The 72,089-nt window shown below is 41.1% G+C and overlaps 2 protein-coding genes across 2 annotated transcripts; one reads left to right on the forward strand and one right to left on the reverse strand.

Moving 5' to 3' along the window:
* Window positions 1-19,780: 19,780 nt before the first annotated feature.
* Dbct (Dihydrolipoamide branched chain transacylase E2) lies at window positions 19,781-50,305 on the reverse strand. The gene is made up of 10 exons (XM_076199398.1): window positions 50,182-50,305; window positions 41,338-41,543; window positions 41,002-41,177; window positions 40,302-40,462; window positions 40,035-40,167; window positions 29,846-29,991; window positions 25,741-25,944; window positions 25,458-25,649; window positions 22,132-22,203; window positions 19,781-21,985 (listed from the first exon to the last, which is right to left on the reverse strand). Exons 1-10 carry the CDS (start codon window positions 50,260-50,262, stop codon window positions 21,818-21,820), a joined length of 1,539 nt encoding a protein of 512 aa, XP_076055513.1. The 5' UTR covers window positions 50,263-50,305; the 3' UTR covers window positions 19,781-21,817.
* Window positions 50,306-68,339: 18,034 nt separating this feature from the next.
* LOC143033561 (general transcription factor II-I repeat domain-containing protein 2A-like) lies at window positions 68,340-68,825 on the forward strand. The gene has a single exon (XM_076199052.1). The coding sequence runs from the start codon at window positions 68,340-68,342 to the stop codon at window positions 68,823-68,825; it is 486 nt and encodes a 161-aa protein (XP_076055167.1).
* Window positions 68,826-72,089: the final 3,264 nt, after the last annotated feature.

The following is a 72,089-nucleotide window of genomic DNA, read 5'->3' on the forward strand; positions in this document are numbered from 1 at the left end:
TCTACCTCTATCTACAGGCCTCTTACATTTAGACAAGAATCAACAAGACCACTGTCGTTGGAGTAATAAAAGGAGTACCCCTCGATGACAATGCTGAGCAACTCCTTAAAGCCAACATGGAGGCTCAGGACCTTCCTGTCGACTCGATCAAACGACTTCAGTCCCGGGACGAGGCTCTGACCAAGTTAGTACGTGTGGCCTTCCTCATGGCCTCCCTCCTCTCCACGGTTAAATTGGGCTACACCCTCCACCAGGTAGTCCCCTACATCGCCCCCGTGCGGAGATGCACAAACTGTCAGTTTCTGAGTCACTCAAAGGGAGAGTGTCGCCGGAAAGCTCCCCGATGCGCTCGATGTGGGAAGAGTTACCCCACACAGGAATATCAGGAAAGGCAACTTTTCCGCGTAAACTGCTGTGGAAACCACTCTGCTGCATACCCTAACTGCCCCGAGTTCGCCATCAGGAAGACTGCTCATGAACTTAAGAACCAGCAGTACGTCACCTTTTCCGAAGCCCTAACCGTCGCCAGGGAACAATTGAACACCCATCTCAAGGACGAACGGATCCGTGACAGGGACTTCGGAACTGCACCAAAGAGTCATAGGACCCCGACGAGGACCACCAAGGGCTCAGACACAACGACCCCAACGAGGACGGAGAGCCAGGGCACAAAAACCCCAGCCGCCGGCACTTCAGAGGCGCACCCCCCGGCACAGCTCTCAACCCACCCAAACCCAACGAGATCACTGACGTCGCTGGCAAAGTACCACACACCCCTGCCACTTCAGCATCAACCAATGCAGGCGAAGAGGGGGGGGGGAGGAAACAAAGAGAAAAATCGAAAGAGAACCTCTACCTCAGTTACCACCCAGGTAGGCTCCTCTTCTACTTACCCTGATCCACCAAGAAATGGAGAACTACAGAAGACAAACGCACCCCATAGGGCCCCTACCGCCCCCTTACCAGCCCCCACGGGGCTACTCCTAAAAATTAAATTTCATTACCAAGAAACTGTAAAAGGATTTCAATAGGAACTGGTCAAATCAAACCCTGAAGCGACTCGCCTATTGGATGGAATCTTCTTGGTTCTTCAAACTATTGCTAATATCACAAACCATGGCTGCGCTTAAAACTATGCCACGGAACTGCCGAGCAATTAACACCGCCTGGGATCATCTGGTGCAGCACCTCTCTGGGAACTCCTACGAGGTCATTGCACTCCAATCCCTTCGAAAGAAATCTTATTATTTCCCGACTCTGCTCGGCCACCACTACCCTCCCTTCTACAAGACGGACGAAACAGGGGAGGCGTGGGTGACCACATATGTTGCGCTGGGACTGGCCGCCCAACCAGGGAAACTGCCGGGGCCCTCCCTGGAGGAAGGGTATGGGGCGGCCACTTCCGTCTTGGCGGAAAGAGACCAAACCATTCACATCCTCAATGTGTACAACCCCAAGACCTCCCGAGACTTCGCCTGGCTTGAAGACCTGCCCGTAAATTGGGTAGTGGTAAATTATTTCAACCGCCGCGACGCCCTTTGGGACAGCAACTACGCCCACACTTCCCCGACCATTACCTCCCAAATAGACACTACCGACATGGTCCTTCTCAATGACACCAGGCTTCCCGACGTCGCAGGGCACGAAAAGACGGCCATCGACCTTTCCTTCGTGTCCTCCAACCTAACGGAAGCTACAGACTGGCTCACCATCGATGACCCTATGTCCTCGGACCACCTTCCAATATCTATCACCATCCACCTCTCCCCCACACTCCATCTTCCCCCAGTGTAGGACAAACTAAACCTAAACAAAGTCGACTGGAATGAGTTCTGAGCCTTCCTGGTCAAATCTAACTCCCGTCAAGATCCCGGCTCCACGATAGAAGATTTGAACAAAGGATTCACTGCCACCATGATCGCAGCAGCACGGCATACCATCCCTCGAGTAAACACCGGCACTGGGAGGCGGGGCCACCCCTGGTAGACGGATAAGTGCCAGCTCGCCGTCCTCAACAAGAGGAAGGCCTACCACCACTAACTAAAGGAATCTTTCACCGCTATGAAGGCAACCAAAGCGGAGTACAAGAGGATCATAGCCAAGGCCAAACTGGACTTCTGGAAAAACAGTGGGGAGGACAATCTTGACCTGACTGCGGCTTGGAAGAAGTTCAAGATAATCAAACAGTGCTACAACACACGAAGTAGAGACCTCACTGCCCCAAATGGAGGATTACTACGCACTCCGGAGGAAAAGGCAGAGGGCTTTCTTCGCCAATTCGCTGGCGCAAGCTCCTCTGAAAACCTCTCTGACCCCCAACGTTGAGTCCGCCAGGAAGAAGAACGCATGGACCTCCCCACACCACCGGGGGCAGACGCAGACTTCACCCTCCATGAACTGCATTGGGCCCTGAGGGCAACTAAGGCCACCAAGAAGACTCCAGGTGCAGACAGAGTAACCTACCCGCTGCTGTGGCACCTTCCCCCTTCCATGAAGGAAGCCCTCTTCAACAAATGCTGGAAGGAGGGATACATCCCTGAAGCATGGAAGCACGCTGTTGTGGTTCCCATCCTTAAGGCAGGGAAACATAGTGGCAATATTGCAAACCACAGGCCAATAGCCCTAACATCGCACATTGGCAAGATGAATGAGAGTGGTGCTCAATCGCCTAAAAGACTTCAATGAATCCAGAGGTGTGCTGGCGACACACCAGGCTGGATTCAGGAAAGGGAGGAGTGTCACGGATCACGTCGTCCGACTCTCTGAGCACATCCGCAGGGCCCAGAGACAAAAAAGAGTACTCCACACAAGCTTCCTCGACATTGCCAAAGCCTTTGACACAGTCTGGCACGCCAAGCTCCTATGGAAATTGAAATTGCTCGGGGGGTTCCCCGGCAATGTACAATTTCGTTCGCTCTTTCCTCTCTGGCCGTTCCATCTCGGTAAGAAGAGACGGTGCCCTTAGTGCTTAAGCACCTATTGACATGGGGGTCCCCCAAAGCTCAGTCATGGCCCCTCTCCTCTTCACGCTACTGCTCGCAGATGTGGGGAATGGTGTGCGAGGGGACACGGTCGTCACCGCATATGCCGATGACATAGCTCTCTGGAGGAAGTCTAGGCACCGGCGGCCCAAGAAAGATTCGGCCCAGCACAGAGTGGATTTTCGTCGCTTCCAGTGTCAGGTCGACCTAGTAGTGACCTAACTCACAAGATTTGGGTTCTCGCTCTCTGCAGTCAAAACCACGTATATGCCAGTGCACCAGCTGGGGTATAACAGTGGCACATACCCGGACTGGGACCATATAAAAGTATGTGGAACGCCGGTAAAACTAGCTAAGTCCGTCCGATACCTAGGAGTTGTCTTCATGCGGGACTGCAGATGGTCCAAGCATATACAGTAGATCACACTCAACGCGCAACTAGCCCTCAACCTCGTCAGAGCAATTCGGCACGAGCCCTGGGGCCAGCACCGAAAAACTCTAGTTCCCATCGTACAGACTTTAGTACATTCAAGGCTCCTATTTAGTGTTCCTGTCCTGCACGACCTGCCAAGGGTTGCAATATGCAAGATGACAGCCATTGAATGCTAGGCATTACGAGTGGAACTCGGCCTACTTCGGTCGGTCCCTAAAGAGCAGGTGTACATAAGAACATAGGAATGAAGGAGACTGCAAGAGACCATAAGGCCTACACTAGGCAGCTCCATATCCATCACCACCTGTCATCCCCATCCATAAAGTTTTCTAACCGTTTCTTAAAACAACTGATAGTTTCAGCGCTCACTACATGGTTACTAAGTCTATTCCATTCGTTGACCACCTAATTAGTGAACCAATTCTTGCCTATTTCCTTCTTAAATATAAATTTGTCCAGTTTAAATACATTACTGCGAGTCCTGCCCTGTTTTAATATGATGACCTTGTTCGCATCACCCTTGTTAAAGCCTTTGATCACTTGAACACCTCTATTAGATCATCCCGCACTCTGCGTCTTTCCAGAGGGTGTAAGTTATGGTGCCTATGCCTCTCCTAGTAAGGCAAATTTCTAAGTTCATGTATCATTTTGGTCATTCTTCTCTGTACTGATTCTATTGAATTTATGTCCATTCTATAGGACGGAGACCAACATTGTACCGCAGAGTCAAGGATGAGTCTAATTATCGCTAGATAGAGTTTGATAATTACCTCTGCACTTCTATTTGTTACCGTCCTAGCAATGAAACCTAATGCTCTGTTAGCTTTATTTCGGGCGCTAATGCACTGTTTCCTGGTTTTAAGTTTCGGACTCACTAGAACTCCCAAGTCTCTCTCGCACTCAGTTTTCTCTAAAAACGTGTTATCTAAGCTGCATCTATTACCGGGGTTCTATAGCCCTACGTTTAACACGCTACACTCAGAGATATTGAAGGTCATTTGCCATTTCTCCGACCATGTGAAAAATTTGTTAAGATCATCCTGCAGAATCTCTGGGTCGTCTCCTGACCAAATTAGGCGTCCTATTTTAGTGTCATCCGCGAACTTACTAACATCACTGTTTATCCCATCGTCTAAGTCGTTTATGTACATGATGAACAACAAGGGACCCAAAACCCCACAAGTAACATTGCCCCACCTGGATTTTACTCCATTTATGGTGACCCGCTGTTTTCTGTTACTGATCCAAGCTCTAATCCATTCTAACACTTTTCCCCCTATGCCATGGGCTTTGATTTATTTTGTAGTCTCTGGTGTGGCACCTTGTCGAACGCTTTGCTAAAGTCAAGGTAAATCATATCGTAATTATCACTGTCATATATACTTTAGTGTAAGAGGATAGAAGATTAGTCACATATGACTTACCCTTGGAGAAACCACGCTGTGTATCACGAATTACATTATGTCTCTCGAAGCTCATTTTGCCACTTTGGTGCCGCATAAAGAGGGATGCATGCCGATACCTCTTCGGCTCTGCCAGAGTACCATACTCTACAGACGAAGAACTCTCTGAGGGGTGGGTCGCAGTCTCACCGTCGGAACCCATCCGTGGCCTGCCTTGGTCCGTCAAGGACCTCAGTCTGGGACTTCAACCCAGTGACCACCGCCTTGTAGCCCAATGTCAAGTGGACCCCTTCCCCTCCCCCCTGTGACCTCGCGCCACCTGAAGTGAGGACGGAAGTATATGGACTAGGTCGCTAGGAAAATCACCATGTGTTATCTGCACGTACTTAGGAACTCCTAGCAAAGCAATACGCTGGGGAATTCCTGGTCTATACAGACGGGTCTGCACTCAAAGATGGCGGCACAGGAGCGGGCTTCTTTTTCCAGGCCACGGGGGAGGGCTTCTCTGTAGGACTCTTCCCTACCACCATCCTCACGACCGAACTTGTTGCCATCCGGGAGGCCCTGGCCAAAATCCTCGCCCTTCCTCGGAATCCACCACGAGTCACAATATTATCGGACTCCCGCTCGAGCCTGATTCTCCTGCAGAACGACCACTACACCTCGAGGCCCGATGTGCTAAACGATATCCTTCATCTCTCGGCAGAGGCAGCCCACCTGGGTGTCCGCCTCCAGTATCAGTGGGTCCCTTCTCATGTGGGATTTCATGGCAATGAAAGGGCCAACAGTGCTGCCAGACAAGAGGATATAATGCCCGTCCAGCCCTCGGTAAGCGATGCTTATTGTAAAATAGATCAGGCTGCCTGGCACTCATGGAAATCAGAATACGCCGCCACTGCCGCCTCCCGGGGATGGCCCATCAAGACCTGCCTCGAGGCCAGTGACTCCCCTCTCCCTTCACTTCCCCTCACATCTTGACCATGGTATCTCGGCTGAGAGTGAACCACTGGCGGACCCGATTCACACAGGCCATCTGTACCTGTGGCATGGAGCTGGTGCCCTTCAGCCACTGCGTTTTTCTCTGTCCAGGCTCCAGACCGTGGAACATCACTTCAACGACCTCAGACACGGCATTAGATCGCCTCAAAGCAAGCTCCACCAAAGACGTCGGACGAAGACACTTGGTCCTTGCAGCCTACTTCATCTGGTCCTCCCCTGTAGGACCCCTGCTGTAAGGCAGCTCTAACCTGAACACCCCCCACACACACACACACACACTTCCTCATTCACGCTCAACCTCATCACTTCCCACCTATCCAGTCTCCCACTTCATATGATTAACTTCCCTCCTACACAACGAATACCCCTTCTATACAGGAAAATTATAAGACAGTCCCTAAATCAGCTAGAGCCGCTGGGACTCGACTGAAAAAAAAAATCGAATTGAGTGTATCCAAGCTTCCCTTCTCCATTTTTCGATCGGAGTTTTCCATTTTGCATGCCATGAGGCAACGAAAAAAAAAAAATCTAACATTACGGTTTGTACAACCCACATCAACTGCATGGCATTGTTTCGTATCAAAAGTATAACGCAAATTGCAAAACTTCCGTGAAGTTAGTATAATCGCTTTCACAATAACAGATCACGGCCAATATTTTGCCGCACACCATGCGCGCGCAGGACCGCAGGTATACTGTACATGTAAACATTGCAAGTGGTCTATGACAATGGTAGTTGTGATGATTGGTGCTTCTGCAGCCGCCGCCGCCATCATCATCAATGCGCCTAGTTCACACAAAGAGAACCAGGAAACAAAGATAGACAGATAAATGGAGCTAAAACGAGAATTCAGACTCATCCCAGCCTTTCCGCCCGTTCCGCTTGCAACTCGCCGCGGAATTTGTTAAAATGTGGTTAACGTGGCCCGGCAGTGATTCAGCCGTTCGGAGCTTTGAAGTGGAAACCCCAAATGAAGGTTGCGATGCCATGATGTAGGAGACAGAAAAAAAAAGAGAGAGAGAGAGACCGACGACGCCCTATGCTTTGTCAGAGAAGCAAGCCGGAAGGTGGGTCATGTAGGCTCCACCCGATGTAAACGTTCCACCCAGATGACGGACATGGATATGTAGGAGGGTGGGGATACGGTGTATTCCTTCTTCCGTATCCAAATTTGTTTTATACTACGTCTATACATTTATCATGATTTCCGAGCACAGCTCCTAGACAGCTTTAGCGTATCCCTCGTCCCCAAAATTGGTTTCTATTAGTTTTTGCTCGAACATGTGCGGTAAGGTACACCTGCACACGAGCCACGCGATGGCGGCAACTATTGTTTAGTGTCATCATAGACATACATACACAAGAACATACATACATACATAAGAACATACATACATATGAACATACATCCATAAGAACATACACATATATACATACATATGAACATACATACATACATACATACATACATAAGAACATACATTTACGCAGACAGGCAAGCAGGCAGATGCATTGACCTTCCAGACAATAGTTAACGTTTTCCTTTCAAATAAATACAATATGTTTTTTTACCTTTCTCCTTTTTATCCTCAGGGGAGAGAGTATTCCAATCGCTCACCACAGCCTCACACACCTCACTCCACAACTTTTCTTTTATATTCTTATCGCTGTATTCCTTTAGTTGGAAATCATAAAGAGGTGGTCTCTTCTCTACCTCTGTTATGAGTGTTTCACAGTCAAATAACTCTTTAATTACAGACATGACGTAGTACCACGTCCTCTCACCACTGCAGTCTGAAAGACACCTAGGCAGCATCAGGGACAGGCTGGGTGGCGGCAACGAAATGTTGTTCATGTGCGAGCTCCCATTTGAAATAACGTTTTCTATCGCCTGCCACAGTTGCCGACAATTATTGTGTTGTCGGAGAAATTGATCCGGCCGCAACTACCTCACAATTTTTTATTGTCGCCTCAGGAAAAATTGTCCATGTGCGGGCACCCATAGAGATGTGTGCGTTCTATTTTTGACAATTTGTTGTTGTGACAACTAGCAATAAAATGTTGCTCGTGTGCGGGCAGCCTGACCGTAGTCTTGTACATTTATTCTGGTTAACGCCACTTAATTCTCTTTTGCTGAGGTCAGAGTTTTCAGTCCCTCGTAGGCTGAATGCAAATGTATAGGATGTTTGCGAGCATATAGGTGCACAATTGATAAACAATTAGTTGTCGTTCCTTTGAAGCTTAAACATATACTGGTAGAAACGTTGAAAGAAACGTATATACGAGTATTGTATTAATCTAATTGATTGCATTATACCTAATTGTTGTATACAGGGAGGGAGTCACGTTCTTGTGGCCCTGTACTCACGTCTCATATTCTCCAATTATAATTATCACATCTCCGTTTAATTTCATATACGGTTCCAGCTTATGCTCGCCAAGGCTATCCCAGGAGTATACGCATTTCTATGGAAAACTGAGGGTTTTCCATATTCTTCAGATATGATGTGGTCTTTTTAATACGTGTCCATAACCTCATGGTGCCCTCGTATCACAGAACGAGAGATTTTTATTTTGTCCACCTCCTTGGATGATGAAGTGAACAATAAGAACATAGGAATGAAGGAGACTGCATGAGACCATGAGGCCTACACTAGGCAGTTCCATGTCCATTACCACCTGTCATCCCCATCCATAAAGTTGTCTAACCGTTTCTTAACACAACAGGTAGTTTCAGCGCTCACTACATGGTTACTAAGTCTGTTCCATTCGTTGACCACCCAATTAGTGAACCAATTCTTGCCTATTTCCTTCTTAAATCTAAATTTGTCCATTACTGCGAGTCACCCTTGTTAGCCTTTGATCCACTTAAACACCTCTATTAGATCACCCCGCACTCTGCGTCTTTCCAGAGTGTAATTGTGATTTACCTAGTTGTATTATACGGGAAGGGGAGTTATACTCGTAGTGACCCTTTTTGTACGAGTATCCTGCAACATTAGCTTATTCTAAATTTCTTGTATGGTATTTGCATATCTTCTATAACTATCCTTTTTGGTTTTCTTTTCATGTCCCCTTGCTTTTCTTTTATCCCATTATAAGTCTTCTCTGTCAAGGACTTCCATGCCTTTTATTCTGTAAATGGCCAATAATAATCACCTCTTTCTCTTCTTTGTTCCAGGGTTGGTAGTTCCGGTTTAGACAATTTTTGTTCGTATGTCAATTTTGAAAGTGCTGGGCCATCTTTGTCGTTGCTCTTTGGATTATTATTATTTTTCTTGTACCGGTATTCTTTTTTGTACTGGGTATTCATAGTGTCCCAACATACTCCAATCTTGGTCTTATCGTGTGACTAGTATTTTTCTTACCATTACCTCATCCAAGTAAATAAAAGCCACCTTTATTGATCTTACTAAATTGTAGGTTTCTCCGACTATTTTCTTTATCAGCTTGTCTGGGTACGTCTTTATGATAATTACTCCTGCGTCCTTTTCAGAACCAACATTACTTCCTTCGCAGCAATTTTATATTGTACCAATATATATATATATATATATGTATATACAAATATATATATATATATATATATATATATATATATATATACATATATATATATGTGTGTGTGTGTGTGTGTGTGTGTGTGTGTGTGTGTGTGTGTGTGTGTGTGTGTGTGTGTGTGTGTGTGTGTGTGTGTGTGTATTTATTTACCTAGTTGTATTTTACGGGAAGGGGAGCTATGCTCGTGGTGTCCCGTTTTCGTATCTCATTTGATCTAAACTATTTTTAAATTCATGTATTGTTTTTGCACACACTATTTTCTCATCTAACTTGTTCCAACTGTCTATTATTCTGTGAGGAAAGCTGTTTTTTCACATCTCTTCTATAGCTGTCTTTCTTGATTTTCTTTCCGTGCCCTCTTGTATTTCTATCATCCCATTTTATCAGATTCTCTCTATCAATAATTTCTATGCCTTTCATGATTCTGTAAATAGCTATCAAATCTCCTCTCTCTCTTCTTTGCTCTAGTGTCTGTAGTTCAAGTTTTGCTAGTCTCTCTTCATATGATAGTTTTGAGAGTGTTAGTGCCAATTTTGTAATTGCTCTTTATATTCTTTCAAGTTTATATATATATATATATATATATATATATATATATATATATATATATATATATATATATATATATTGTACTTGGTGACCACATCGTTGCAGCATATTCCAATCTTGGTCTTATCAGTGATTAGAATTTTCTTCACCATTTCTTCATCCAGGTATGTGAATGCCACTTTGATTGTTCTTATTAAATTATAAGTTTCTCCAAAAATCTTATTTATATGTTTCTCAGGTGACATATTATTCATAACAATGACTCCCAGGTCCTTCTCATTTTCTACTTTTTTTATTCCTTCTCCCAATTTATATGATCCTGTTATTGTTTTTGCTTTTACCAAATTCCATCATACTACACTTTTTAGTGTTGAACTCCATCTCCCACTTCCTACTCCACTCCCATACTTTATTTAGATCACTCTGTAGTGACTCACAATCTTCTTCCGTGTTCACTTTTTTTTTTAATAGTTTTGCATCATCTGCAAAGAAGCTCATATAACTTTCAATTTCTTCATCCATATCATTAATATATATAGCAAACATTATTGGGGCCAGAACTGTTCCTTGTGGAACATCGCTTATTACGTCATCCCATCTTGAGTGTTTGTCTCTTATCACTACTCTCATTTTTCTTTCTAGCAAAAAGTCTTCCATCCATTTAAGCAGTTTGCCCTGTATTCCTCCTTCAGTTTATAATTTCTTAAGCAACTTCTTATGTGATACTTTGTCAAAGGCTTTTTTTAAGGTCAAGAAATGCACAATCAGCCCATCCATCTCTTTCTTGTATTATATATATTAGCCTTGAATAGATACATATTAAATTAGTGACGCATGATCGTCCTTGTCTGAATCCAAACTGTCTTGGATTAAGCACGCTGTTTTTTTTTCTAAATGCTTTACCCATTTACTTTTGATAATTCTTTCACAAATTTTTGCTATTGTGCTTGTTAGAGAGACTGGTCTATAGTTGGTAGGGTCTTCTTTATTACCTCCTTTATATATAGGTACTATATTTGCTTTTTTCCAATCTTCTGGAACTTTTCTTTCTTTCAAGGAACTATTTATTATGCTATGTATTTTGTCTGCCAGTTCATTTCTGCATTCTTTCAAAATCCAGTTTGCTATTTCATCTGGTCCATGCGATTTTCTAACATCAAGATTACTCAAGTGTTTCATTATTTCATTCTTTGTTACTTCTATTTCTTTCATAGGGGGGACTTTCTCTTTCCATTCGATCTCTTCCGGTTGTATATTCTCCTTTGTAAACACTGATTTAAAATGCTTGTTCATAATTTCCGCCATTTCTATTTCCTCTGTGTATTCAACTCCTCCTTGTCTTAATTTCTCCAAATCTTGTTTGTTTTTCAGTTTGTTGTTTACAAATCTGTAGAATAGTTTTGGTTGATCTTTACATTTTTCTATGACATCTTTTTCATATTTTCTTTTTTCCTCTCTGCACGCTTGTCATATTCATTTCTATAACAAGTATATATTTTCCATTTTTCAGGTCTTTTGTCTTTCTTCGATTTGGTCCAAGCTTTGTCTCTTTTGTCTTTTAACACTCTACAACTTTTGTTGTACCAGCACTTTACATATTCTTTTTCTTGTTTTTGTCTTGGGACATACTTTTCCACTCCTTTTTTATAATTTTTTGTCAAAATATTCCATTTCTCTTCTACTGTTGTATCTTCTTTGTGTATTCTTTCCCAGTTTTCATTTTGAAAGAATTCTCTTATTTTATCAAAATTTGTTTTCTCATACATTAATCTTCCTTTTCTATATTGTTCATTTCTTTTCATGTATTTTTTCTCATTTAGTTCCAGTTCAATCAATATGTGGTCACTTTTGCTTATTGGTGCCTGGTATTCTCTTTTCCACTATTTCAGGTTCTGATGTGATTATTAGGTCTAGTCTCGATGGTTCTTCTTCATTTCTATACCTAGTGTTCTCTTGGATCCATTGTGCCATTGTGTGGTCAATAATCATCTCAAGTAGAACATTTCCCCATGAGTCTTCTCCACCCTTTACGGTCATCTCTTCCCAGCATATTTCTTTGCAATTATAGTCGCCCATCATAACTATTCTTCCTCCATCTTCCATTATCTTGTTTAGTGTTATTCTTGTGTCTTCTAACATACTTTTATGTTCACTCTCTTACCACGAGGCTGTTTTTGGGGGCACGTAGTTTACTACACACTTTCTGCTCTTCTTATCTCTGTCTTCTACTTCTATCATAATCATCTCTACTCTGTTCTTTCCATATGTGACACTCTTCACGTTTATATCCTTCTTAGTCAGGAACATAACTCCACCCCCTTGTTTTATCTCTCTGTTTCTAATCCAATAATTATATGCATTGTGTCCTATGCTTTTGGGTGGTAGTGGACTTTTTAATTTTGTCTCAACAATTCCCATTATGTCCGGTTCTTTTTCTTTCAGATACTCGTTCAGTTCATTTAGTCCTGTTATTAATCCATCTATATTTGTGTAGGATACTCTTAACTTTGTTATTTCCATTGTATTCTCCGTTTCTTTTTTGTTTCTCTCTGTTATGGTACATTTCTTTAATTTCATATTCACTACTCTCCAGTAGAATTCTTGTTTTTCTGACTCCGTTCTGGTCTCGTTTTTTCTTTAGCTTCTTTCATTTTCATTTTTACTTCCTCTCTTTCCTCTTTATTCATTTCTCTTTTTATCCATACCTTTTTATATTGTTCACTTGCTGCTAGCTTCCCTGTTTTTGCTAAGATATTCTCTGCTGTTGTTTGTGATCTGAATTTAATCTTAATTGGTCTGGTCTTATATGTACTATACTTTCCGAGTCTAAACTTCTCTTCAATTTGTTTCATTATTTCAGGTTCATCTTCCTGAACTAATTTTAGTAATCTGCTTACTTTTTAATTTTCCTCATTGATTCTTGTGGTTCTATCTGGGTTATGTTTCTCTTCCATTCCTAATATAACTATACATTTCTTTTTATCTGCTAAGTCTCTTACAATATTCTCCTTCTGTCTCGTCACTTTGATAACTGAATCTTCAGTTTGTTCTTTCATTTGCTGTTTAATTATATCAGTAAATGCAACTTTACTATTTTTCTGTATCTTCTTCCACCCCTGTGTCTCTTTTGCTATTGCTTCTTTATTGTCTTTATTGCTCCTTTTTAATTCATCATTCTCCTCTTTTACTTCTCTTAACTGTCTTTTTAGTTCTTCTATTTCATCAGTTAAGTTTTTGTTCGCCTTCTCTAGTTCTTCCAATCTTTCAACCCTTTGCGCAATTTTTGACATTCTACCGAACCTAATCTCCCAATGTTCGGTCGTTTGTTCAAGTTTTTCCTCCAGTTTTGCCAGTCGGGGGAGGTTGGTATCCGTCCCCCCCCCCTCATTAAATCCATGGAAATTATTATCCTCACCTTCTATTGTGCTGCTCTTATCTATATTTCTAATCTTTACATTTTTGTTAGTCCCTTCATCGTCACTAAATTGCTCTGGCCCGCGCTTGTTTACATGGCGTCTGCCTGCCTGGACCAAGTCCTCTCCTTCCTCATTTCCTTCCATTTCCCTCAATAATCCCTCCCCTTCTCCCTTTTCCTCACTTTCCCACTACACCACGAGCAATCCCCTTCCCTGTAAATACAACAGGTACTTCCTTTGCATTGAGTTTCATGAATATTTCATTTTTTCTTCAGGACGTCAATCCTCGCCGCCCGTCCGACGTAAGTGTGTGTGTGTGTATTTCCCTAGTTGTATTTTACGGGAAGGGGACCTATGCTCGTGGTGTCCCGTCTTCATATATCATTTTATCTAAACTATTTTCAAATTGATGTATTGTTTTTGCACACACCACTTTCTCATCTAACTTGTTCCAAGTGTCTATTACTCTGTGAGGAAAGCTGTTCTTTTTCACATCTCTTCTATAGCTGTCTTTCTTGATTTTCTTTCCGTGTCCTCTTGTATTTCTATCATCCCATTTTATCAGATTCTCTCTATAATTGTGTGTGTGTGTGTGTGTGTGTGTGTGTATAATTACTTTTTTCAAGTTCCATTATACTACATTTCTTAATGATGTTCACTTCTCACTTTTGACTCCATTCCCAGACCATGTCCAAGTCTCTCTGTAGCGATTCACAATCTTTTTCAGTACTTAATAATTTTGCATTGTCTGCAAAGAAGTTCATCTAACATTCTACACCTTCATCCATGTCATTTACATATATAGCAAACATTATCGGAGCCAATACTGAACCCTGTGGGACTTCATTTATCATTTCTTCCCAAGTAGAGTTTTTATCTCTGAGCACCGCTCATTTTTCTCCCATGCAAGAAATCTTCCAGCCATTTAAATAATTTTCCATGTACACTTCTTGTTTCAAGTTTTCTTAATATAGTTTCTTGTGTGGTACTTTATCAAATGCCTTTTGTAAGTCCAGGAAAGCTCAGTCTGCCCATCTGTCCCTTTCTTACATTATATCTATTAACCTTGAATAGAAACAGATAAAATTTGTGGCACATGATCTTCCCTGTCTAAAACCGAATTGTTTCTCCAGATGTTTAGTCCATCTACTTTTGATAGCTTTTTCACAAATTTTAGCTACTGTGCTTGTAAGGGAGTCCAGTGTATAGTTTGTTGGGTCTTCCTCGTCTCCCCCTTTATATATTGGTGCGATATTGGCATTTTTCTAGTCTTATGGTACCTTTCCTTCTTTGAGTGAGCAATCTATCATCTTGTATATTTTATACATTAGTTCATCTATACTTTCTTTTAGTATCCAGTTTGCAATTCCATCTGGGCCATGTGATTTTCAAAAATCAAGGCTCATTATTTAGTCCCTTATTTCTGTCACAATTATTTCTTTCACTGGGGGGATTTTTCTCTCCTTCATCCCAAATATGTATGTTTTCTTTTGTGAATACAAATTTGAAATGTTTGTTCATAATTTCAGCCATTTCTATATCTTCTGTATATTCTATATTTCCTTGACGTAATTTCACTATATCCTGTTTTTTAGTTTACCATTTACATATCTAATGGAATAATTTAGGTTGATCTTTACATTTGTCTATCATGTCTTCTTCAGTTTCTTTTTTCTTCCCTGCACATTTTTAACTATTTATTTCTTAGTTTTATATATATTTGCCACTTTGTTTTTTTCTAAGCTTTGTCTCTTTTACTTTTTGTTTCACTACATTTTTTGTTATACCAACACTTAATGTACACCTTTTCCTGTTTTTGTTTTAGTACGTATATATCCACTCCTTTATTTTAGAATTCTTTTAATATTTCTCTTCCACCTGTGTTTCTTCATTAAAGAAGTTTTCTCAACTCGCTTTTTGAAAGAATTTTTGAAGTTTCCCAAAATCTGTTTTGTTATACATCAGTCTTCATTTCTGTGTTTCTCATTTCTTCCCAGCTATATTTTCTTTTAGTTTGAGCTCAAGTAGTATGTGGTCACTCTTTCCAAATGATGTCTTGTATTCCATTTTATCCACAATTTCAGGCTCCGAAGTAAATATTAAATCTAGTCTCATTAGTTCTTCGTTATTTTTATATCTGGTATTCTCTTTTACTCATTGAGTCATTGTGTATTCAATGGTCATGTCCAGTAGTATGTTTCCCGAAAGGCCCTCTCCACCCTTCACTGTCATCTCCTCCCAACACGTTTCTTTAAAGTCACCCATAATTACTAAATTTCCTCCTTTCATTATTCCATTTAATGTATGCCTTGTGTCTCCCAACATTTTGGAATGGTCACTCTCTTTCCAAGAATGTGTTTTCAGGGGCACACACATCACCACAAATTTTCTACTTTTCATGTCACTATTTTCAACTTTTATTTCAATTCCAAATATTATTTCCTTGTGGTTTTTGTCACATTTAAGCCCTTCTTAGTCAAAAACATGATTCCTCCATCCTGTTTTTCCTCTCTATTTTTTATCCAGTGATTATATAAACCTTGCCCAACACTATTTGGTGGTAGTTGACCTTTTAATTTTGTCTCCACAATTCCCATTACATCCGTTTTTTTCTTTTGCCAGATAATCATTTAATTCACTTAATCCTGAAATCAGACCATTTATGTTGATATATGTTACTTTTAATTTTTTCTTTTTTGCTCCAGTGATGGTGGACTGGCTGGTGAGGTTATTTAATGTTTGCTGGAGAGAGGGTAGAGTGTCGGAGGACTAGAGGAGTGCCTGTATAGTTCCACTTTACAAGGTGAAAAGGGGAGAAGTGTGAAAGTAGTAGTTTCAGAGGGATTAGCTTGTTAAGTGTAGTTGGGAAGGCTTATGGGAGGATCTTGGTTGAGAGGATTAGTAGAGGAACAGAGGGAGTAATTGGTGAGGAACAATGTGGATTTAGGACGGGTAGAGGTTGCGTAGATCAGATCTTTGTGGTAACACAAATATGTGAGAAAGCTATATGTAAGGGGAAGGATGTTTTTTGGGCTTTTATGGATCTGGAAAAGGCTTACGATAGGGTAGACAGAAAGGCACTGTGGGAGGTTATGCAGATATATGGGATAGGAGGAAAGCTTCTGGGAGCTGTCAAGAGTTTTTATGATAGTAGAGCTTGTGTCAGGATTAGAAATGGCGAGAGTGAGTGGTTCAAGGTAAAGGTGGGACTTTGTCAAGGATGTGTTATGTTGGATGGGGTAGTGCGAGAGGTAAATGCAAGGGTAGTGGGTAAGGGATTGGAGATGGTTAAAGAAAATGGAGAAAAGTGGGAGGTGAGCCAGCTGTTGTTTGCTGACGACACTGCGCTTGTGGCAGGATTGGAGGAGGGACTGAGGAAGTTGGTGACAGAGTTTGGGAGAGTATGTGATAGAAGATAAAGATAAATGTGGGTAAAAGTAAGGTGATGAGATGTACAAGGGGTGAAAGTGGCAGTAGACTGGAAGTGAGCATTAAGGGAGAGCGACTGGAGAAAGTGGATAGTTTTAGATACTTGGGTACAAATGTGGCAGGAGAAGGTGGAGTGAAGGTGGAGGTAGAATGTAGATTGAGAGAAGCGAGTAAATGCCTTGGTGGATTGAAGAGTGTAATGAGGAATAGACATTTGGGAATGGATGCTAAGATGAGACTGTATGAAGGAGTGATTGTGCCAACAGCACTATAAGGGGCAGAAACATGGAACATAAGAAAGGAAGAGAGAAGGAGTTTGAATGTGTTTGAGATGAGGTGTCTGAGAAGTATGATGGGGGTTACTAGGCTAGATAGAGTGAGAAATGAGGAGGTAAGGAGGAGAACAAGGGTGGAAAGGGAGCTGGGAGATAGGGTTGATAAAAGAATATTAGGATGGTTTGGACAAATCGAAAGAATGAGTGAAGAAAGACTAGTAAAAGAGGTATGGAAGGCAGATGTGGAGGGAGTGAACATGAGGGGACGTCCTAGGATGAGGTGGATGGATGGGGTGAAGGGGGCTTTGGGGAAGAGGGGAATGTCTGTTGAGGAAGGACGGGAGAGGACAGAAGACAAGGGTGAATGGAGAATGGTTGTATATGGATGATGTTGTGATGCATGAGGTGGAATGGGCAGGGGGATGAGGTAGTATGTGTGAGCAAAATTTGACGCAGCCAGAAGGGATTTCTCCCTGTCTTCTTTTATGCATGGGGGGACGGAGAGGAGGGGGTCGCCGATTTAATGAAGCGGCCTTGCTGTGGATGTGCTGTGTCTTGTGACACTGCTTCTGACCCAGAGCAGTGGACAAGGTGCAGGGATGACCCGTCATCCAGGAGGTGCTAAGATAAGAGGGAGGGTGGAGGGGTGTGGAGTGTATTCAGGGATGGAATGGGTGGGAATGATTTTATGCCTTTTCCTTTTTGGCTACCTCCCTTGTAAGGGGGAAAAACCCTTGGTATATGTATGTATGCTCCTTGTTTTCTGTTTCCCATTTCTTTTCTTTGAGATACCATTTTCTCAGCCTGAAGTCCAACACTCCAAAAAACTCGTTCTTTTCAGTCTCTGTTCTTCTCTCATTTTTTTTATTAGCTACATTCTTTAGTGTCTTTTCTCTCTCTGTAGGTCTGCCTGTCTCTTTCTCTCTCTGATCCTTTAATGGTAGCAAGGGTGACTAGTCTTTGTCCTTATTAGCTGCAAGGCTGGGAATCATTTTGGTTGCTGCTCTTTACATTCACCAGTTCTTGCTGGGAGTGTATGAATGCTTCCATGCCACAGTTTGGTTGGAGGAAGAGGGAAGCAGTAACTAGATGTTAATTCTTTTATGAAAATTTTAAATGAAAATAGTGAAAGTTGATGGCGATATCTTGAGCCCAGTTCTTGGACCAAGCCCCAGCCCCTATGGTTGCACCTCCAAGTCAAATGAACAGGAGGCTGGTGGCATGCAGGAAGAGGATCCTCCCAAACACCTGCCTCATTGTTCAGGTACTGGTTGTAACAATCTAGTTTTGTTGACCAAAGTTACATCTTAATTTTCTACAAGATTGGTTAATATAAGTATGATACAAAGAGTAGCTTCAGTAAATTGTACCCTGCAGCTACTGCAACCTACTCATAATATACAGCAATCTACTTTTAACGAAATTTTAGTTTAAATAAACTGTTCATAAGAACAAAGAGTACTAGTTAATGCAACTGGGAGTGATCTTCAGGTCCTCCCATAGATATCTTGGGGGAAGAAACCTTGGGGCAGTTTCTATGTCTCTTTCTAGACACTTTTCACTCTCCTAAGCAAGTAAATATCTTGTGGGAATGTAAAGTGTACACAGAGATTATATGTAATTTAGAGGCTGGGAGGAGTAATCAAAATTTGTTTGAAAAGTATGGCAGGGGTTACAAGGATGGATAGCGAGAAATGAGGTGAGGAGGAGAAATGGGGTAGATAGGGAACTGGCAGATATGGCTAATGAAAGATTGGGATAGTTTGGGGATTTGGAAAAATTAGAAGAAAAAAAAGTATGGAGAGGAGAGGTGTTGCAATAAATGCCTGTAGATTGATTGCACATGCACATACACGATGTCTGGTCTAGGTGGTAACAGTAAGTTTCAACAGGACCCCTACTGTGTGATCTGACTCACGATCATGTTGATTCAACCTGAGGGTCAACCACCAAGAACACCTGCATTCATAAACCAGCAGATTCGACCATATAAATTATACGTTATTATAATTCATCACTTCTTGTCTTCTTGTAAATAAAAGTATATCGTTAAAATAAATACAGAGTGTCCATACTCAGTTCCATACTGTATATAAATGTAAGTAATTGGACAGAAGAAGTTACAATGATAAGTGTGAAATATATTGTTGGCAACTGCCACCATTTTCTTTGTCATCTTCGCTGATGGAAAGCAGTCACAGGGGCAATCCAATAAAGAGAACCAAAAGATGGTTAATCTCCAATGCCTCCAACCAATGTAAAGCAACACAGAGGTGGAGTGAGCTTGAGGGGAAGACAGAAAGTGACACATGGGGATCAGGTGAACAGTGCTTTGATCAGGGAAGGGAGAATGCAGGGCCACCATTACATGCAGGTTTCACACAAGTATTGTATTGTAGGTGGCGGCAGGTCATTTGACCCTATAGGTACAATGAAAATACACTCATTCTTGAACTGGCAGAAAGTGAGGGTTTGTATAGGATACCAAGTTCACTGGCAGTTTCTTTACTCTCCAAATGGGGATTGTATGTGTTATGTTAATGTGCAATCAAAAATGGTCAAAGGTGGTTTTCTGGAGATAGTTTAATATCCTGTCCAGGCCTTCTGCATGCAAGTTCTTCAGTTCCTTGACAACATATGTCATGTGTTTGCCAGAAGCTGTAGCTTCATATTAATTATATCATTAAAGAATTTTCCATCCCAAAAGTTGTACAGATTAATAATTCACACATAATCTATCAAAATATTTATTTACAACTTGGGCATCTACACACTTTTTCACCAAATTCTAAAAACTAACCACATGTAATCCCCATGAATGAGTTAGAAATAAATTAATTTTGCCAAATTTCCAAAATACCACAGAATCAGTCTTATCACAGTCAACTGACCCCGACTAGTTCCTATTTCCCATATAAATATAAAAAGCACACACAGAAGACATGAGATTCTATAAACACCACATTCAAAAGCAGCAGTAAATTTCATCTAACCAAATTCATTCTCCAAATTACAAAGTACTATAATACTAAAATCCAGACCCAAGTCATTTGTACTTCTAACCTTCAAAACTTGTTTGGGCATTGTGGCACATGGTTAACACTACCAGAGTTTTCCCTATATTGCACACCTTGTCCAGTTCACTAAACTGACCATAAGTCAGGATTTGCATCTGAGGCTATAGGATACCACCCAATTCCCTCAATTTTTGTGCTGTTTGAATAAGGAAGGGGGGGGGGGGTGAATGAGTAGTTACCTGGCTGGATCACTTCTATGAGAGGACGAATGATCTTTGTAGCAAGAACAAACCCATTTGATATAGTAAAGGCACCAGTGTTCATCTGTCCTGAATATGCTTCTTACAGACTCCTAATCCAGTACTAATATAAAGGTGTCAGTTGTCTTGTGTTTCACTTTGTAACCTTTCAACACTTTTTCAACCATTACCTGCAAAGTAATGTGCATAGGCATAGAAAAGGTACATCCTCACCTCAGTCTCTTTCACTCCCTGCTTCACCTGTAAAAATGGTACAGTTTTCTCCCCAGCAATACTACCAGTTCATTCCCAATGCACCCCTCTCATGGTACTTGTTACTCCCTATTCCATACATTCTTACCAGATTTATGCATTTACCATGCACTCTTATGGCTTCATTTACCCAACCCATCCAACCATTTACTTGGTCCCCTTATTCTCACTCCTAGCACCACTGCTATATAATTCTTTAAGGGATATCTACTCTCATCCATTCTTATAAAGGACTAAACCACACCTGGCAACATTTTCTACTTTCTCCCTATCCCACTTATATCAGAATTCATTCATAAATCTTATCTTTCCTTTGTCATATTTCCTTACATCATGCATAGTTCTCAAGTACCTCATTTCTACACCATCAACTTTTCTCTCTTGCATTAATCAACTGGACCTCATTCCCATACAATCTACAGAACTATAGCTTTCACTGAAATCCTTTCATTTTTCCATTCTGCTTTCAGAGTACCTCTTATTTACTCCATTTCTCTTATTCCGTGACCATATTGACATTGTCCTCCACTCATTCAGATACCATTATTACAGCCTTAAATTGGAGAAAACTATAGGTCTGTACATCAAACTAACCTTAATACATTCATTCCACTTTACAAGGCCCCATCTATACACATTAACCTGTTGATTTACATCACTATTTGTACTTTACTAAAATCCTTGGAGAACCCAATGAGTCTTGTTTTCTCAAATATTTTGGATTATATTCTGTTTGAAGGCTTTCTATTGTATATACCCGGCAACAGACACCAATTGCCCCAGATGCAACCACCACAAAGAAGATGAAGAGCACATTATAATACACTGTCCAACACTCACTCATTCCAGACAGTAACACAAAATCTCTCTATTGAGTGACTTGTGCATTGAACCCGTGGCCATGGCCAGTTTCCTGAGGGCTGCGGGTCTCCTGCAAGAGTGGACCAGGGTAATGGATTGACTGACTGATTGTACCAATGGCTTTTTCTCCCTTAAAGGGAAATTCAGTTTATGAAATACAGATTTAAAAACAAATGCAGAAAACATGGAAAAAGAAAGTGTTTACAGACTTCAAGCTACTGTGGTGCACTCTGCATGAAATGAACTGCCAAGGTTATTTTGGTCATTTAAAAATATTGTCTATATCAAACACCCAGATCACTTCCCTGCAACACTATCATTATCCATGAAGTTCAGTCTTCACATATAACTGCCACTGTACAGGTCTAGATAAAAACATTTCACTTCATGTGTATCAACATGGACAATGGATTTTCAATAAAACTCTTCCACATGTTAGAAAAATTGGCCATAGTTGCTCCATCAATAACTCTGTGGTCAGCTGACCAACTAACTTGCATGATGTGAGCTTTTGTGACATTACCAGCCTTGTCAAATCGTGGTAAGACCTGAAAATATTTGGATAATCATAGCACAAATTATACAGATTCATCAAAGATATTTTTGTGGATCACAAAAGGATTCTGAATTAATGGATTACTCATATATTCATGCAATATCAAAAGGGCAAGCATGCTAAACCATTATAACTCACCTGAATTTTACCAATTGCACCAATGGCAACCTCTGGCGGAAGGATGACTGGTTTGGCATATGTTCCTCCAATCTTGAAAGGGAAAGGAAATTGTTGATGATGACAATGACTAAGATGACAACAACGATAATGACAATAATCAATTAATCCACTGTCCCACATCTCTTGTAGAAGACTCACACCTCCCAGGTAAACATTATGATGATCATGACAATAACTGCACTCAACAAACTGATCAGATAGATCAGTTTGTTCAGTGCAATTGGGAAGGCATGTAGGAGGGTTTTCATTGTGAAGATTACGAGAGGAACAGAGGGAACAATTGGTGAGGAACAGTGTGGGTTTAGGAAAGGTGTGGTGTAGGTATTTTTTGGGCCTCTATGAATTTGGATAAAGCTTATGAGAGGGTGGACAGAAAGGAACTGTGGGAGGTTTTGCAGATATATGAGATTGAGGAAAGCTGTTAAGAGCAGTCAAGAGTTCTTACAAATGTAGAGCCCGTGTTAGAATTGGAAATGGAGAGAGCAAGTGGTTTGAAGTAAAGATTGGACTGCATCAGGGATGTGTTATGTCACCACGGCTGTTCAATGTGTGCATGGATGGGGTGGTGCAAGAGATAAAGGCAAGGGGTCTGTAGATGGTTAATGAAAATGAAGAAAAGTAGGAGATGAGCCAGTTGTCATTTGCTGACGATACTGTGCTTGTGACAGGGTCAGAGGAGGGATTAAGAGACTTAGTGACGGAATTTGGTGGAGTATGTGACAGGAGAAAGTTGAAGGTAAATTTGGGTAAAAATAAGGTGATGTACAAGGGGAGAAGATGGCAGCAAGTTGGAAGTCGCTGCAGAAAAAAAAGAAAGAGATTGTGCCAACAGCACAGTATGGGGCAGAGATATTGAATCTAAGAGTGGAAAAGTTTAAATGTGTTTGAGATGAAATGTCTGAGAAGTATGGCAGGGGTTACAAGGTTGGATAGAGTGAGAAATGAGGCAAGGAGAACTGGGGTGGAAAAGGAGATGGCAGATGGGGCTGATGAAAGTACTGGGATGGTTTGGAGATATGGAAAGAATGAAGAGAGATTGGTAAAAGAGGTGTGGAAGGCAGAGGTGGAGGGTATGAATTTGAAGGGATAATGGGGGATGAGATGGATGGGTGGGGTGAAAGGGGCATTGAACTTGAGGAGAATGTCTATTGCGAAAAGAAGGGAGAAGGCAGGAAATAGGGGTGAGTGGAGAATGGCTGTGTATAGATGATACTATGATGCAAGGAAAGGAGGAATTTCTCCATATCTTCTCTACACAAGAGGATGGAGTGGTGGGGTCACCAATTAAATGAGGTGGCTTTGTTGTGGATGTGCTGTGTCTTGCTGCATTGCTTTAGACCCAGGGCAGTGGGGTGGGGGATACAGGGATGACCCATCCATGAGGAGCTAAGATGAGAGGAGGGAAAGGGTGGATGGGAGTAAAATGGGTTGGAGTGGGTACTTGCCTTTTGATTTGGCTATCTCTTTTGTATGGGGGAAAAAGCCCTTGGTATTAAGACAGATGACAATATCAATAAAAGGGGTGTGCATGAAAGTGGAAAGGATGTATACAATGTGATATTTCATAAATGTTATGACACTGCATATATAATTTACCTCCACACAAGTTAAATCATTAAACAAGAACTACCCAAGCCTTTCACATCCCAACCCTTACCCATCCTTTCACATGATCAATTACCCTATCTTGTGCTTATGTCTGCAATGATAGTGTACAACAGTGTAATAGAATGTACTCAGGTGTCTTCCATGGTTTGCATCTTGGGAATTAGTGATTGTTGTCATGCCACTTCAGTGTTGGTATTGTTAATTTGCTGAACATATGCATGTCAGTGTGATTCTTGGCTGTCTTGGGTGTTGTTGTTGTCGTTCCCTAGACTGTCTGTCTGAGCAGTCCCGTCTCCCCAAGGAATGCCACAGCCAAAACTGGGTTTTCCCACAAATCCTTTATAGAGTGTATGTTGTGTTGTTTGCGTGCATGATTGTGTATAATGCAGTCTTCCATTATGTGTTGTATGGTATGGGGTGAAGTGTTACATCCTGGGCAGCCAGACTGCAGTGCGGCCACCACCCAGCAATTCTAAACTACCAGAAGAGGCTGGATGACCGCATTGTGAACTTTGCTTGGTTGATTTCTGGAGTTATGGTGAAGTACAGGACTTTGTTGTCTATAAAGGAATGTTTATTTTGTGATCTTTGTATTTACCTAGTTGTAATATACAGGAGGGGAGCTATGCTCGTGGTGACCCGTCTTTGTATCTCTCCGCATCAAGTTGTGTGTCTGTGTTTTTGTATGGAAGTTTCATGGGGTACTATTGGGTAGGTTGTAGTAAGTGTTTGAGTAAAATACTGCACTTGTTTTAGGTGTGTAGACAGCATCTGTGTGATGTGATGAAAGGAATGGATGTGGTTCACCGTGGTCTTGGATCACGCCTTGGACTCGCATTCGACAGCCATTAACCTCCTGGACAAGAGCTCAGACCTCGTAAGACTGATCTATGGGTAATACTGTCACCTAACACGCACACACACCACCACCTCCCTGCCCACAAGAGTTGGAGTAACGACTCGCAACGCAGTTATACTGAAATTATTTCAGCCCTGGACAGGATTCAAATCTGGACCGCTGTGACAGCAGTTGCAATCGCTACCACTGCGCCATCAACCCATGTGTTCAAGGGTTCTTGCAAAGGTGTGCCTACCAATTTCAGGTGCTGGTCAATGAGGAGGATTTTGAATCTGAGAGCTCTACTGTTGTTTCAGTGCAGCCAGTTATCAATCTTATGGCTTTGTGTTTGTAGGACACTTCAGTTTTTCTTTGTTGTCATACGTCATACTTGTAATCAGAACTTTGTCATTAAAGATTACTTCTACATAGCAACTATAACACAATATAAATTAGAATACCTCTCATCAAACCACCCTATGTCTTTGCTATGAATTATTCTTATTTCTTAAAATATTACCCAAACTATATCTGGTAAACCAAGTAGGTTACTACATGACTTTCAAGCTGTAACATTAATAATTACGAAATGTGTCTGAAATATGTACACTAGTAGTCTCACTTTGCACCCAAAATTACTAATTGACAACCTAATAACATACAAAACTGTTAATGTTACCATGCTTGAATTAACTTAATATAACTTTTTAAAGAATTATTTTGAGCTGTATGGCTTTTTTGAGAGCCTAATATTTAAGATCCCATTCTTACTGCTGGTTTCACTCCCTTTTCTTTCCCTATTTCTTGACTCAAACTGAAAATTCCTTGAGCCACTTACTGTTCCAATATTAGAGATGGTAAAGGTTCCCCCAGTAATCTCATCTGTTTTCAAAGCTGCCCTGGAACCTGCTTCTTGCAATCTGTTCAGTTCAGCAGCTATTTCCATAACTGTTTTTCCCTGAACACCCTTGACATTTGGTACAACTAGTCCTTCAGGTGTATCCATGGCAATCCCAATATTATGGCTGGCCTGGAAGAAAAAAAATTCAGTTTTCACAATCTCAAATGAGGGAAAATATATTATTATTTATTGAGAGAAACAGTGTATGCTATATACTTACCTTATAAGTAATATTGTTGCAATTTGCATCTACTGATGCATTAAGTACAGGGTAATAAGATAGAGCCATTGAAGCAGCTTTAATGAAAATAGGCATGTAGGATATTTTGACACCATGACGCTCTCCAGCAGCCTTTATTTGTGGCCTCTGGTTAACCAGTGAAGTCATATCAATTTCATCACAGTAACCAAAGTGAGGTATACTCTGAAAAAAGAAAGTGATAAGATATACAAATGTATACAGGATATTTGATAGGGTACAGACCAATGTGGACCTATTGACAGGTACCTGAAAGTTTTGGTCCAATAAGACTGATGTCAGAAAGAATAGCTTCCCTGCTGCACATCTTTATAACCCATTAACACCATAACCTCCATCCCAGATGTCGTCAAACTACAGCCTGCGAGGTCCATTCTTCTGTGCATGTCCTTATTTTTGGTGTATTCATTGTACTGTACTGAACAAAATGTGGCCTGTACTCATCATTCTCTCAGTTATCTGGCTCATGAAAGGAGCAATACTCATTGGATCCTATCTCCTACTCTCTAATCTTTTATCCTACCTAGCCTCAAATTCATATACAGTTCTAACTTAATCTATATCCTTGATTTCCAATTATCATATTCAGATTTCACCTCATGTATTGTTTGAACTTGGGCTTTATCATCTTCTAGGCTATTGCATGTATTTATGCATCTAAATGGAAAATTGTATTTCTTTACATCCTTTTGACATGTGGTCTTTCTTAACTTGCTCCCATGATTTTTGTAAAGCCCTCCCATCTTTAATCAGATCTCTCCTGTCAATACAATGCATCTATAGTGATCTGAATACTGTAATCATATCACCTCTTTCTCTTCCATCTTTCAAAGTTGACAAACCCAGTGTTATATGTCTTTCCTTATATAGTTTACCTGTCACGCCTGGGACCCGTTGGGTTGCTGCCCTTTGTATTTTCTCAATCCTGCTTATATATTTCACTCTGTGTGGTGACCATACTACATACATACATATACCAAGGCTTTTTCCCCCTTACAAGGGAGGTAGCCAAAAAGAAAAATGCACAAAATCATTCCAACCCATTCCATCCCTGAATACACTCCACTCCACCCTCCCTCTTATCTTAGCACCTCCTGGATAGACAGGTCATCCCTGCACCTTGTCCACTGCCCTGGGTCAAAGGTAGTGTCGCAAGACACAGCACATCCACAGCAAGGCTGCTTCATAAATCGGCGACCCCTCTCTCCGTCCCCCCCGGCATAAAAGGAGAAGACGGAGAGAAATCCCTTCGGGCTGCATCAAATTTTGCTCATACTACCTCACCCCCCCATCACCCCACCCATTCCACCTCATGCATCACATCATCCATATACAACCATTCTCCATTCACCCGTCTTCTGTCCACTCCCGTCCTTCCTCAACAGTCATTCCCCTATTCCCCAAAGCCCCCTTCACCCCATCCATCCATCTCATCCTAGGACATCCCCTCATGTTCACTCCCTCCACATCTGCCTTCCATACCTCTTTTACTAGTCTTTCTTCACTCATTCTTTCCATGTGTCCAAACCATCCTAATACTCTTTCATCAACCCTTTCTCCCAACTCCCTTTCCACCCCCGTTCTTCTCCTCCTCACCTCCTCATTTCTCACTCTATCTAGCCTAGTAACCCCCATCATACTTCTCAGACACCTCATCTCAAACACATTCAAATTCCTTCTCTCTTCTTCTCTTATGTTCCATGTTTCTGCCCCATACAGTGCTGTTGGCACAATCACTCCTTCATACAGTCTCCTCTTAGCATCCATTCCCAAATGTCTATTCCTCATTACACTTTTTAATCCACCAAGGCATTTACTCACTTCTCTCAATCCACATTCTACCTCCACCTCCACTACACCTTTTCCTGCCACATTTGCACCCAAGTATCAAAAACTATCCACTTCCTCCAGTCACTCTCCCTTAACCTCTTCACTACAGGGCACATCGCACGTCTGACAGCATTAGCTGCCCGATGTGCGATGTTGGGTCATAATAATTGCATTATAAAAAATAAAGTCAGTGCTCAATCGTTCGTTCTCTTTCACCTGTGTATTTTGATAACCATAGAAAACTGATGAAGCCATTTTAGAGAGAATGAAAATTACGTAGGTACGACTACAATAAATATAATCAAGATGGCTACATCGGCAACATCGAGTACCCACTTGCTCCTCATGCCGCCTACATAGGCGTCACCGTGGAAGTGGTTAATGCTCACTTCCAGTCTACTGCCACTTTCACCCCTTGTACATCTCATCACCTTACTTTTACCCACATTTATCTTCAGCTTTCTTCTTTCACACACTCTCCCAAACTCTGTCACCAACTTCCTCAATCCCTCCTCCGATCCTGCCACAAGCGCAGTGTTGTCCGCAAACAACAGCTGGCTCACCTCCCACTTTTCTCCATTTTCTTTAACCATCTCCAATCCCTGACCCACTACCCTTGCATTTACTTCTCGCACCACCCCATCCATGTACAAGTTGAACAGCCAGGGTGACTTAACACATCCTTGACGAAGTCCCACCTTTACCTTGAACCACTCACTCTCTCCATTTCTAATCCTGACAGATGCTCTATTACACTCGTAAAAACTCTTGACAGCTCCTAGAAGCTTTCCTCCTATCTCGTATATCCGCAAAACCTCCATCAATGCCTTCCTCTCTGCCCTGTCGTAAGCCTTTTCCAGATCCATAAAAGCCCCAAAAACATCCTTCCCCTTTCCTATAGCTTTCTCATATATCTGTCTTACCACAAAAATCTGATTTACACAACCTCTACCCATCCTAAATCCACACTGTTCCTCACCAATTACTCCCTCTGTTCTTGGACATATCTGGATTTTGATTATTTTTTTCATCATCTCTTCATCCATATAGTGAAACACCACTTTAATATTTTGCAGTAGTCCATATGTCTCTCCCACAATCCTGCTGATATGTCTGTCAGGTGACAGGTTGTTTTTTATCAACACTCCCAAATCTTTCTCCTCTTTTGCTTTTATAATGGGTTCACTTCCCAAGGAATAGTGTGGCAGGGGACAGGAATGTGCCTTCAACCACTAGGGGCTGAAATGGGAAGATGATTAAATAACTTTTAGAATATGATGATGCCTATGTAGGTGTCAGGAGATGTGAGTGGGTATACAAGGATGCCAGATTTGGCATCATCATTATATTTATTTTGTAGTTGTAGCTGAGTGACTCCTGTATTCTGTGAACAAGCTTGATCATGTTTTCTTTGGTTATAAACATTCTGGGAGAAAGAGAACTAGTATAACAGCCGTAACTTTATATTTTATAATCCACGTATTGTGATGCATCATTGTGCATAAAGCAGCCTAATGTGCATGAGAGATTGTGACTCATATTGAAGAGGTTAATGTGGATGCAGTAGGTATGTGCTTTGACTTAGCCACCCCCTTTTACAGGGAAGGGCCTTTGGTATGTAACATTGTCTCAATTCATAATTTTTTTGACCATCTCTAGTTTTGTGAGTCAAGTGATGGGGAAGTATGGCAACTTAATGCTGAAAACCACTGCCACATTCATGTTCATCTGCCAGTGTGATGTTGAGGATGTCAACTGAGTTTGTTTACCTCTGATAGTTTTGCACTCACTGCACAGGTTTTACAAGTGGTTATGGTCAACCTTTTCTTAACAGTTTTTCAGTAATCACATGTGTTTATGTTAACAAGAATATTTCTGTTTCCAGGTTATTTCTAGGTACATTAGTTTGGGGGAAAATTGGTGGAGGACCCAGAACCAAACTAGGCTGTTTAGTATAGAACACTTTTGTAATGATTAATCATAATAAATTGGGCCCCAAGTTACTACAAAATTTCTTATTCTCTAATCTCAACTTTCGGGTATAAATATGCACAAGAACATATTTCATGAGTCAGCAGGACAGCCTACACCATAAGTATCAACCATTCTGCATAACAGCAATTTCAATTCAATAAATTACATGCTGACTTGAGACTTTAGTCCATAAGAAACTTGTATAAGGGATGGGGCTGAATTCAACATAAATTACTGTACTGCAAAAGAAGCACTATCTCACCATTGCTACTGTCATAGTCTTGACCATTGCCTTTTTAAAACCTTTAATTGCTTCTGTTTTGTCTTCGCCCAAAATTACAGGCATAGATGGTGGAAGAATTGGCTGTCTTGGAGGAGTTGGTTGTGCAGCTGGAGCTTTGATGGTAACTGCAAACAAAAATAACAAGTTTTAAGAGCCGAGAAACAATCCAAGTATAGCAAGTTACAAATGTGCATTATAAATAACAAGTATTATACATGTTGAAGCTTACTGGCCTGTTCTTAAGCCCCATTATAACTCTTAATACTACACATGAGAGCAGGCAAGGCACCTGAGTTAGATGGGTGTCATGTGGAGTGTCTAAAAAAGGGAGGTAGAGTGATGGTAGATTGGCTGGTGAAGTTGTTTAAAGTTTGTCTAAAAGAGGGTAGAGTGCCTGAGGACTGGAGGAGTGCCTGTATAGTTCTGCTTTAAAGGAAAATGGGGGCAAATGTGAATGTAGTAGTTTCAGTTTCTTGAGTGTAGTTGGGAAGGCTTATGGGAAGGTTTTGATTGAGAGGAATAAAAGAAGAATAGGGGGAGTAACTGGGGAGGATCAGAGTGGATTTAGGAAAGGAAGGGGATGCATGGATCAGATTTTTGTAGTAAGAAATATGTGAGAAAGCTTTAGCAAAGGGTAAGGATGTTTTTTGGGCCTTTAGGGATTTGGAAAAGGCACTGTGGGAGGGTTTGCAGATATGGGATAGGTGGAAAGGTGTTAAGAGCAGTCAAGAGTTTTTATGAGAGTAGTAGAGCCTGTGTTAGAATTAGAAATGGAGTGTGTGAATGGTTTGAGGTAAAGGTGGGACTTAACCAGGGATGTGTCATGTCACCATGGCTGTTCAATGTGTACATGGATGGGGTGGTGTGGGAAGTAAATGAAAGGGTAATGGAGATTGTTAAAGAAAATGGAGAAAAATGGAAGATAAGCCAATTGTTGTTTGCTGAAGACACTGTGCTTGTAAAAGGATCAGAGGAGGGATTAAAGAAATTAGTGATGGAGTTTGGGAAGGTGTGCAAGAGCAAGTTGAAGGTAAATGTGGGTAAAAGTGAGGTGATGTGATATGCAAGGGGAGAGGATGGCAGCATATCGAAAAAGAATATTAAGGGAGAGAGACTGGAGGAAGTGGATAGCTTCAGATACTTGGGGGTGCATGTGGCAAGAAATGGAAGAGTGGAGGTAGAGGTAGAATGCAGACTGAGAGAAGCAAGTAAATGCCTCAGGGGATTAAAAAGTAATGAGAAATTGACATTTGCAAATGGATGATAAGAAGAGATTATATAAAGGGGCAATTGTGTGAACAGCACTAAATGGGGGCAGAAACATGGAACACAAGTGAAGAAGAGCTTAAATGTGTTTGAGATGAAATGTCTGAGAAGTATGGTAGGGGTTACTAGGCTGGATTGAATGAGAGGTGAGGAGGAAAGCAGGGACAGAAAGGTGTTGGGAGACTGGCTTGATGGAAGAGTATTGGGATTGTTTGGAAACATGGAAAGAATGGGTGAAGAAACATTTGTAAGAAAAGTGTAGAAGGCAGAGGTGGATAAAGTGAATAGGAGGGTCAACTGAGGAGATGGATGGATGGGGTAAATAGGGCATTGGGAAAGAGGGGAATATCTGTTGATGAAGGGAGAACATAGGGGTAAGTGGAGAATGGTTGAGTATGGATGATGCTGTAATGCATGGGAGTGGTTATGTGTGAATGATGTTTTGATGCAGCCTGAAGGGATTTCTCTCAGTCTTCTCTTTTTTCTGCACGAGGGGATGGAGGGGGCATTTGCTGATTAAATGAAACAGCCTTGCTGTGGATATGCTGTGTCTTACTGCATTGCTTCTGACCCAGGGTAGTGGGCAAGATGCAGGGATGACCTGTCATCCAGGAGGAGCCAAGAAAATAGGAAGTGAAGGAAGGAGGAGTGGTGAATGGGAGTGGAGTGGGTAGGGATGAAATGGGTGAGAGTGGAAATATGCCTTTTGACTTTGGCTACCTGACTTGTAAGGGGGAAAAACCCTTGGTAAATGTATGCATGTAACTAGCAAGTTTACAAGAGCAATTCAAACTTTCACATGTACAGTTAACCCATACTATTGGCACACAATATCCGAAGTGAACAATTTAGGGTGATAATTTTAATTCAGGTTATGACTCTCAAGCTGATTATCATATTTAATCACATAAAGACACAAATCTATCAAGTGACTAATAATAAACCAGGTGATAGACCCAGCACTCCACATAGCATCTAAACAACACTGCCACCTGTCTGTTCACTGAACAGCCAAATGACAACAATGAACACCCCCAACAATACTCAATCTTATATATATATATATATATATATATATATTTTTTTTTTTTTTTTTTTTTTAAGTATTTATAAGCCAAGGAAACCTATTGACTAGGGAGGACTGCTCACAAATGCTAGACTGAGGACCCCCTCTTAGTAAGGCAATCAGCAAGTTGCTCGGAGGTTCTGACCCAAGAGAGTTAATCTCACCAGGCGACAACATATCCTTCAGCAGTGTAAAGTCAATGAAAAGACAATGATCCTCCACACCATGAGAAGAATTCAAGGCCTCCACCAAACTCTTGTTGTCAACCAAGCACTGTACAGCTAAGGTCTGGCATTTGACAATGTCTCTGATAATCCGTCCAAAACAGAAAGCACCCTCAGCGCACTCAACAAGCACCAGGGTCTCAGCAGACAATGCTGATTTCAACACTCAGTGCAATTTTGATTGCCAATAAATTGGGCATCTTCCTTCCCCATCCTTGTGAAAAATCACAAATCCTCCCTGGGAGCCACCATCAGATAGGTTCCCAAAGGAAGCATCTGAGAAGCACTCAAATAATACAGTCCTCTACAGTTGACAGCTTTCTAAACAGCAAACAAAAATGGTTATCCATAACTCGGTTGATAGTCTTTATTAAGTCCCACAGCATCAGCCACTTTGGTATTTTTACAATGTCCATTTTTACAATGTCCGTTTTTACAATGCCCCCTTCACCATGGGGTGAAGGGGGCTTTGGGGAAAAGGGGAATGTCTGTCGAGGAAGGACGGGAGAGGACAGAAGACAGGAGTGAATGGAGAATGGTTGTATATGGATGATGTTGTGATGCATGAGGTGGAATGGACGGGGGGATGGGGGGTGAGGTAGTATGTGTGAGCAAAATTTGATGCTGCCCGAAGGGATTTCTCCCCATCTTCTCCTTTTATACATGGGGGGATGGAGAGGGGGGTCGCCGATTTAATGAAGCAGCCTTGCTGTGGATGTGCTGTGTCTTGCGACACTGCTCCTGACCCAGGGCAGTGGACAAGGTGCAGGGATGACCCGTCATCCAGGAGATGCTAAGATAAGAGGGAGTGGAGGGGTGTGGAGTGTATTCAGGGATGGAATGGGTGGGAATGATTTTATGCCTTTTCCTTTTTGGCTGCCTCCCTTGTAAGGGGGAAAAAGCCTTGGTATATGTATGTATGTATTCAGCTCACACACATCAAAGGCAATGTCAGGTCTCATTTGTGCAGTTATCCAGCTCAGTTGACCAATCAGAGCACTGAATTCTTCCTTCTCACTGTCCGACAGCTCAATGGACTTAGCTGTCGAACTACAACGTCCCCAACTCAGTGGTGTGAGCAGACCGGCATAGCTATACTGGCCTTCCATTATACCTTCAGCTGTAGTGCCCACTTCCAAACCTATGATGATGCCGTGCTCCCAATACAGAACTCTCCTTGAAGAACATCAATAACCTTCTCCTGGAACATCCCAGTGCCCATCCAGAGAAAATCATCCACATATACACATATGATACCATGAAGTTCACCACCATAATACCAAGAAAACAAGGTGATTCGAGTGGACATATCTCAGGTGACAGAATCAGTAGCTGACTCTTGACAGACAAGTACCACGCTCTTGCTGCTGAACACAGAATATACACCATCTTTTTCAGTCTCCAAACCTGACCACTATAATATTTGATAATTTGTTGCATACATTATCATAGTTTTTTTTTTATTATTATCTTATTATGATTTTTTTTTGCATCCGACCTAGATATGGACCAAAAGGTCTCCTGTCGGCATGCTCCGCCTTTGTAATCCTTTGTAATATTCTGTGATAGGACACAAGTAAACCTCTTGCTCTATGTAGTTGCCTTAAAGGTAAGCTGACTTCAGATCCAGGCTGTGACACTCTCAACCAAATACAGAAGCCATTCCCGAAGCCAATCTGATAGATTCTTTAGAACAGTGGTTCCCAAACTATCTTACCTGATGTCCCCTTTTTGCTTCCAGTAGACCCGCATGCCCACACTCCCTCTTTTGTTCATGTGAAATGATTTTTGCATTTATTTCTTAGCATTGTTCAGGAAAACAGATTTCTGTTTATATTAAATTTTAATAATGAAAGCCACTCAAACAAATAATAGTACATTCCAGAGACATTTTTCTAAGTAACTAAAAATGAAACATTTGTTTCAAAGGGTACAAAAAAAAAAAAGTTTGAATATTAGCAAATTGTGGTTGGTATCAGTGACGTGTCCAAAACATGTGAGGAGAACTAACTTAATAAAAAACGGGTTGGAGTGACTGCCATAATTATACTTTGCATGTATGTGATAGCATATATTTGTTCTTTGAATTATTTTATTATTCAAATTAAACAAATATTTTTGAGCAGATGACTTCACGCCCCCTTGTATCCTCACGCCTCCCTAGGGGGGCGTGTCCCCTAGTTTGGGAACCACTGCTTTAGAACAAGCTGGGGAGTCCTTCCTAAAGCTGGATGTGTCCTCCTCAAAACCCTTTGCTACAAGGCGTGCCTTGAATATAGGGCTTCCATCTTTCACCTTTTCTGTAATAACCCACTGCACAGATATCAATTCCTGTCCTTTGTCCTCCACCTCCTTACAAAACATTTTTTTTTTGCCAATTTTGTACTTCCTGCTCCTTTGCTTTTATCTCTTCTTTATTGGAGTAAAACTACTTCATCAGGGACCACTTCCAATTCTGCAACTTTCGAAAAATCAACACACTCTGCTAACATCAGAATCCTTATGGAAGTTCAACCAATTTTTCTATTTTCCTTTAGCTTTACTTCCTCTGCTCACTATTCTTCCAGACATGTACTCACCAGCTTTTTCATTCAGTCCTCGGATCCTTTGCCCCACTAACAGTTTAAATGGTCTTGTTTCTCCTCAAGAGTTCTCTGGTAATACAGTTGCCTACAATATCATTTTGACCTTATATCTCCTGTACCTCACCACTATTATCTACTTTCTCAGTGTTTTCAGATGTTGATGCAGATCAAGCAAACCCCTTTGAATTCTCATCCACCTCCTGATCACATATGCCCTCCATATTCCTCAATGCCTCCTGAGTGCCAACGGATGATCCACCACGAGTCTGAGAACAATTTGTTTGAGACATCGGCAAATATAGGTTCTGACGTCAACACCTCCATGATGAACTAGAACCTGCTACCTGCGTAGAGCCGGTGGCCAGGGCAGGTTGCCGCTGTTTGTATCACACACAGATACTCTCTTCTCTTCCTCCACAACTACCAAATACCAGCCTCCGGAAACATATTCATAATCATATCACTCACCGCTCCATTAACACACTGACAGACAACACACTGCTGCATGCCAGACCCCCTGATATCCACCCCTCTGAATCCTCTCTCTCCTATGAAAGGACAGAGTTCACCTAGCCAGACTGCGGTGCAGCCACCACCCAGTACTTCTAAGCTACCAGAAGAGGCTGGATGACCGCATTGTGAACAGCTGCCCAGGATGTAACACTTCACCCCATACCATTAAACACATAATGGAAGACTGCATTATACACAATCATGCACGCAAACAACACAACATACACTCTATAAAGGATTTGTGGGAAAACCCAGTTTCGGCTGTGGCATTCCTTGGGGAGACAGGACTGCTCCGACAGACAGTCTAGATACTCCCTTCTCTTCCTCCACAACTACCAAATACCAGCCTCCGGAAACATATTCATAATCATATCACTCACCGCTCCATTAACACACTGAAAGACAACACACTGCTACATACCAGACCCCCTGATATCCACCCTTCTGAATGCTCTCTCCCACGAAAGGACAGAGTCCACCTGGCCAGACTGTGGTGCGGCCACCACCCAGCACTTCTAATCTACCAGAAGAGGCTGGATGACTGCATTGTGAACAGCTGCCCAGGATGTAACACTTCACCCCATACCATTAAACACAATCATGCACGCAAACAACACTACATACACTCTATAAAGGATTTGTGGGAAAACCCAGTTTCGGCTGTGGCATTCCTTGGGGAGACGGGACTGCTCGGACAGACAGTCTAGGGAACAACAACAACAACTAGAATGTGCTTGCCATCCCTGCCAATAACTATGCCCGGACCATGCCATCGCTGATCATCATTACACTTAAAGTACACCTCATTGCCATTGTGAAGGTCACTTATCTCTGTTGTGTGCACATTATGATGCAAGGCTCTCTTGATCCTTTCACTAGATTCGTTTTTGAGGTACTCTCTTCGAGCCGAGTGCAGAGCATTCAAGTTTTGTCACACAATATCCAAGCCAGAAACTGACTCTAGGGGCAGGCAAGGAGCTACTGGTGGCAGATGGCACTGCACGATTGAAACCAAATACTAATTGGTTTGGGCTAAAGCCGAAATTATTTGCCGATACTTTATGGGCCGACACTGCCCAAGCCAAGGCTACATCGATATCACACTTCATATCCTCCAACACATTTAGCACCGTGTCACCAATTCAATCATTCACATGTGCATTGCTCCATGGACCTTTCTGCAGCAGTGGTTAAAATTCTAACACCAAACAGATTGCCAAGTTCTCTCATGTTACTATTATTAAATTCAAGTCCATTGTCAGAGAGAAGTTTTATCAGAGCACTAAACAATGAAATCCAGTTTTTGAAGACATTGCCAACTGCTGTCTAAGCAGACTTGTTGGTGATGGCTGATGTCACACAATATCTTGTAGCAAGATCTACTATGATTAGAAACAGATGTTGTCGTACCCTTTTCAGATCCATTGCAATTCCTTCATTCAATTTCTCTGTCATCTGCACAATGACACCTGGTCTAGGTTTTGGGTGCTTATACTTTATACACACTTCACAATTTTCAGTAACATTTCTAATCTGCTTCTCCATGTCCCTCTCCAACATTTCATCATTTCACAGTATCCTTATTAATCTCTCCACACCTGGATGGCCAAATTGATGATGAAGTTTTAAAGCAGTTTTACTGCTATCCATTGAAGCCAGTAACACATTCTGGATCTCTGGTTCTAGTCACAAGAACAGTGGTAACATGTAGTGACCTGATGATGCTACCTTCAACTTCACCCATTTATTCATAATCTTCACTGAATCCTTACCAAAATCAAGAACCATTTTCCTCTTTTCATGGACTGTTTACTAATCAGAAGTGGAAGATTACTATCAACAACATCGGTTGAAAGCTCCGATCACACACCTCCAATCCAACATGGAAATACTACATGCTTAATGGACCTATAGGTTACACCATCACCAAATGTGAATGTACAGCTAGATATTTTTTCTCTCACCATGGCCAACTCTTCATCAAACAGGTTGTTCAAATAATTATCCAACCACTGTTGACCATTAACTGTAGTAGGACAACCAGTATCCAATTTACCACAATTTTGAGACTCCCTGACTAAATGCATAATCTTAGTCTGACATTTTCATCACTGGCATATCCAACAAATACTGACATTTGTATCATATATTCCTCAATATTACCACCAGTATCTCGTTCATCGATACCCCCAAATGACATCTCATTATTCTTGTATGCATGCGGACAACATCGAGCCCAATGGTAACAAGAATCACTTATCACACATCGTGAAACGTGGCCAACATGACCCAGAGGATTGAATCTTTGATTAGTCCCTTGATCACTCAAGTCAACTTGTGTTGACATTGCTGCTCCTCTTCCTCGTCTTCGAAATTTTTATCTCTGTGATGATCTATGGGGTCGCTGTCCATAGGTGGCACAGTAGACCTCTTTATTAGTGCCATAAAAAATAGGCTCAGCTTTAATGCTTGAGGGACACTGCATATATGTCCACATTTGATTCCTGAGTTGAGTGCACACTCAACTGCTGACCAAGGACATGTTTTAAAGTAGATTTCAAATTGGTATGATTGATTTCGGAGATTGCTGACATCACAATTTGAGTCTCACACTCAGCCAAGCTGCTTGAAGCAAGAAGCATAAAAGCCATCACAGACTCTGTTAGTGTCATTCCTTCCTGTGCAAACTTAAAGTATCTGTGTTCAAACTCACATATTCATTAATATTCTTGTCATTTCTTCTGAAATTATATAAATTATGAAACACTGCATATTGACGACAACCTTTATCAGGCAAAAACAAGGTGTCCAGTTCCTAAATAATGTTCTTTACATCATTTTCACGCTTCAGAACTAATTCGCTTTCAGAAGATGCCATTCTAGCTCAGCCAGTTAAAGATAAGTATATGGCCAGTGCCTGGTTATCTTTATTTAAATCAGTTAACTCACACCATATGCTTATATCCTTTTTCCAATTTTCATATTCAAATTCATTATTAAACTTAGGAGGGCACTTAAAAGAAGCCATAACTATGCTCTGCTACCATTGATAGACCAAACTTGCTCCATTCACCACTTCCTTTATACTGGAGATCCAGCACTCCACATAGTGGCTCAACAACACTGCCACCTGGTCTCTGTTCACTGAGCCACACAAATCCAATATGGCTGCCCTCAGCCAAATGACAATGATGAACACTCCAATACCAAGAATAGTGGGAAGATGAAAGCTGTAAGGCTGCGAATCACAGTGCCCAGTGCCCTAACATCACATCCAATCTGGATGGGCATGATAAAAAAATAAGTGAATGAGTAGGTAAGAGTGAGAAACAGCCATAACTTGAATCATAGCAAAGCAAGAATGGCAGGAAAGGGCAGGCTACAGACAGGTTACCATAGTTCCTGATGCCCTGACGTAACAACTAATCATCATGAAAGACAAAATAAACAATATCAAAACTTCACCTCAAACAGATTTAAACTTCTCCTTTCTGCCTCTCTTAGATTCCAAGTCTGTCCCATATGGTGTTGTAGGCACAATCACCCCTTTATATAATCTTCTCTTTGCATACATATAAACTCTGATCACTAAACAAGTATTTCAAGACAGACGACCAAACTCAGTCCTCCAACAACCACTCCCAGATAAGCCCAATAGAATAAACCCTCCCTCACCTGATAGAAACAACACTGGCACATCTATGCTCAGTCCATCCAGCATTACAACAGTACCAACACAGAATAGGTCTGTACACAGATTCAAACTGCAACCACCACACAGAGGCCACAGAACAACTAATACAACAATGTCTCATACTAACAATCCCAAAATGACAACATAATATATCTTCCTTGAGTAGCTTATGGTCCTGCATGGAAGATGTTGGTAATTACTTGAAGGCTGCAAGTCTTCTGCAAGAAAGACCAGGGGCAATGGCTTGATTGAATTGATTGAAACTTGAGACAACAATTGACTGATTCTTAGAAATAACTCCGAAGACATTGTATTTGTATTGTTGCACCTACATTCAGCTCATCAGCCACATGAGAATAATACTACCTATTGTACTACTGCACTGACCTACACTCACTCCAGAATTAACACAATCTCTTCAAGTGGGTTATGGGTTGTGTTGGACAAACATGGCTAGTTTACTGGTGACCACAGGTCTTTTGTGAGAACCACAGCAATGGATTGGTTGAACATTCTGACAAATGTCAAACATTTTTATTCAGCTAAGAGAGACCTAAGCCTTCACTGGCTAATGGAAGAATCCTCTTGTCAGTAACTCTTGCACTCTTTCCAACTAAGTATATTAAAACACTTTCTTACCATATACTATCACATACAACACAATGATCCTGTTAAATCAACTTAACATTCTAATAAAGATAGACTGGGTGTATACACTCTTTATCCAACAGCTAGAAAGATCAAGGTTAATGGATTGATTGATAACCAACACAACTACAAAATAAAATCCCACAACCTCAACATATTAGTGATTTCTCACCTGGTCTGGGTGCTGGCAAAGGTGCTGGTTTTGCAGGTGTAACTCCAGATTTTTGGTTTTCTATGAAACGAAGAACATCTTCCTTTAGGATACGGGATTCTTTGCCAGTGCCTTCAACTTCTGTTAGGTCAATCTATTGCAGAACAAAATTAAGATTCAAATACTATTGAAATCTAGAAACTCTCCATAATACCTAAATTTACCACATCAACTAAATATCACACTGATGTAATATGCATTAGATAGGACAAATTCAAATGATATTACCTTGTACTCCATCGCCAGCCTTCGAACTGCTGGTGTGGTGAGTACTTTGCCCTTTGGAAGTTTGAACTCATCTCTACTCATTGACACAGATTCTTGAAGTCCCCCAACAGCTATTGCCTCTTTCTCCTGTACTTCATCACCAACAGTTTCAATGTCACCATCTATACATGAGGGTGAGGGGTTAATGTTCATAAATGTTCTTAAAAAAAGCATTGTTTAAATAACATGAAAACAAACAATAACCATAAGCAGATTAACAATATTTGTCAAGATTGAAGAGAGTGGTCATGTGTGAATGATATTCTGACACAGCCTGAAGGGATTTCTCCCACATCTTCTCTTTTTCTGCATTTGGGGATGGAGAGGGGGGGGGGTCACCAATTAAAAGTGGCCTTACTGTGGATGTGCTGTGGCTTGTTGCATTGCTTTTGACCCAGGGCAATGGTTAAGATCCAGAGATGACCCGTCATCCAGGAGGAGCCAAGAAAAGTGGGAGGGAGGGAAGGGTGGTGAATGGGAGGAGTGGGTGGGGGTGACATAGGTGGGAGTGGTATTATGCCTTTTGACTTTGGCTACCTCCCTTGTAAGGGGGAAAAAGCCCTTGGTATATGTATGTATGTATATGTGTAAAGATTGAAATATGTCTCCCTCTTCCAATGATAAAATAATTGTGTAATCAATAAACTTGCACACTACTTACCTCCTGATGTTTCAATATCTACTAATGCTTTCCCCACATATGCAGTATCATCTATATCATAATGTAGTTTGTGAATAATGCCATCGTATCTACTTGTTATAGTGACAGATGCTTTGTCTGACTGGACTTCACAAATACTATCGAACTGGGCTACCTTGTCTCCTTCATTAACAAACCTGCAACATTATTTAGCTAATCTGAAACATTAGTTGAATTTAATAATCCTTAAAAATGCATATTTTTCATAATCACCTGATAAATCACATAATATAAAATTATACTATACAGATTAATGGCTAAATAGTCTACTGTTTTAAAGCAGGTTCTTGCACCTACCATTCTTTAATGACAACTTCCTTAATCCCTTCACCAATGTCTGCCAATAGGAAAGGAACAACTTCATAATGGACTGTTGACGTGTGGAAAGTATTTGAGGCCTGTTGAAAGTTGAGGGCTGGTTTTGGTAATGTTTCAGTTATTTCAAAGAGAGTTGGCCTTGTGTTTTCTGTTAAGCCATGGCATCTTGTGGCTGCTCTACACACCTGTTTTGAAAAAGACAATCAATCAATACGGTGCCCCAGATCTTTTGCAAAAGACTCATGGCTCACAGGAAGAAGAATACTTTAGTATTCACTTGAATATATCATTGTCAACTAGTTACATACTGCCAAGTATACTTGTATTGTCAAATTTTGTAATTAAGGCATTGCAATTTTTCATCAGTACATAATCATAAAAATCATCAATACAAATGAGGTCTTTCTTTCTTTTTACTTTTATTCTTGTATAAACACTGTATAGAAATAGCGAGTGGTGGGATGAGGAACCAAAGAAGGTTGTAGAAGAACAGAAGAGAGCTTTCACAGATTTGTTACAAAATAGGATTAGGGAATCATAAGAGAGGTACAAAGAAAAGAGAAATAAAGCATATGATAAAGGAGGCAAAGACGAGATGTGAAATGGGGTAAGAGTATGACAGAAAAATTTTAAAGTAATAAAAAAAATTTGAAAAGAAATTAAGAGAGGAAGAGGAGGCAAATCAAGTAGGGAAGAAAAGGTAAAGGTGCAGATGAAGAGATGATAATGGAAGAGAAGGCAGTAAGAGAAGATAAGCAGAGTATTTTAGGGAGTTGTTAAATGTGAAGGAGGATAGGGAGGGAAGGGTAGTTGCAGTGGGAAGTGCTAAAAAAATGACTGATGAGTGAGGAAAATGGAGAAATATGGAAAGATGAAGTGAAGACAGCTGTTAAGATGATGAGAGCAGGTAGGGCACCTGGGTTGGATGGATGTCATACAGAATGTCTTAAAAAAGGAGGTACAGTACCGATGGACTGGCTGGTGAGGCTATTTAATGTTTGTCTAGGAGAGGGTAGAGTGCTGGAGGACTGGAGGAATGTTTGTATAGTTCCACTTTACGAAGGGAAAAGCGGACAAATGTGAGTGTAGTAGTTTCAGAGGGTTAAGCTTGTTAAGTGCAGTTGGAAAGGCTTATGGGAGGGTCTTGATTGAGAAGATTAGGAGAGGAACAGAGGGAGTAATTAGTGAGGATGTGGGTTTAGGACAGGTAAGGGTTGTGTAAATCAGATTTTTGTGGTAAGACACATGTTAGAAAGCTATAAGAAAAGGTACGGATTTTTTTTTTTTTTTTTAAAGGCTTATGACATGATAGACAGGAAGGCACTGTGGGAGGAACTGTAGATATATGGGATTGGGGGAAAGCTGTTAAGAGCAGTCAAGAGTTTTTACTAGAGTAGTAGAACTTGTGTTAAGATTAGAAATGGAGTGTGCGAGTGGTTTGAGGTAAAGGTGGAACTTCCTCAGGGATGTGTTATATTGCCCTGACTGTTCAATTTATACATGGATGGGGTGATGCAAGAGGTAAATGCAAGGGTAGTGGGTCGGGGATTAGAAATGGTTAAAGAAAATGGAGAAAAGTGGGAGATAAGCCAGCTGTTGCTTGTTGATAACACTGCACTTGTAGCAGGATCAGAGGAGGGAATGAGGAAGTTAGTGACAGAGTTTGGGAGGGTGTGTGGAAGAAGGAAGTTGAAGATAAATGTTGGTAAAAGGTGATGAGTGTACAAGGGGAGAAAGTGGCAGCAGACTGGAGAGAAACTGGAGGAAGTGGATAATTTTAGATACTTGGGTGCAAATGTGGTGGGAAAGGGAGGAGTGAAGGTGGAGGTAAAATGTAGATTGAGAGAAGTGAGTAAATGCCTTCATGGATTAAAAAGTGTAATGAGAAATAGACATTTGGGAATGGATACTATGAGGAGATTGTATGAAGGAGTGATTGTGCTAACAGCACTGTATGGGGCAGAAACATGGGACATAAGATAGGAAGAGAGGAGGAATTTGAATGTGTTTTGAGATGAGGTGCCTGAAAAGTACGATAGGGGTTACTAGGCTGGATAGAGTGAGAAATGAGGAGGTGAGGAGAACAGGGGTGGAAAGGGAGTTGGGAGATAGGGTTGATGAAAGAGTATTGGGATGGTTTGGACACATGGAAAGAATGAGTGAAGAAAGATTAGTAAAAGAGGTGTGAAAGGCAGAGGTGGAAGAAGTGAACATGAGGGGTCAATCTAGGATGAGATGGATGGATGGGGCAAAAGGGGCATTGGGAAAGAGGGGATAGATGTTGAGGAAGGATAGGAGAGGACAGAAGATATTGGTGAATGGAGAATGGTTGTGTATGGATGATGCTGTGATGCATGAGGGGGAGTGGGTAGGGGATGGGGGGGGTGAGGGAGTATGTGTGAGAAATAAATTGACACAGCCCGAAAGGATTTATCTCCATCTTCTTTTCTGCATGAGGGGATGAAGTGGGGGGTTGTCAATTTAATGAAGCAGCCTTGCTATGAATGCTGCCCCAGGGCAGTGGGTGAAATGCAGGGATGACCAGTTGTCCAGGAGGTGCCAAGATAAGAGGGAGGGAAGAGGGTGGAGGGGAGTAGAGTATGTTAGGGATGGAATGGGTGGGAGTGGTTTTTATGCCTTTGTTTTTTGGCTACCTCCCTTGTAAGGGGGAAAAAGCCTTTGGTATATGTGTGTATGTATGTACTTTTATCTTTTTTTCTTTGCGGGAATCTGCAGAGGGCCACTCCAGAATAGCACACTTTGTGGTTGTTGAGTGGGAGAATTAAGGATTGGGGCCAGGTTTTGGACTGGGAATAGGGATTAGGTTAAGGGTTAAGGGTGGGATCAGAATTAGGGTCAGGACTGGGATTTAGATTGAGTTGTTGTTGCTGTCATTCCCTAGACTGTCTCCCCAAGGAATGCCATGGCCAGAATGGGGTTTTCCCACAAATCCTTTATAGACTGTATGTTGTGTTGTCCAGGAGGTGCCAAGATAAGAAGGTGGAGGGGAGTGGTTTTTATGTCTTTGTTTTTTTGGCCACCTCCCTTATAAGGGGGGAAAAAACCTTTGGTATATGTATGTTGTGTTGTTTACATGCGTGATTGTGTATAATGCAGTCTTCCATTATGTGTTGAGCAGTATGGGGTGAAATGTTACATCCTGGACAGTTATCCACAATGCAGTCATGCAGTCTTTTCTGGTAGCTTAGAAGGGCTGGGTGGTGGCTGCACCGCAGTCTGGCCAGGTGGACACTGTCCTTTCATGGGAGAGAGGATTCAGAAGGATGGATATCAGGAGGTCTGGCATGCAACAATGTGTTGTCTTTTAGTGTGTTAATGGAGCAGTGAGATAATTATGAATATGTTTCTGGAGGATATTTGGTGGTTGTGGAGGAAGAGATTTGTGTGTAATATATATATATATATATATATTTTTTATGTTTCTTGGTGTGCATGGGTGTTCTGCTATGTAGTGTAACAGGTGTGTGGCAGCATCTTCATCGTGGGACCATCCCCCAACCCTAAGAATTGGGGGCCAAACTGCAGCAAACATCCCGGCCACCAGCTCTACACAGATGGCATATATCTCCAGGAGGGGCTTCAGTTGCCTGGGCAAGTACCACAATCCTTTACATTGAGCAGAGGGAGGTAGTGATGGGTGATCCTATTTCTAAAAGTATCAAGAGTGGGACATGGAATGGGAGATGACTCCATTCTTGGATGTTGCTGCAGGGGAAAAAATGAGTATTTGAATATGTTGGTACTTCTTTGTTGTGTGTGGTATTTTAGGTTGTGACTGTCTCTGAATTTGTTGGGTATAAGTTTCTTTCTTTATGTCAACTAAATTGTTTGTGATTTTGTACATCATTTGTTGTCTGTGTATTCATCTTCTTGTTTCAAGTGGTTCAAGTCTTACATACATACATACATACCAAGGCTTTTTCCCCCTTACAAGGGAGGCAGCCAAAACAGAAAAGGCATAAAATCATTCCCACCCATTCCATCCCTGAATACACTCCACACCCCTCCACCCTCCCTCTTATCTTAGCACCTCCTGGATGACAGGTCATCCCTGCACCTTGTCCACTGCCCTGGGTCAGAAGCAGTGTTGCAAGACACAGCACATCCACAGCAAGGCCGCTTCATTAAATCAGCGACCCCCCCCCTCCGTCCCCCCATGCATAAAAGGAGAAGACGGAGAGAAATCCCTTTGGGCTGCATCAAATTTTGCTCACACATACTACCTCACCCCCTATCCCCCCAACCATTCCACCTCATGCATCACAACATCATCCATATACAACCATTCTTCATTCACCCCTGTCTTCTGTCCTCTCCCATCCTTCCTCAACAGACATTCCCCTCTTCCCCAAAGCCCCCTTCACCCCATCCATCTACCTCATCCTAAGAAGTCCCCTCATGTTCACTCCCTCCACACCTCTTTTACTAGTCTTTCTTCACTCATTCTTTCCATGTGTCCAAACCATCCTAATACTCTTTCATCAACCCTATCTCCCAGCTCCCTTTCCACCCCGTTCTTCTCCTCACCTCCTCATTTCTCACTCTATCTAGCCTAGTAACCCCCATCATACTTCTCAGACAACTCATCTCAAACACGTTCAAACTCCTTCTCTCTTATCTTCCATGTTTCTGCCCCATACAGTGCTGTTGGCACAATCACTCCTTCATACAGTCTCCTCTTAGCATCCAATCCCAAATGTCTATTCCTCATTACACTCTTCAATCTACCAAGGCATTTACTCGCTTCTCTCAATCTACATTCTACCTCCACCTTCATTCCACCTTTTCCTGCCACATTTGCACCCAAGTATCTAAAACTATCCACTTCCTCCAGTTGCTCTCCCTTAATGCTCACTTCCAGTCTACTGCCACTTTCACCCCTTGTACATCTCATCACCTTACTTTTACCCACATTTATCTTTAGCTTTCTTCTATCACATACTCCCCCAAATTCTGTCACCAACTTCCTCAGTCCCTCCGATCCTGCCACAAACGCAGTGTCGTCAGCAAACAAAAGCTGGCTCACCTCCCACTTTTCTCCATTTTCTTTAACTATTTCCAATCCCTGACCCACTACACTTGCATTTACCTCTCGCACTACCCCATCCATGTATAAGTTGAACAGCCAGGGCGACATAACGCATCCTCGACGAAGTCCCACCTTTACCTCAAACCACTCACTCTCTCCATTTCTAATCCTGACACAAGCTCTACTACTCTCATAAAAACTCTTGACAGCTCCGAGAAGCTTTCCTCCTATCCCATATATCTGCATCTCCCACAGTGCTTTTCTGTCTACCCTATCATAAGCCTTTTCCATATCCATAAAAGCCCAAAATACATCCTTCCCCTTTCCTATAGCTTTCTCACATATTTGTCTTACCCCAAAGATCTGATCTACACAACCTCTACCCGTCCTAAATCCACACTGTTCCTCACCAATTACTCCTTCTGTTCCTCTCCTAATCCTCTCAATCAAGATCCTCCCCCCATAAGCCTTCCCAACTACACTTAACAAGCTAATCCCTCTGAAACTACTACACTCACACTTGTCCCCTTTTCCCTTGTAAAGTGGAACTATACAGGCACTCCTCCAGTCCTCCAGTTCTCTACCCTCTCTCCAGCAAACATTAAATAACCTCACCAACCAGTCCACCATCACTGTACCTCCTTTTTTTTTTAGACATTCTGCATGGCATCCATCCAGACCAGGTGCCTGACCTGCTTTCATCATCTTAATAACTGCCTTCACTTCATCCTTCCTTATTTCTCTTCCATTTTCCTCACTCATCACTCTCATTTTCTTAGCATTTCCCACTGCAACTATCTTTCCCTCCCTATCCTCCTTCACATTTAGCAACTCCCTAAAATATTCTGCCCATCTTCCCCTTACTTCCTTCTCTTCCATTATCATCTCTCCATCTGCACCTTTTAGCTTTTCTTCTCTACTTGATTCACCTCCTCTTCCTCTCTTAATTTCTTTACAAAACATTTTTATTACTTTCAAAATTTTCTGTCAAACTCTTACCCCACCTCACATCTGCTCTCCTCTTAGCCTCCTTTACCTTTTGCTTTACTTCTCTTCTCTTTGTATCTCTCATATGACTCCCTCGTCCTATTTTGTAACCAATCTGTGAAAGCTCGCTTCTTCTCTTCTACAACCTTCTTTGTTTCCTCATCCCACCATTCACTACCCTTCCTTCTATTTCCTCCTGTCCTTCTTGTTCCACACACCATCCTTGCACACTTTCTAACTCCCTCCTTGAACCATCCCCATTCCTCCTCCACATCTAGCTCTACTCTACCCTTCACACCCTCCCACTCCTCCTTCAGCTTCTTCTTGTACTCCTTCTCCTTTTCCTTTTCATTTAAAGAGTTCACTCTAAGCACCTCCCTACCTTCTGTCCTTTTCCTCTTTCTCCATCTATCCTCCACTCTCAACTTACCTTCCACCAAAAAATTATCTGATATTCCCCCACCCTCTCCCCTTAGCACATGTACATCCTTAACTCTTCCTATCATAGTCCTATTTACCACTACATAATCCATCAACGCTCTATCTACCACCCTTACATCCACCATCCTCCCTTGTGTTATGCTTGACTTTCTTCCGAAACACTGTATTTGCTATCATCAACTCTCTAGACACATTTCCACCATCAACTCTCCACTACGATTCTATCCTGGAACTCCACATTTCCCGACCACTCCATCAATTGGACCATTTCCTACCCTAGCATTAAGGTCTCCCAGTACTATTACATTGACATTTCTCCCTAAATCCTCTATGCACTCATTTAAATCTATCCAAAAGGCCTCCCTTTCTTCTACACTCTTCTCACTGCCAGGCCCATATGCACTTACAAAGACCCACATCTCCTTTCCCAGTTTCACCTTTATCCACATTATCCTTGAGGAAACCTCCTTCCACTCCACTACATGTTTACCTATCTCTTCACTTACTATAATAGCCACCCCTTCCCTCCCTTGCCCTCTCTTCACTCCTGATAACCTCCCACTTTCACTCCCATACTTACACTCAGCCTTGCCTTTCAACTTAGTTTCACTTAAAGCCAACACATCCATCTTTCTTCTCACAAACATACTATCTCTTCCCTTTTACTCTCATCTGTTCCACATCCACGCACACTAAAAGACCCAAACCTTAGGGTACTGTTCCGAAAACTCCCAGACCCTCTTATGCCTTTTTTTTTTCATTTAGGAATGTCCCCTGTGGGGCTACAAGGAGAAGGATGCCTAGTCCCACTCCCCATCCCTTTCTTCTCGCCTCTTTCGATCCAAGTGGAAATACTTGGTGGCAGTATTCTTTTCTTAGTGACCGATATAGGGTGTCTGTCATCACATTTCATCAATCTTGCTAATTTATTTTGTGTGGACTCTAATTTCTGTCCTTGTTAGTGTGTGGATCCCAGACGGTGTCACAATACTCTAAGTGTGACCAAACAAGTGTAGGTAAAATTTTAGTTGTGCACACCTATGCGATATAGCAATTGAAAATTAATTATTTTCTAAATTATAATAGATAAACATAATATGAGATTTTCTTGGCAGAAATCAATAACAAAAAAGTTGCTACAACCTATTTTCTAACAATGATAAGTGCCGAGGTCGAAGAAATGAAAGGATGATAAATTAGTCTATTCTAACCTAACCAATGTTTAGTGATTCGGTACCTCAATTTCTAACAATCATCCAGGTTGTCATCATCGTCACAGATGCCGACGGCCTGATTATCATTGTACCTCAGGCAATTAGCAGACAATGGCAGAACCCCATGTTCTCTCATAAAGTCCAAGGAAGCCCTATTCCCTTTGTAAGAGCACTTATTAATGTCACCTGGAGTTGGAGAACACCAAGTCCACAACGTGAAAGCCATCGTCTGATAGTGACTGGATTGACATGGTATCCGTACCGGATCCTTGCGGCTTCGTTTATTAGTAAATCTGCTTGTAGTAAAGTTTATTTGTTTTTTATTTCTGCCAAGAAAATCACATATTATGTTCATGCATTATAATTTACAAAATTAATATTCAATTTTCTAATGCTATGTTGTCTAGGTGTGCACGACTAAAATAATAACCAAGTGTCTTATAAGCAAGAATTTTGATATCTGCTTTACATTTCTTGAGGTTCCTGCACAGGAATCCCAGAGCTCTCTTGGCCGTAGCCCTGACGCTGCTCATACATGGCCCACCTCATGTCTGCTAAAATGTGGACCCCCAGAACATCTAAATGGATGGAAGGGGTCCATATAGCTTGAAAGGTTGAGAAACACTGCATTAGAATTATAATGCAACAGCATAGGTGGTAAACAGCTTGAAGTACTAGCATAAGTGGAAAATGCTACAAGTTCTGAGTAAAAACACCATAATCTAAAATATTTTCATACTTCTATTCGTTGAACGGGTAATGAACCAAATTATATGCCAATCACAATCAATCAATACGAATGGAATACCAAAATTTCAAAGCTAGTTAGTAGTTCTACACAAGCTAACCCAAGGCAAAACTTATGTTACAGACTTCTGGTTTTAATAAAATGGTATTGACACTAATAACTATAATGCTGATGACCATATGCAGGTCATCCCCTTTGCAATAAACCCAACAGTTAACTTATGATAAATATCATGGTAAGGAAACATAGAAACGTCTCACTTTGCATAAGACTATTCAAGGCCACTTTGCAGTTCCTAGGCACAACATATGAAGTTGTCTGAAAAAGCATAAATATTCTGCTTATAATCATTAAGATTAACTCCACGTCTGAGAAATTCTTACACTGCTTCCCAATGTTCTGCGTTGTGTTACAAACAGTTGGCAGCTTTTCGTCGTGTAACGCCGAATAACAAACGTAGCCATTGTCGACTGCTATGTTGTGGAAAGAAGCCTCATACAGTACCAGTTTCCAAATATTGAATTATAGTCCTACTAAATTACTTGAAAATATATCTATTGAATATGAACTAGATAAAAATAATAAATGTAATGACAAGTAGTAAAATTTGATATTTTTGTATACTAACATTTATATTTGTCTTCCCTAAACTTAATCTGCACTCCAACTCTCCAAGAGAGGTCCGAGATAAAACGTGTTGCTTAGTGGATTCATTCAAGCAACAACTGGATAAATTCCTAGCCAAATTGGAAGAAAATCCAGGACGTCCAGGCGGGCAAAACTTCTCAGTAAAGGCTGAGGAAAATTGGAGGCGGACACTACGTGTTGGCCAGGTGGGATGACAAATCCACCTTACTTAACTATATAAAGTAAACATCTATTCTAAAAATGTGAAGTTATAATGTTCTATAGCTAACACGTGTAGTTACTTTCCACATGTTTGTGGCCTCTTACTACCTGACGTACTCCTCCAGATTTCGGACACTATCTCCAAGGCACCTACATCCGGTACCCCATATATCTGAATCAAGCCGTTCCGGACCGTCTTGAAGAGCTCCTCTCTAAAGAAGAACTTGGAAATAAGAAACCGTCCGACTTGCTGCGACGCATGAAGCGATTGCTCAGAGACAAATACGCAGCATTCGACAAGTCCATCTTGCAGCCAGGCGCGGATATAAGGGGGGGGCCCAGGGGGCCCGGGCCCCCCCCTTTTGGCTTTGGCCCTTTGCATGTTACTTTTAAGGCTACTATTATAGGTAATATTATAAAGTATAATGCTTACTGTCTTATATATATATTCTACATTTAAATTGAGGTCTAATGTCTCTAGGTCTCTAGCTATTAATTTCTTACTTTCAATAAAGTTTTGATAAGATACAAAATTCCTCTCTCATTTGAATCCGAAGAGAAACACTGGCACCTAGAGCAGATGGTTATGCCCATTCATTTAGGTCAGTCCGCCAGTTATTAACAAATAAGAATCCCGTGAGTGGGTGAAACGGTAATGCTAATGCTCGTTAAACAACCGAAAATTCTGCCGTCGGGCCCCCCCCAAACTTTGTTCCTAGATCCGCGCCTGATCTTGCTCCACCTATTCTACCAGCGCCTGCCACCAACCACCCAAGGCAACCTCTTCAGCGCCAAGAACAAGCTCTCACTCGAAGAGCCACGCTCGCTGATGACTTCATGGCTTCGGTACCAGTTGCGCGTCCTACCATCGCCAAGCTCGCCGACTCAGGCGTTAACCGAGCTAGTCTCCAAACTCACCCTCCAGGTCAGCGCCCTCCAAAAGCAGGTTTCCAGTCTTCACAGACGACTCCCGCCACCAAGATACCACCGCAACCGCTCCAGGTCTATATCCAGAGGGAGACCCAAGCAAACAACTGGCGTCTGCTTTTACAATCGTCGCTTTGGACAAGATGCGAAGAAATGCGCACAGCCGTGCACCTTCTCACCGGCACCGTTAAACAAGATGGGCGAACGATAACGGCGCATAGCGTTCGCCAACATACATCGAAACTTTTCTTCGTTTTTTATCCATTCTCAAACACCACATACCTCATAGATACCGGAGCTGAAGTCAGTGTCCTGCTTGCCACAGCAACCCAGCACTCACTGCCGCCGATGTCATATTTCTACGCAGCCAACGGCACCAAGATACCCGTTTTCAAGAGAAAGACACTTCAGCTAGAACTCAACCTTCGCCGATCCTTCGAGTGGACCTTCTACGTTGCAGCAGTTTCCCAACCAATTCTTGGCGCAGATTTTTTTTTATTCACTTCGATCTCCTGATCGATATCAAAAATCGCTAGCTCTACGATCTCCTTACATCGATGTCTTCCAACGCCAGGCCAACAACCGGAGTAAGTAGCCAGCTTTCAACCGTCAGTGCCGATAGCAAGTTTACTTCTCTTCTCAGGACCTTTCCTGCCTTGACACAACCTTACTCCACGACCACGACTGTGAAACACCACGTAGTGCACTACATAGAGACTACGGGACCTCCAGTCTACGCCAAAGCTCGTCGTCTAGCTCCAGAACGCCTCAAGCTAGCCAAGGCAGAACTGGAAACCCTCATGCGTCAAGGCATCATTCGTCCAAGCCCAAGCAACTGGTCGTCAGCGCTCCATATTGTCCCCAAAAACAACGGCGACATCAGACCATGCCGTGACTACCGCGCCCTCAACTCGCGAACTGTGATGGATAGTGTAGCAGTGTGTCGGTGAGGAAAGTTGAAAAACGGGGTTTCGCTTACGAAGTTTTATTGTAAGCCGGATGTCAACAATCAAGCGACGTCTAGAACGTCTTCGTAACAGTAACTTAACAAAAACAAAAGATGTCTACATAGGATTCAATTAGATACACATGACTAAAAGTGCTGTATAGGATCTAAACCTATTACAAAGTATAAAACATATGAGAATCACATATATAAGGAATCTACAGCACCAGTATACAATTCTTTAACACCATTTTCATGTATATAAAAATAATAATAAGACAATTAATCTCAATTTACCACATCCCTTTTCCCTTATTGAAAAAGGAGTATCCATATGAACATAACTGAAACATTTATCTTTATAACACCACAATTATAGATTCAATCTATCAGGTGGTTTCACAACTCTGCTAGATCTTCTAACTGGTTGTGGACTTGGTACATTCACTGCATTATCATCATTATCAACATTTGCAGAGGAATTTTCATCAGCCTTATCCATTACTTCTGAACTATCAGGACAGTGTCCTTGACCTGAAGAATACATAGGCACAAAAGGTTTACTGCTACCCGAGTTGTCTTTACGTACAGTGTCATTACTGGGAACAGTTGGTGTATATCTAGGCATAAGTTGATCAGAATGTCTTTTCCAAACAATGTTTCCAAAATCTTTTAACATCACTTTGTAGTTTCTCACACCTAGAACTTCAATTACTTTCCCTTCCAACCATGAATGACCTTTGCCATAATTCTTTACAAAAACAGCATCATCAATCTTATATTCAGACTTCTCAAACTTAACCTCTTTTTCCAAAACCATTTCCTTCTTATTTTGTGGTTTAATTTTCTCAATTATACCTCTGAAATTTCTGTTAAACATTAGCTCAGCTGGAGATTTACCTGTGGAACAATGAATTGAACGTCTGTACTTATACAAAAATCTACAAATTCTGGTTCTGATATCACCTTCCTTAAATTTACTTAATCCTTCCTTGAAAGTTTTTACAGCTCTCTCAGCTAAACCATTAGATGATGGGTTATATGGGGCTGGTGTCATATGTTTTATTCCATTCCTTTCAAAGAAAGTCTCCATTTCCTCAGATACAAATGATGAGGCATTATCTGAAACTACAATGTCAGGTAACCCAAAATTACAAAAAGTTTTTCTCAGCATAGAAATTGTTACTGTTGATGTTGTTGACTTTGTTACATGAACATCCATAAATTTTGAGTGTGAATCCACAATCACTAAGAAATAACTTTCATTGATTGGACCTGCATAGTCCATATGGAGTCTTACACCAAGACTTACCCGTCTCAGGCCATGATAAGGTAACTTCCTGAGAACCTTGAAAATTTTTAAAACAAATAGAACAAGCTTTAGTAACCTCAGATATATCTTGATCTAACTTAGGCCACCATATCCAATTCCTGGCTTCAGCCTTCATAGCACTGATACCATTATGACCTACATGCAGCTGTGAAAGTACACTACTTCTTAATTCAGCTGGTATAACTACTCTATTCCTAAATAGCAACACATCTTCATATATACTTAAATCTGCTTTAACTGCTGCATATTCAGAAATAACAGGATCATCAATCCACCCAAATTTAACACATTGGAAAACCTTCCTCAAAACAGGATCACTCTTTGTCATAACCTTAACCCTTTCATAGGAAATATTTTGATCTTCCAAATTTTCAACTAAATTCACATATTCAGCAGGTGTATGTGAGTCTAAAACAGAATCTGATACAGGCAAACGGCTCAGGGTATCTGCTACAATGTTTTGTTTGCCTGATTTAAAACACAATTGGTAATCATACTGGGATAACAATAATGCCCAACGCTGTACTCTTGCGTTTGCATTGACAGGAATCTGTTTCTCACTACCAAATAAACCAAGTAGAGGTTTGTGATCTGTACGGAGCACAAACTTACGTCCAAGCAAAAAATATTTAAACTTAGTTACCGCGTACACTAACGCTAGAGCTTCTTTGTCCAACTGAGAATAATTTAGCTCAGCAGCAGACAGCTTTTTACTTGCAAAGTAAACTGGTCTTGGACTACCATTCATTTCTTGAATTAACACACATCCTACTCCTACTGGTGAAGCATCTACTTCAACAATAACATCATGTTCACCATCAAAATTGGCTAGTAAATCAGAGTTGGCTAACTCTTCCTTAACAGTCATAAATGCTTTTGCTTCAACAGAAGACCACTTAAATTTTGCATTTTTCTTCAGTAAATCATACAGAGGTGCTAATACACTTGAAAATTTTCTTACAAACCTACAATAATATGTGACTAGACCCAAAAATGACTGAACTTCACCTACAGACTTTGGTATTGGTGCTTCTAAAATAGCAGCAAGTTTCCTTGGTGAAGGTTTTATGCCATCACCTGAAATGACATATCCTAAGTATTCTAAGGAATTGGTATTCAGAACAGTTTTCTTTTTGTTAATAGCAACATTATGTTTCTGAAATACTTTCAACACTTTATCTAATCTCATATCATGTTCCTCTTTAGTCTCTCCTCCGACTAATATGTCATCTAAGACGGCAACTACTCCATCTATATTCATCAATAATTGGGATATCAATCTTTGGAAAATGGCAGATGATGCAAGTCCAAAGGGTAATCTTTTATATTTAAAAAGACCTTTATGAGTATTAATTACTAGCAATTCTTGACTCTCATCATCTACTGGCACCTGTAAGTAAGCATCTTTTAAATCAATCTTTGAGAATATCTTGCTTTTCCCAACAACAGCAAGGATTTCATCAACTTTAGGCAAAGGGTACTGGTCACATGAAATACTTTTGTTTAACTCCTTGAAATCTACACAGATACGCATTGACTTTTTGTCAGCTTTTAACACTGGTACAATTGGAGCTGCCCAAGTACTAGAATGTACTGGTTCAATGATATTGTTATCAACTAACTCTTCTAAAGCATCTTCTACCAATTTTCTGTAGTGGTAGGGCACAGGCCTTGCTTTTTTCCAACTAGGCACAGCACCGCTCTTTAGGTGTACCTTTGCTACAACACATGAAATTGGCAATCTAGAATCAGCTGGAAAATTATCTAATTGTACCTTGGAATCCAAAACATTAACTCCTCCTCTATACCTGTGAGTGCAATACCAATTTTAGGCATTAAATCTCTTCCACATAAGTTAGAGTTATTAGATTCAACTATATACAAACTTTGAATTACATTGTGACCATTATAAAATATATTTGCATAAACCTTACCCAAAACATGCAAATCATTATTACCATAAGCCTTCAAAATTTTATCACTAGGCTCTAGAGATAAATTTAATTTCTTAACCCAATGTAAGGTTAGAGTCGACACACTGGCACCACAGTCAATTTCGTATGGCACATTATGACCTTCAATATTTATATCAACCAATGGAAATAAGCGTTCATGCTTTTTGTGTTATCCTCGGCAATTTACATTTATTATTTCAAACTATGTGTTCTTGTCATTATTTGCACTTCATGTACATTGATTTATTGCCAAATAAAGTCTATCTATCTATCTATCTATCTCACTGGCAAAACCTTACCTACAACACTGTGTATAGGTTCATGAGAAATATCAACACTAACCGCTTCTGGAAGGCTAGGTCGATCCACTAAATGTAACAATTGGTTATCATCACTACCAGTATCTCTCTCTTCCTGAGAAATTCCCTCGAAAACCATATTAGTTTTCTTTTTTCCAAACGTCTTCTTGTTGGTAAATTTTCCAAAAGATCCTTTCTGGGCACTGTGTGGCTTACCAGACACAGTCTTATCAAAACGGCACACTCGTTTTAGGTGTCCTCTCGTGTTACAAACTGAACAAGTTAGGTGCTTAAACCTACAGTTCTCACTTTTATGTGGATACCCGCAATGCTTGCAACTTTCTTTTTTCTGACTATTAGAATATTCAGAACTAATCCCCACTTTCCTCACTTCAGTGGTCGGGAGCTTTTCTCCAACGAAAGCTTTTTCCAAATTTAAAATTTCTCTAAGGTGTCCGTTGAAGACATAGTTTGTAAATCCAAATTCTCTGCAACTAAGTTCGGGAAATACACTTCAGTTTCAATAGCCATAAACAGTTGGTCTCTCACTCGGGCATCGAATAAGGTCCCAAAGTTGCAATCTTTGGCTTGACTTTTCAAGTCTGCATACAAGTCTCTCAAACTTTCAACAGATTTTTTCTTTCTGTTTTGAAATTTAATCAAACTCCGATGATAGCTCGGTTTAACCTTGTAATGTGCTTCTAAAAGCTTCACTAAATCATTATAGTCTTTCTCATGTGGCAAATTAGGTGAAGTGAGCGAAGCTAGCGTGCTGTACGTTTCACTTCCTAATGATACTAATAAAGAATTTTTCTTCTTGTTATCATCAGTGACTCCATTGTATGCAAAATGAGCTTGCAGCATACTAAGCCATATCTCCCACTTAATCTTATTGGGGTCAAAACAGTCAATCTTACCTGAGTTATTTGCCATTGTAATTCTACTTGTATTAAATCCAGTTTCCTATTGAAACAATTGATTCGTAGCCTGCTACACAAAGTCTATTTACGAATCCAGAGTGGCCAGGACGGTTCCGATGGGGTGAATGGTTGAGTATATCTTCATCCTTCGATTTCTCCACCATCAGAGGGAAAGGCAGCTATTTCTGTCTTCTAAAACTGAAATCAGTCCTTTGGCACACAAATCCTCGTCGCCACTGTAGCAGTGTGTCGGTGAGGAAAGTTGAAAAACGGGGTTTCGCTTGCGAAGTTTTATTGTAAGCCGGATGTCAACAAACAAGCGACGTCTAGAACGTCTTCGTAACAGTAACTTAACAAAAACAAAAGATGTCTACATAGGATTCAATTAGATACACATGACTAAAAGTGCTGTATAGGATCTAAACCTATTACAAAGTATAAAACATATGAGAATCACATATATAAGGAATCTACAGCACCAGTATACAATTCTTTAACACCATTTTCATGTATATAAAAATAATAATAAGACAATTAATCTCAATTTACCACAGATAGGTACCCAGTTCCCAACATACGGAAGTTTTCTTCAAACCTTGCTGGATTTCGCGTATACCCCCGGACTGATCTTGTCAAAGCCTTCCATCATATTCCAGTCAAACCACCGGACATCCCCAAAACAGCTGTCACCACACCTTTTGGCTTGTTCAAATACGTTCGAATGCCCTTCGGCCTCAAGAACTCTGCCCAAACTTTTCAGTGATTCATGGACGAAGCCCTCCGGTGTCTGCCTTTTTGCTTCACTTACATCGACGATGTGCTCATCGCCAGTCCGGACAAAGCCACGCACCAAGACCATCTGGAACAAGTCTTTACCCGACTACAAGACATAGGCATCTACATCAGTCTCGACAAATCTGAGTTCGGTGTTACATCCATCAACTTCCTACGACACACCGTCACACCTTCAGGCGTCACCCCTGTCTCATCCCGCTGCGACGCCATCCAGAGTTTCCCGAAACCTACAACACAGCGCCAACTCAAACAATTCCTTGGTATGTTAAACTTCTATAACAGTTTCATTCCAAGCTGCGCTCAACTGCTCCACCCGCTTTACTCCATGATCAAGCCATGCAAGAGGGGACGTTCCATCGTACTCGACTGGGACACCGAAACTGATGCAGCTTTCATGGCAGCTAAAGAAGCACTCGGGAATGCTACCGCCCTTAGTTTCCCTATCCCTGATGCCATCACTTCAATCTCGACTGACGCTTCAGACACAGGTGTCGGCGCAGTTCTGCAGCAATACATCAACGACGCCTGGAAACCCATTTCCTTCTTCTCAAAGAAGCTCAACAATGCCAAGAAGAAATACAGCGCCTTCGACAAGGAACTCCTAGCCATCTACAAGGCTGTCAACAGGTTCAGGTATTATATCGAAGGACGACAATTCCACATATACACCGATCACAAACCAATCACAACTACATTCATCCATAACAAAACAACCTACTCTCCTAGACAACTACAACACATAGATTTCATCTTCCAATTCACCACAGATATTCGCTATGTTCGAGGTGAAGATAACTGCCCTGCCGACACACTCTCGCGCAACATATCTGCAGTCTCTACCTCTCTCATCGACTACGCCGCCATTGCCGCAGACCAAGCTGATGATACCGAGCTGCAGCGATTGATGGAAAACCCCGCGTTGCAGATGAAGAAGGTACATCTTCCTGGAACCAACACTCAGCTCTACGCCGATGTATCCACGGACACCATTCGGCCCTACTTGACCGAGAACCACAGGTATCCCTTGTTCCACCATTTACATGACCTCTCCCACCCAGGTATTCGAGCTTCACAGCACATGATGTCATCACGCTCCATCTGAAGTGGAATCACCAAAGACGTTCAACACTGGACCCGCACCTGCGTCAAATGCCAAGCTTCTAAGGTCACACGCCACACCATCTCTCCTCCAGGTACCTTCCGCCCAGTCTCTACCAGACTCGAGCACGTCCACATCGACATCGTCGGACCGCTTCCCTTCTCCGACAGCTTCAGCTATATTCTTACTTGTGTAGACCGTTCTACACGCTGGCCCTAAAAAATCCCGCTTACAGACATAAGCACAGACACAGTAGCCAAAGGTTTCATAACCACCTGGATTTCAAGATTCGGTACACCACTCAGCCTCACATCCGACCGTGGTAGCCAATTTGAATCCACTCTATGGAACAAAATTATGTCTTTGCTAGGTATCCGGCGTTTCAGAACAGCAAGCTACCATCCTCAATCCAACGGACTCGTCAAACGCTTCCACCGACAACTCAAGGCTTCACTTGCAGCAACAGCACGCGACCGCAACGACTGGTCTACGGTGCTTCCAATGGTCCTCCTCGGGATATGCACGTCCCTAAAAGAAGACCTTGGCCAGTCTTCTGCAGAACTTCTTTATGGCACTCCACTCCGCCTGCCATGTGAGTTTCTTGCATCCGCCCCTATAACACAGCCTTACAGCCTTCAAGATTATGCCATTAATCTTACAGATACAATGCAGAAACTCCAGTCAGTGCCACCGCGTACCTCACCCACAAGAACGTTCGTGAGCCAGGACCTCGATGACTGCTCGCATGTTTTCGTTCGCGTGGAGGGAGTAAAAAAGCCTCTCCAACAACCATACGATGGACCATACAGAGTCGTTGAGAGGACAAGAAAGAACTTGACCATCAATCGCCGTGGAACCACTGACGTCATCTCCACGGACCGCGCCTAGCCTGCATACCTCCTCTCGGACAACACATAAGATCCCGTTGGTCTTCCACCACCTCCGGACACACAGGCTACAAACCACAAGCACACTACAAAGAAGAAACAGATATCGTTCCTCCTACCTCGTCACTAGGGGGAGAGTTCTGTAGTGTTCTATAGCCAACACGTGTAGTTACCCCTTTAAGACTCGTGACCGCCAAGTACAGGACAAAACTATGGTCACCCCTTAGGATGACATGCGTTCGATTATTTCATATTGATATAAATAATAATATTAACTCCAGCAACTTTATTTATTTTGTAGATAAAATAAAATATATATATATTCCTCTATATTCTGAAACAAAGATATATATCTAACTATTAAAAATAAACACTTTCGAAACCGTGCCCAGACGACGATTCAAGTTTTTGTGGACGTGCCCGGTATAAGGGATTTTTCATGTGCGGTTGTACCCAAATCGTGGTCAAGGTTGGACGTTGGACACAATGCCTCTGTCCGTAGCAGCTCGGTTGAAAAGACGTAATATGCATTATTGGAAGTAGGTTGCGGATGAAAAGAAAATCAGTAAGATGGCGATCAATAAGTCAGCGTCTTTAAAAGGTTTGTTACGGAAAGAGCATCGTGAAAAATTTCCTTCTTTTTACGATGAAAAGGTTAAAGAAACCTCGTGATAGTGAAGCCGCCATGAAAAGGCGACAGCGAGATTTCTGGGCTTGGGTGACAAACCAAAAAAAGATTGACAAATCCACTATTGACAAAGTTCTCAGAGCACAGTTAACAGAAGAGCATAAGAAATGCCACCCCGAATATTACGAAAAGTGTAAAAAACCGACAATCTACGACATGCGTCGCGGAGCAATCTATACAACAATTCCAACGTATAGTCCTTAGTTTCAACGAGATGTTACGCAATTCACCAACATTCGAGTACAGTGATAGCACAATAGATGACCTGGAACCGTATAGCGGGAATATTTCTTCCGAGGTTGTAGAAAATTTCAAGAAGCACTATTACGCAGGCTACAAAAATTTTTGTGGTAATGGTGGAAGAGGACACATCATCAACATTTACAATAAACAGAGATCAATCATGGTATTGACTTTAGATATCCTAGCTATTCTTCTGGAAGGTAGATGTTCTTTAAGGAAGAGTACCAGCCCTTAGCTCTGAACACTGAAGTGTTCATCCCGAGGGTGCGTAGGGGTAAATATACCGCGGTGAACTTTTATTCTTACGGGTACATTCCGACGAGAACACCACCAGCTGTCGGCACAGAGTACGGTAGTGCTCATTCCAAATGTGCCCAAGGGTATCATACCACGGCACTCAATGGTGTGTTCTGGCTCCCCTTTGTAAAAATCCTCCTATACCTTGTCCCTATCCACTCGTTTCAGGCTGGCCGCTTCCAACAAGGGCGACTATAGTAAGCGCAACGAGAAGTGACCGCTAAGGCGGTGTTAGGAGATTTCTCGGTGTTGTCACATCTCCACAGATAACACGGCCTGCACGGCTCACACTGAATGCAGTGTGAGGGGGGCGGGGCCAGAGAATAGATGTAGCGGCATCGTCGCTCTCTCTTGCTTATATGCCATGTCTGACTCGAGGAAATGTAACCTTTGTATAGAAAACATAGCTTTGATTTTTACCTCAGTGGTGGTGTGTGACAAAAAAAATATAATATAATTATATGTGGCAACATTATAGAAATATAAGATAAAATTATAGAATAAAATAAAATGATAAAATAAATATATCTGGCAACACAGGGGGACTCCCAGTGCTCCGCCCTAACGGCCATTACTCGATGCAACGAGTATAGTAGTGGAACCAACATTGGTGAAACTACAAAGTCTCCAGTTCACCCATGGCTAGGCGTCTACAAACCCCTATACCAGCCCTGTGGCCCTCAAAGTCTTTCATTGCGGCCCTTTCTCCTAAAAATAAACAAGTTATAGTGCTGCCCTCAGAGAGAGAGAGAGAGTTACCAACTAGACCCCACCGAAAATTTGACTAAATTCATATTCTTGTGTACCAATCTCACCATATTTTTTTCTATTTCGTTCATTAAGGTACATATCTTAATCATATCAGACCAGAAAATAACATTGTTTGAAATTTTTAATTATTAGATTGAGTGATCCTTGGCTGTCTGTCTATGAGTCTGACATGTATGATTCACGTACTGTAGTATGGTACGTGTGTTCCCGCCTATCAGTACCGCTGCCTCACCAGTCTCTGTTGTGTCTTCATTTGCTGTGGTTGATTTGTGATTACCGATACTGTGAGTCTAATTCTAAGTTGTTTATGTTGCAGTTTTGTGATTGACTTTAGAAAATTTGCAAGCAAAACATTTTGTGTGGTTTGTGTTAGTGCAACACACTGAATGAGAATCCGACAAGAAACAATGGTCTTAAACTGTCCGGAAGTAGATTTAATTTGGAAGTGGGTAGAAACAACTTCGCCAACCGTGTATTTAATGAATGGAATAAACTTCCTGCAGAGGCAGTGCAATGTAGTTCAGTTCGAAGCTTTAAGAATCGTTTAGATAAACACCTAAGCAGGATGCTGTAATGACTATAATTTATTTTACATTATTTGTTTATTTGTTTTGTTACAATTTGTTCGTTTGTTTATTATTATTTGTTTGATTCTCATTTATTATTAGTTATGCCAATTTATTATTATTTACTATTTACCTGTTCATTATCTAACTATACCTATCCATTTATCTATTTTATTTATTATTTACATTATTATAGTTTTTATTTATTCATTTATTTGTTTATCATTATTATGATTTTTTTCGCATCCAACCTAGATATGGACCAAAAGGTCTCCTGTCGGCATGGTCCGCCTTTGAGTCCGAGTGCAAGTGTATTATGTATTGCAGAGTATGTAGGCAGATCTGTGGAGAAGTGAGATCCATTTCGTTGTGTATGTATGTGTGTGTGTATGAGTGCTGCTCCACTGCTGTGTTGGTCTGCTTGTAATATGATCGTTCGGGTGTATCATCTGACGGAAATACCATGACAATTGTCATGGCGATGCCGATTAAGTCGTGTGCTGCATGTAATGATGTATGTATGCTTGACTGTGGCGATATACACCGGGGAGTCGAGTGTTGAGCTTGGGTGACATAAGGTTGTTCCGTTGTGAGAGATTGTGTAGACTTGACACTTGTAGAGAGAATTTTGGTGATTACGTTGGTGTATTTCTGCGTTTCTTGAGTGAAGTTTTCGTGTTTTGCCTAATCTACATTTTGCTGTTTTGCATTTATTATCTTATTTTTATCATCTGAATAAATGTTAATGTTGTTTATGTTGCAGTTTTGTGATTGACTTTAGAAAATTTGCAAGCAAAACATTTTGAGAATTATATATTTGTGCTGAAAATGTGGTATTTGTTATATTGCAATCTATTATATTTTTCTTAATTAAAACCAACTTTTACTAATTATATATATTTTCCGCAGGAAATATCTTATTGTACTAATAATGGCTTCTACAAGTAAAAAACACAAGATTTCAGAGAAAAGCCAAGGCTTTCAAGAGAAATGGACTGAACATTAATTATGCATACAATCAGGGGGGAAAGTATTGTGCCTTGTATGGCAGGAAACCATTTCTGTTTAAGAACATAACATCAAAAGACACTACATCACAAAACACAAAAATATGAAAATATGACAGGTGAAGCACGCAAAGAAAAAATATCATTCTAGCAGAAATCTCTGAAAGGACAACAGTCAGTGTTTGCAAAGAAAGTTAAGGAATATGATGCATCTCTCAAAGCAAGCTTTTTGATTAATAAAATCCTTGCAAAAAGACTCAAGCCCTGTTCTGATGGTGAAGTGTTTAAAGAATGTTTGTGTGTAGCCTCAGACAATATGTTTCCTGACAAAAAGAAACTAGTTGAAAGCGTAAGCCTTTCAAGATATAATGTTGCTAGAAGAATAGAAAGTCTTTCAGGGAATATTGAAAGTACAATGGCCGAGCGAGTCAGTGCTTTTTTCCTCATACTCAGTTGAGCAGTAGTCGTCACTCAGGTCAGGTCATCCGGGTAGCTGCTTCAATTAGTGATATGGCGAGTGGTTGTATTACCGTGTTCAGCGCCGATGAGGTACAGTCTCTACTTAGTAGAATTGAAGCCTTGGAGGATGCTGTAAAATGCCTTAAAGAGAAGAATCGAGCTCTCCGCTCGAAGGCCCAAGATACGGAAGACAAAACTAGCTATGAGTTTGGATGGAAAACGACGAAAAACAAGATGCGGATTAGTGGAAAAAAGTCCTCACCAGCCCCGCTCGCTTGTAAGAACTCGTTTCAAGTTCTAGCGAATCTGCAGGAAGAAGAAAAAAAAAAACAAGAGAAGAAGGGAAGGGCAGACGCTGGATCCCTGCTCACAGGTAAGATTTTGGTTGTAGGAGACAGTCAAGTGAGATACTTAGACAGAGCTTTCTGCGATAAAGACAGGAAACATAGGACGCAGGTGTGTTTCCCCGGCGCGGGGATAGGAGATGTTAGATATAGGATTGAAGAGTGTTTAGTAGGGGAAGGTAAGGACCCTGTAGTTTGCTAGTGCCGGGGGCAATGATATAGGTAAGTTAGGGGGTGAGGAATTGTTTGCGCGGTTCTAGGATGCGCTAGACAAGATTAGAAATAGGGAAGGTGTTCCTGTGGTATGTGGAATCCTTCCGAGGCGTAGAGTTGGAGGCATGTGGCATTCCAGGACTATTGCAATGAATTGCAGGCTGGCAAAACATTGTAAGGCTGGATGGGCATTTGTCGACAACTGGGAGAGCTTTTACGGTAGAAACCATCTATATACAAGGGACGGGGTGCACTTGTCGCCCAGAGGATTTCGGCTCCTTGCTGAATCCCTTGAGCGAGAAGTAGGTATCCTACAGGGTTTTTTTTCGGGTAGATTACGTAGGAGTAGGGGGGGGGGGGTATCGGAATATAGTTTAGGCAATAGAAACAACTTAGAGAGGGACCGTGAAAATAATCACCAAAGCAGGTGGAGGAAAGATAAACTTAAAGTTTATCATACAAATAGCAGAAGCATAATTAACAAAAATTATTTGTTGCGAGGTAAAGCATGCGTAGAGAACTTCAATATTATAGCTATTACTGAGTCCTGGATCAACATGGCTGAGATACATTTCCTTCCGGAAATCGAAATAGAAGGATATAAGTTTTTTTTTCTCACAAGGATAGGGTTGGCAGGAGTGGGGGAGGTGTAGCACTTTTCGTTAAAAATACATTAAACTGTATTATCAACAATTCGATTAAGGAAGAGGACTGTACGGTATCTATTTGGGTAGAGATTATAGGCAAGAATAAGAAAGTTATTATTGGCGTCTTGTACAGACCTCCTAACCTCAGCATTGAGTAGACTGATCCCCTGATTCATGAAATTCACAGAGCATCCCAGTACAAAAACGTTGTGATCATGGGAGATTTTAATCATAGAAACATTGACTGGGAAACTTTAATAGGAGATCAGGAAACAAAGAAATTCCTAGATGTGGTGCAGGATAATTTCCTAAAACAAGTGATTACCGATCCTACGAGAGGAGTAAATATTCTGGACTGAGTTTTAACTAATAATGAGCACCTAATGAGTAACGTAAAAGTGGGAGATAGTCTAGGCTCTAGCGATCATCAAGAAATAAGATTTAATATTATTTGGGAAGAATTAAAAAAGTGCGAATAACGTCCAAGTACCAGACTTCAGGAAAGCAAAATTTGACGATATAAAAACCTATTTGAAATTTAATATGAAATGTCATGCGGACGTTTCGGACATTATCGACTCTCGATGCGTGACCGGGGGTCAAGTAATGACTAGAGGCCGGGTCACGGAGGGAAATATGCATACCTTGGGTCAGATCATTTGGGGGCGAGGGCTCAACAGACAGGTCAGCGATTTGGATGAAATGTATAGCAATCTAACGGATTTGATTATTAATGCACAAAATAGATTTATCCCCCTGAAGTCAATACGGAAAAATAGTAATACTCCCAAATGGATGACGGACAGATTGAAATATGAGATCGGAATGAAAAAAGGACTTTACGTAAAAATAAAAAACGGGGAATCACACCTTAGAGCAAGATATAACGAAATGGCAAAGCTGGTTAAAAAGAATACGCGTACAGCGAAACATAATTATGAAATTAAGGTAGCTACTCAAGCAAGATCCAATCCAAAGGGTTTCTTTCATCTCATTGAACAAAAATTAAAAAGAGAATAGGGCCATTTAAAAACGATGAAAATGTCATGATAGAATCGGAGGGAAAAATGAGTGAGGAGTGGAACAATTATTTTCTATCGATGTTTACTAATGAGAAGTTAGATAAAGTACCTGACTGCGATCCGATTTTCAGAGGGGATGAAGAAAGTAGTCTATCTAATATCAGCATTAGTAAAGTAGAAGTAGTCAAACAGATTGAAAGACTTAAAGCTACAAAGTCCCCGGGTCCAGACGAAAATTTTCCGAGAATGCTTAAGGAGTGTAAATTTGAAATCTGCTACCAGTTAACTGAAATATTTGATAAAGCAGTAGACACTGGTTTTGTGCCTACTGCTTGGAGGCAAGCAAACGTTGTTCCTGTTTTTAAGAAGGGAGATAGATCGTCTATATGCAACTACAGGCCAATCAGTTTGACATCGGTTATAGGAAAAATGCTTGAATTAATAATAGTGAATAGACTCAGAGAACACATAGAAAGGCATAATTTAATTCGTGATTCACAGCATGGTTTCTCCAAGGGTAAGTCATGTGTGACTAACCTTATATCCTTTTACACTTAAGTATATAAGGCGTCAGATAACAATGATAATTACGATGTTTTTTACCTTGACTTTAGCAAAGCGTTCGACAAGGTGCCACACCAGAGACTACTAAATAAAATCAAAGCCCATGGCATAGGAGGAAAAGTGTTAGAATGGATTAGAGCTTGGATTAGTAACAGAAAACAGCGGGTCACCATAATTGGAGTAAAATCTAGGTGGGGCAATGTTACTAGTGGGGTCCCCCAGGGCTCGGTTTTGGGTCCCTTGTTGTTCATTATGTACATAAACGACTTAGACGACGGGATAAATAGTGATGTTGGTAAGTTTGCGGACGACACTAAAATAGGACGCCTAATTAGGTCAGGAGACAATGCAGAGATTCTTCAGGATGATCTTAACAAATTGTTCACATGGTCGGTGAAATGGAAAATGAACTTCAATATCTCTAAGTGTAGCGTGTTAAACGTAGGGCTACACAATCCCGAAAATAGATACAGCTTAGATAACACGCTTTTAGAGAAAACTGAGTGCGAGAGAGACTTGGGAGTTCTAGTGAATCCGGACCTTAAAACCAGGAAACAGTGCATTAGCGCTAGGAATAAAGCTAACAGAGCATTAGGTTTCATTGCTAGGACGGTAACGAATAGAAGTGCAGAGGTAATTATTATACTCTATCTAGCGATAGTTAGACCCATCCATGACTCTGCGGTACGGTTTTGGTCTCCGTCCTACAGAATGGACATCAATTCACTAGAATCAGTACAGAGAAGAATGACCAAAATGATACATGGACTCAGAAATTTGCCTTGCGAAGAGAGGCTTCGGCACCTTAACTTACACTCTCTGGAAAGACGCAGAGTGCAGGGTGATCTAATAGAGGTGTTCAAGTGGATCAAAGGCTTTAACAAGGGTGATGGAAACAAGGTCATCGTTTTAAAACAACAGGGCAGGACTCGCAGTAATGGTTATAAACTGGACAAATTTAGATTTAAAAAGGAAATAGGCAAGAATTGGTTTACTAATAGGGTGGTCGACGAATGGAATAAACTTAGTAACCATGTAGTAAGCGCTGAAACTATCTGTTGTTTTAAGAAACGATTAGACAACTTTATGAGTGAGGATGACAGGTGGTGATGGATACGGAGCTGCCTAGTGTAGGCCTTATGGTCTGTTGCACTCTCCTTCATTCTTATGTTCTTATGTTCTTGATGAGAGTTGTGACACCACAGATACTGCACAAATGGCTTTGTATATTAGGGGTGTTGACAATGACTATGATATTATAGAGGAAATGGCTTCACTACAAAGCATGAAGGGGACCACAACAGTGCAAACTATTTTTGATGAATTGGAAAAAGTATTGTCAAGGTTTGGACTGAACTACACTAATTTAGTTTCCATTACAACAGATGGTGCGCCTGCGATGTCTGGTCAGAGAAATGGGGCTGTTGGACCACTGAAGACTAGAATGGGGTTTCAAAATATTGACTCAGGTTAACTTATTGTCCTGCATTGTATCATACACCATGAAGCTTTATGTGCAAAGACAATAAACTTTCACCATGTGACTAATATTCTTGTGAAAGCTGTCAATTTTATTAAGTCAAGAGGTCTAAATCACCGCGAGTTTCAGCAGTTAATGGAAGTATTTTTGTGAGGTAAGGTGGTTAAGCAAAGCAGGAATGTTGAAGGAAGCATATGACCTTTTTGGAAGAAATTGTGCTGTTCTTAGATATGAAAGGTAATGCTATCCCTGAATTCAGAAATAAGGAATGGAGATGTGATTTAGCATTTTTAGTAGATATAACTGATCATCTCAGTGCACTGAATGTTAGACTTCAAGGAAAAGATCAACTGATAAATGAGATGTTCTCATTGATCAAAGGCTTACAGATAAAATTGCGTCTATGGGAGTCACAAATCAGAAATCAAAACCCAGCCCACTTTCCTACACTGAAAAACCATGACACTAGCAACCTCCAGTATCATAAGTATGGTGACAAGTTGGCAGTCTTACAAGAGGAATTTTCAGAAAGATTTGGTGACCTCAAAAAACATTCACAAGCCATTGAAGTTTTTCCTTCTCCTTTTTCTGTGGATGTGACAGCAGCAATTCCCGAGGACATGCAAATGGAAATAATTGAACTACAATGCTATGACGAACAAGAAAGAAGTTTGATGATAGCTCAGTATGCCAGTTTTATAAGAAGCATGTATTAGTAACAGTGTATCCAAAACTCTCTGTTCATGCAAGGAAAATGATGGCAGTGTTTGGTAGCACATATGTATGTGAGCAGCTCTTTTCAAAAATGAATCTGGTTAAAAACAAGTATAGGTCTTCACTTACTGATGAACATTTGGAAAGTATCCTGCGTGTAGCCACATCATCCATACAGCCTGATATTGATGAGTTGGTGTCCCAAATGCAACATCAACCATCTCACTAGGGTAGCCTTTCATTTGCTAATTAATGGTCAGGAAAATGTCTGTGTTTGATAATTCTTATGTTAATGATCCCAGTTAACCAATATTAAGTAATCATTTATGATTGTACATTATAATGATAAGGTACGGTAGCCTTTCATTTGCTCATTTAGAGTAAGGAAAATACATTTGTTTTGGACAATTCTTATCTTTGTCATCCCAATTTAAATAAAATCAGTAACAAACTAATTATCTATCTTTATCAGTATAATCTCACATAATATGTATTCGATCGTAGTAAATAACATAGAATAGTAAGGTTGTGTGGCCCTCCATACCAACAGAGTCGTGACTAGTAGCCCTTTGGGAAAAAAGTTGCACACCCCTGCCCTAAACTTTCATTTCGGGTAGCTTGAATATCAGGTTATGTACAAGACACATTTTGAAAGTAATTTAGGTTTATGCACGGAATTCACGGAGTGCAGACAACGGAAACGATACTATAGAATGGTGCAAATCAAGTATTAGATCATTATAAAATTAAATACTCATTGATTGCGGCTTCAATGCTGAAGCAGGGAATGGCATGGCAAATGATCCTACATTGAACGTTATGAGTAGGCGAGAGAAATAACAGGTTAGATGCCAGTTAAATTTGGAAAAAAAAAATACAACATGACAATATTGAACGCTGCTCTAAAAATATGTGTGCTGGTGGCGCAATCAGAATCACGCGGGACACACATGCTCCTAATCGGGTTCGAGTCCCGCATCCATCAACAATCCCAGGCGTGACTTACCTGCCCTAACAGTCTAAGCGGACAGAGAAATTGTGATGGCTTCGGTCGTAGCTACAAAAGACTATAATTGCCTCATGTAGTAAGGGTTTCTGACAGTTCTTTGGATAACGTGAATGCTGTGCGGGTTGAAATCTGGTGTCTTGCTTTTCTTCTTCGCCCATCGTTAACCAAAAGCTCGGAGAGCATTTGGAGCGCTCTCGGAACATTAACGGTCACGCAAGAACTATTTCCGAAATAGCATCGTAAGACAATTACGACCCGGCGCAAAGCGCTGAATATCGTGAAAGTTTCCGATTGGGTTCTTTGTCGTGAAGCTCGCGCACACGAACATTGTGACGTGAGCGCTATGCGGATTGAAATTTGGTGTCTTAAGGCGGGATTCCACCGGGGCAACATTTTAGCAACATGTGGCATACTACATTGTCGCATAGGCTAAGTTTGTTTCAACCAGTTCAACAGAAGGCAACATGTAGCATGCGACAGGTGGCAGCATGTTGCCGTATATCCTGACGCATGCAACATGTTTTAGCCCGTTGCCTAGTGTTGAACGCCTACCCACCAGTCGCGGGAAGGATTCCATGTTGAAAGCAACAAGATGACTTGGTCGCAAGAAAAAACCGTAGAATTTATAGAAGAGTATAGAAAATTGGCAGTTCTGTGGTATATACGAGAATAATCAGGCTAAACTAGATGCACTGCGGGGATTAGCTGAGAAATTTAATTGTGACGTGGCAATGGTGAAGAAGATCAAGAATTTGCGTACTGCTTTTCACCGTGAAAACAAAGGCTTAACCCCTCCCCCCCCCCAAAAAAAAAAAAAAAAAAAAAAATGGACCTTCTCCCATCAAGAGAAGCTTCTGTTACTCCTGGACGTGGACAGCCCAAGGCCTGGCTATTCATCTCAAGCTGAAACTCAGGCTGAGCAACCAATATGTGTTGAGGTAAGATATTATTATTATTTAGTATTGTTGTTGTTGTTGTTGTTGTTGTTGTTGTTGTTATTATTATTATCATTATTATTATTATTATTATTATTATTATTATTATTATTATTATTATTATTATTATTATTATTATTATTATTATTATTATTATTATTATCATTATTATTATTATTATTATTATTATTATTATTATTATTATTATCATTATTATTATTATTATCATTATTATTACAAGCACCCGGACCTGGCTTCGCCAGGTGTGCTTGGCTTACGGCGTAGCTCGCTTCGCTCGGAAGGAGTCTTCAAAATCTCCTAAAGGAGCCTTCAGTCTCCAAAAGGAGTCGTCAAAGTCTCCCGACGTTGTCGTCAAATTCTCTCGCTCTTTCTCTCTCTCTCTCTCTCTCTCTCTCTCTCTCTCTTTCTCTCTCTCTCTCTCTCTCTCCTTCTCTTTTTCGTTAGGTCAATCATAAAGGCAATAAAATTTCGGAAGGTGGTCATAAAAACACCAGGAAATTTTCAAAACTGATAAACTTTATTTTTTTATGTATACAAGCACCCGGCTTCGCCGACCCTGGCTCCGCCAGGGGTGCTTGGCCTACGGCTCCGCGCCTATGGCTTCGCGCCCAGGGCTACGCCCATGGTTGTACCTGAATACCTGAAATATGGGAAAATAAAAAAGCGTGTTATTATCATTGTTTTATTAACAAAACATTACAGTTTTTCTCTTCTTTGTAGGGAGAGATACATCTTCTTCATCACTACTACCAATGATTTTGTACATTAGTTCCTTCATACTCTCTAATTCTTTCTTCTGGTTTTCGTTATGTGCTTTCAGGTCGTTCTAGCGTTTTTCCTTCTCGTCCTTCAGCTCCTTCTTGAGTTTCTCATTTTCATCCTTCAGTTCCCTCTCGCGTTTCTCATTTTCTTCCTTCATTTCCTTCTTCATTTTTTCATAGATTTCTGCTACCATTTCCGCCATTTCGGTATTATCCTCTCTACCCGAATAGTCGTTATTATAAAACTCTTCGGGCATGAGCATGCTGATAGCTTCCTCTTCAGTAATCGAAGGCAATACAGGAATTGAATGATCAGGTTCTTCTTCAGCTATTGGTGCCTCTTCGTTACAACGGGTAACTTTTAAGTCCATAAAATCTTCATTTGGACTCTGTTTCCCAGAACTTTGTTAATGACGGGAGTTTTTTCGTCTCTTTCAATAAAAAGTTTTTTATACACGCAATTACGTGCCTGTTTCCTTACATATTCGTCTCCCTGCTTACGATATCCCGTGTACACAATCAGGGAATCGTGGCTTGTTA

Source organism: Oratosquilla oratoria, chromosome 16, assembly GCF_046742065.1.
Source record: "Oratosquilla oratoria isolate Oo_2021 chromosome 16, ASM4674206v1, whole genome shotgun sequence".
Lineage (NCBI taxonomy): Eukaryota > Metazoa > Arthropoda > Malacostraca > Stomatopoda > Squillidae > Oratosquilla > Oratosquilla oratoria.

Coding starts and splice junctions, on each gene's coding strand:
- Dbct (XM_076199398.1), bottom strand. CDS start 50,262: ATGGCTACGTTTGTTATTCGGCGTTACACGACGAAAAGCTGCCAACTG. Junction 22,204..25,457: donor CCATCTCTAATATTGGAACA/GTAAGTGGCTCA, acceptor TTCCCTTTCAAG/ATTGGAGGAACATATGCCAA. Junction 21,986..22,131: donor GTGCAATTGGTAAAATTCAG/GTGAGTTATAAT, acceptor AAATATTTTCAG/GTCTTACCACGATTTGACAA.
- LOC143033561 (XM_076199052.1), top strand. CDS start 68,340: ATGAAAGGTAATGCTATCCCTGAATTCAGAAATAAGGAATGGAGATGT.